At 36.6% G+C, this 72,089-nt stretch overlaps 1 protein-coding gene across 1 annotated transcript; it reads left to right on the forward strand.

The window, feature by feature from the left end:
- The first annotated feature begins 4,036 nt into the window (after positions 1–4,036).
- Positions 4,037–56,223, forward strand: LOC149214133 (uncharacterized). The gene is made up of 3 exons (XM_089392201.1): positions 4,037–6,999; positions 7,209–7,351; positions 55,688–56,223. The coding sequence occupies exons 1-3, from the start codon at positions 4,039–4,041 to the stop codon at positions 55,926–55,928; spliced, it is 3,345 nt and encodes a 1,114-aa protein (XP_089248327.1). The 5' UTR covers positions 4,037–4,038; the 3' UTR covers positions 55,929–56,223.
- Positions 56,224–72,089: the final 15,866 nt, after the last annotated feature.

The raw sequence follows: 72,089 nt of genomic DNA on the forward strand, positions 1-72,089 counted from the left end.
AAAAGTGTTTTCCTTCACCTTCCGCTTATTATATTAACTAATTTATAACATGAGTCCACTCATTCTCTCTCATGGAAACACTCATATATATTCATATGAAGTGTATGACTTCATTAAAGTGCATTCACATAAATTCTGAGACTTTAGCCACCATTCTTCAATATAAGTTACACGCTTGATGGTATTCACTACACACTTGGTCTCATCGAATTTTCAATCAATGTGCACAATTACTTTCCAATAGACACCGAACTTAATTATTATTGTATTTGTTTTATCATACGAGCTTCAACGTTGTCTTCCGCCAATCACAACGCAGGTAACTACTCTTACTACTTCACAACCTCGCTCACCTTTAACACTCCTGGTTCAACATTCCTTGCGCAATCTAGCAATTTGATTTCTCGGAACAACAATTCAAAACTCCACCCAATTTGGCTTTACTTCAGGTTCGCCACTCAACTTCGCTTTAATGCAGATAATCCGTCAAGGGTTAGCTCCACGATGTCTCTTCATGGGTTACACTCCTTGACATATGCTGCACATGCTACAGTTTCATGTTTACACGGTTTCACACTAATCTCTGCAACATGGCCTTGATGATGATCTCTTGATCACGCAGTCTCCACACTCTTTCAATTCGACTCCATCACAATGGCTTCTCCATTTGTACATGTTTCAATACCATTCTTATGCTTCACAGATAACTCGACGCATCCATACAGCTTGGGCATTAATAATTATTCACTCAACACATAGTTCTATGACTTTGATACCAAAATATGACACCGAGTAAGAGGAATAAATTAACAAACAAAAAATTCATTGAATTAATTTCTCTCAAAACTTGGGTTTGCAAATGAATTACATGGCTATTTATTCTGATGGGGGAAACACTCAAATTCCTCAAAGAGATAACTCCTTACTAGATATTTGGAGGAAGTTGAGAGAAATCCTCTCAACTAATAGGAATTTATCCTAACTACTTAATCTCTAGCAAATTCTAGAAATCTTCATTAAATCTAGAATTTATCTAAGATTCTCCAAATTAAATAAATAAGTACAAAATAGGAGATGCTCTTGCATCACACATTCTTTTAGCTGCATCAACCTCCTAGGCAACATCTCCCCCAAACAGGTGGACAAGGGGAAAGGAATATCAGTGCCTTGTGGATCCATAGAGGGAAGATGATGAAATAGGGCTTGAATATGTGGGGGGGAGTGCAAAATGTGAAATGGGAAATTGAGACTACACTACTATGTTAGTTTTGGTAGCATCGGAAGTGATCTAGTCTTGAAATTTGGTGGAGAGGCTAAGGCACATGAGTTTTAAAGAACCCAGAAACTGTTTGGTGAAATTCCACCCAGATTCTATTTTATTAAAACAATTAATATTTTTAATGGGGTTCCTAAGTCTGAACTTAGGAAAATTAAAGTATTAATGGTTTTTAATCAAAATATGGTTAAGAATGATCTAGAAGGCGGATCAAGTCAAATTTTAATCTTTAGCCATTGATTAGATACTTAATCTCGGTTGTTGAAGTCTCAACGAAAAAAGTATAAGGAGGAGGCTTGGGGTTCAGTTAGAGACACATAGAGAGTTGATCACTCAATTTGCTTTACCTAGGGCAGGGTTTGGTAAGGAATTTGAACCAATGATCAAGCAGTGAGGATCAGAGGCAGTACTGAAAGGAAGTGATTTCCAGTTCTAATGAATATACGGTAGAGAGGACAATGAAGAGGAATAGAGCCAGAGCTGAGACAATGAGGGACAGTGCAGTAGCTGGAGGAGATTGACACAGAGGGACAACGCAAAAACTGGAAAAGGTTGATGCAAAAGTGTTGGGGGATAAGCAAAGATCAGTGCCAGTAATTACTATGGGTGATTGGCAGGAGAAATCTCGATTTCAAAGCAACAAAAGTAGCAACAACCTAGGTTGACGTAGTCAGAGGGAGTCTCCACGCAGAAGTCACACAGAGGCTGCGTAGGCTCACGCAAAGACTGCGCAGTGGGTCATCCAGGAGCTGGGGACAGGATAAAATCTCTAGAATCAGTGTGAGAAAATTCTCAGTTATCTTCTTTGAGTGGATTTCCATTTTCTCTGGGGCATCCAGATTGTATTCAGATATTTACTGCCAATAATAGAAACCCTCAGATCTGCTGCACCAGTTTTCCCACATTGGGTTTTTCCGGGGATGATTGTCCAAAAACAAGTGTGTCAATGTGATTGTTCATATGTTGATGTTTCTCTTGCTTTTTAATTTTCAGTTCTTAATTTGTGAAGTCCACGGCTGAATTTATTTTGATATTTACTAAAGCATTGGTGAATAACTTATTGTAAATAAGTAGGAGAAATAAATCAATTACTGAAGCAAATTTTCACATACCAAAATCTAGGTTTCCCAAGTAGTGCTATTCCTGAAGCTATAAGCCAATAGGAAAGATCCCACGAAACTAGGATCGAGAATTAACCCCCCCCATTTAAGGTGAGAGAACAAAGCTACAGTCAAAACCCTTCCTTCTTACAAGTCACCTAATAATCCATGCCCAAAGTTCCCAAGGAAAAACAAGCATAAGCACCCGATTGCACAATGAAAAACATACCTTTAGGATTGGATTTCCCACCTTCAAACATATGCTCTCGACAAATGGGAGAGGCGACATATGATTGGCTCAGGGAGCGGAGATCAAATGACACAATTCAATGGCTACACTGGTGGTTGTCAGGGGCCGATTGCTGCCGGCTCAAGACAAATCTATGAGAAAAATCCTGCTATGGGGTCACCCACTTTTGCTGGGTAATAGGACCCTTGCCAATGTTTTCCTGATCTCAATGTTTGAAACATTGATTCTAACTGTGGCTTTTAGACATGACAAGGGGATAGCAAGTTTAGCCCATGAAAATGAAACTATGCAGTTCGTTGTTTGATTTCCTAGGTTCGGTTGTGGTTGGTGATGCTCCATATCTAGTGTGTAATGTTCTCAATCAATCTTAATACACTAAGATGACTTAAAGGACTAACCTTGGATGGGCTTAGCAAAAGTTTAAGTAATCCCTCATGCAAACATGGCATTCATTCCTGGATGTTGGAAATGTTAAGAGTTGAGCACGAGCATAAACAAGACAAAATATGGAGAAAAAAAGATTAAGTCATCTTCAACACATTGTATTGATCTCAAGATATGAATTTATAGTACATGAATTTAACAATTCTAGATCTGGATCTCACTGACAATCCATCAATGGATTGTGACAACACTTCATCAAAGATAAGGATTAACAATTTGTATCAATGTGCTCATAGGCATTGTGATATTCTAGGGACTCACAGTATAACATTCCCCTCCACAATCAGAAGTCTGAATAAGTGTACAAATAGCTTGTATCATCTTCAATTTTAAACCATTGAACTGAGATTTGATGAAGATATGCTTGAAAAGATGCCAATATGTGGAAGTGAATAGCTGCCATGTTTGAACATTCCTATTCTTCATGACAAGAAGATTTGAGCAAGGAGAGACTTCCACCTACAGTATTAACAAGTCATATCAATGTGGTCATGGACTTTGTGATTGTACAGGGACTTACAGTATAACACAAACCGCCCCGCCCCTCAATCACAAAGTCTGAATAAGTGTACCAGTTGTTTGTATCATCTTCAATCTGAAACTACTTAACTGAGCTTCGATGAAGATATGCCTGAAAAAATGTCAATATCTGGATTCATAGTATAACAGAAAGTATCAAATGGTGAAAAAATCTTGTCCTTAACTTTTTCTTTTTGAGCTCAGCAAATCTTTTACTGTCTCCCGTCCCATTTAGGTAACCCCTTTGTAAACAAATGAATTTAAAGTTTATATATGCATGTGAGCAGGAACATAACAAAAGCTAACATGTATATGGCAGATTCATTCTGCCATCATCCATTATACATTTTTTACAGATCTATCTTTTGACATACCAACTGATTTGACATGCTCATACTCTCATTTCATGCACTGATTGTCTTTGTTGCATCTTCTTTGCACAAACAGGTATGATATATGAAGAGAAATGCAGTGACACAAGACTTGAAACTGCCGGAGATTGCTTTGCAGAAGCAAAATGCTGGCATAGTGCTGCTGGTGCATATGCCAGAGCTAATTGCGTGTCCAAATGCCTAGACGCATGTTTAAAGGGGAAATTATTTGTGATAGGATTGGAATTTATTGAAGTATGGAAGAAACACAGCTGTAGTACTAACTGCGAAAGATGTCATGGGTGTGAAACGGTAGAAATTGAAACTGACTATCTTAAGAAATGTGCAACATATTATCATCAGAAAAAAGACACCAAGTCTATGATGAAATTTGTGAATGCTCTTCCATCACTTGATATAATTAGATCCTTTCTCTTCAGGAGAGATTACTTTGAGGAACTTCTGGGGGTTGAAGAGGCAGCTGGGAACTTTGAAAAAGCTGCGGACATTGCAGAATTGAAAGGTGATTTGTTACTTGAGGCAGACATGCGTGAAAAAGCGGGACAATATGTGCTAGCCATCAAATCTATTTTATTTCACGTGCAATTGAATTCCTTCTGGGGAACAGGAAATAAAGGGTGGCCACTAAAGGAGTTCCCTGAAAAGAATCAACTATTAAAGAAAATAAATGACATAGCAAAAAAAGATCAAACCTATGCATATGAATCCCTTCAGTGTGAGGCGTCAATACTTTCAAATGAGTTATACAGCCTTCCTGATTTAACAGAACATATGCTTCACGCAAAGAAAATAGGAAATACCAGGCTTGAGATTTTCTCTCTCCGTAAAGTTCTGGATGCACACCTTAACTCAGATTTGAAATTATTTCAGCTTGGCCAAGAAATGAGTTTAGTCAGGCTGGATGATTATTACAGAATGCTGCTGGAGAATAAAATTTCTCCCACAACACTGTTCTTTCTTTGGGATGAATGGAAGGATAAATTGTTATCCTCAGTTAATGCTCTTTCAAGATATGAAAAACGACGGGAAACAGAGCAAGATATTTGCTACTTCGAGTATGCTCTTGAATTCTTTGGTGTCAGAAAGGATAAAAATGATCGATTTTGTAATGCATTTAATAGTAAAGCTTTCTGGCTCAAGGGTATTAATGTTGAATTTCTGCAAAGACGAGGAAATACCACGCAAATCAGCATTCAAAATTTTTTTATGTTTGCAAAGCGGTTCTTGACAATGGACCTCCATTCTGTAGGAAAATATGTTATTGAAAAACTGGAAAATCTCTATTCTTTATGCGTGCAACAAAACTGTATTCTTCCTATACAAGGAGCTCTGTTAGTTCAGATGTATATGGTTTCAGAATCCCTGAAAAATATGGAGCACTTGACTGGACAGTCTGGGTTACAGCAGGTTGCAAAGTTTGGAGTGGTGACAATCTGTAAAGAACATTTTTTTGATGTGTTTTTCCCACCAAAACATCAAGATCAAAACATGAAAGAATTTGTCAGTCTGCGTGAAGATGCAGCAAGTATTTTGATTCTTCAAGACATCACAAGTGACATTGTGTGCAATATGAAAGGGTCCATAACTCTTGGCCAGATTGGAAGATTGCAAGTACTACTTCCTTTTTTACCTAAGGATTTGGGTACGGAGTATGGAAAGAAAATTATCTACCAATGCCTCACCTACAAAAAGTATTGGAGTGATCAACTACTCTGGCTAGACATGGACACATTTCCAGAAATCAGTTTGCAGGATAAAAGAATGCATCTGGTAGAAAGCTTTGCAGAAGCATTATCTTCTACATTTGGCAACTGGGAGAAGATTGATTATATTTCTCCACATCTTTTCCTCGTTCTTCTTGACAAGCTCTTCTTCCTTGCATCCTCACGTGAACAGCTCTTCACAGGCCTGTTTCTGCCAAGGTCTTTCTTTATTGAATTCATGACTGGCAGACAGGGGGAATTCTCCTGCACGTGGTTGCTTCAATCACAAAAGCAGTTGAGATGTAAAGGAAGTTGTGAAAAAATTTATGGTCTGTTGTGTCATATAATTCATCACCTGTTATTTCATAAAGATGGAACAGTTGAATGGATTAAAGCTGCAAATATTGACAGCGGAGAGTATCTTCCTGAGCTTATATTGCATTTGATCATTATGCTTTGCTTGATATGCATCAACTCTGCAGGGAATCAACAATATTATATCCAATTACTTTTCCAAACCTTCCAAGATAGTCAGATTACAAAGAATTTGCCACCCAAATTCAGAAAAGAGCTGTTGCAACTTTTGGGAAAGTGCTCTTCCAGCAGAAAAGCATTCTTAATTAACCTTTCTAAAACAATGAGAGGTATTGACAACCCTTTGGTGATGATTAATTTGGACAAATCTCATGAGTATGTTGATAATAATGGAGATATAATAATTCTGACAGAGGATAGCCTTGTATGTAAGGAATCTGTCCTGCGAGCTGTCCTTCAGGAAAAAGATGTGTATGTTGGGAATGAAAGAAATGAGGATACTAAGAACAGTGATCTTTTCAAACATATTGAAAAGGACTCATCCTCATCAACTATTAAAATTCCCATAGGTAATATGGGGCATGTTCATGAATCTGTTGCAGCCAAAGAAGCACATGATTATATAACAGATAATACTGAGCTCCCCATACAAAATAAAGGAAAGGAGGGTGTTTCTCTTGCAGCCTCGTCAAAAACTGGGGAGGCTAAGGAACGAGAAATGGTTGATTATGTCAGAACAGAGATGAATTCTACAAGTGACAATATCTTGGTTCCTTTGTTTGAAGATGATGAACCAACTCGTAAATTGAAAGTAAATGGGCATCATGTACCATGGTTTGTTGTAAGAAGGATGAAAAGGTGGCTGTATTTTGCTCGGGAAAAACTTGAAGAGCAAATACCTCTAAAGGATAAATACAGTGAGGAAGCTCTAAAAGTTTTCAAAGGAAAGGAAAGTCAGTCTTACATGGAGAATTTTATTTCAAAAGCTTGCCCATTGAAGGTATGGAAAGCACATGGCATTGTATTGTGAGTTTGAATCTTTTCTTTGACTAAACTCTGGACATTATCGATGTTTTAGACATGATTCAGCATGACATTTGATACTACAATTTCACAATAGTTGATAATTTCTTTTAATCCATTAAAATCGCGAATGGAACAAACACGATATAACTATTTTAGGTATATTAAAGCTTTTGTCTGCTGCAGGCAGAAGTTGATGAACACATGGACCTAATAATCACCACATTGCCAAAGGTTCAGCAGGAACATATTCGCGTCAGTCTGGACATTGATATCTTGCATGATACACATGAGGAATTACAAAAATTATCTGAACTTCTTGACCCAAGGTCAGTTAATAATACTGTTTATATGCATAAGTTCTATCAGACTGTAATTTGCTTTAAATGCAATAATAAACATGGGAGACAGAAACCACGTGATTAATAGCAAAGTCTCTTATTTTAGATGATTTGAATTTTTAATTTACAGGTCTATGGTCTAGAATACTTTAGATATGTTATCCTTTTTCTATCCCCTATTTGCAAGCAAGATTGACTGAGCTTTCCAGTCAGAAATGACTTTCTCTATCTGTGGAGTGTCAATAAATTGCTATTCTAGCAGGATAGCAAGATCCGTGTATACTACAACCATCAGCTCCCTAGTTGACACTGAGATAGTGTTGGCCTCTGAACATGGTAACTGTTTTGTGGATCAATATTGTCTTTGTTTCTCAGTTCATTTTAGTGGTGTGTGTTGTCACCCAAATTGTACAGGTGAATGCGACAACGACTCAGGGTAGGGGCTATCACTCTGATCTCTGCCCTCTCCATTCTAGCTGTCCCCCTACAACAGGATATGGGGGTTAGTTCCTATGAAGTGTGAGGATGAAAGGGTTATGAGGAACCAAAAAGCTCGGGAGACACAACTGAATGGCCTAGAAACTTGGTTAATGATTATTAGCAAGTTTAATTATTAGCACGATTTAATTTAATTCGATTATTGAGAGACCAGTGCCTTATGGAGTCAAATCACTTGCGAAATGTAAATTAACTACCAAGTTACCAGATGAACAGTGGTTGCTTAGAATGCACACTATCCTATATGCCATGTGACACGTAAACTAAGTGAATTGTAAACTCTTGGTCAATTTTAGATTAGATGCCTATCTAAGTGAATCCCTTCTCTCAGTTGTTTTGAAGTTAGTATCAAGTGTAAGTTGTGGAGAGAAACCCAGGAGAGTATAGCAAAGACCATATTAACGATACCTCCCCTGGATTTCTAACCCCCTGAATGCCTCCGATGCTGCAGAGATCATGGCTCTGATCATTGCAAGGTCACCGTGTTAACCACAAGTGAAGGTTTAGTTTTGACAAGTTAGATGAGAAAAGTGGGTCCTATCATCTTTCAACCAAGCTTATGCTTGGAGGTAAATTAATTAATGCACTACTACTCCTAGAATGCAAGTGTGAAATGAGTGATTAGCTTTAGGTGAGATCGTTGAATACTTTAAGTACTTTAAGACAAATTATCCCAAAAATATTTGATTTAGAGCAATGAAAGGAAAGGTACTTAACAATTACAAGGACAATCTTCACCAAAAGTATTGCTCAATGAACCAATTAGATGGTGCCATAAAATGTTGTATAAGACAATTTCAAGGTTAGAAACCTCACGATGGACAGTTACTCCTCATAAAAATAACAATAAGCACCAAGTCCAATGTCTTTCTTAACAATGTTGATGTGCCAATTAGATAAATGCCAATCTCTTAACAAGATACCAACAATTAGCAATTCTTAAGATCGCTTAGATGACTTCAAGAATAATTATCACAATATAGGATCACTTAAGTTTTTCAAGAGTTATGATATTGCAAGATTATGAATCTTAGATGTGAAGCTCACTTGCAAAACAATATGTTATAGTACTTTTTACAAAAGGTAAACTCACAAGATGTTAAATTGGAAACTAGGGCCAAACTCCATGTGGGTCAACTTATTTATGGCAGCTGATATTTTTATTGGATCCCTCTCGTCGAGAGGTGTAGGATTGATCGAAAGATCATCTGATTCCAATAAGTATTTATGGAGTTATGAATTTATTTGTATTATAAGACTAATTGTCAAGTCGACCTGCATCTTATGTAGGCTCGGAAGCCCAATAGTCATGTCCATTCATCATCCATGTTTTTAGTATAAATCAATGTTACCAGACACGGAATCGGCAATAAATCGGCGAGGCAAAAGAGCGAAGAGTTTTAATCGGATCGGGAAAAAATCGGGAAATTCATTAAATAAAAATAATTCAAACACTCCAACATTTTGATTTTTTAAATTTCCTTTAACCAAATGCCACCCCGAATCCACGTTCTAAACCAAATTAATTTAATTTATTGCATCAATAAACAACGAGATACATTAATGAATAGCTAACACAACCAGTAAACAACGCGATACATTAATGAATCCTATAGTGAGGCGAGCACGTGGAATTTAGTTCGTTGAACGTTCCAAGGAACAACACCTGCCCACTGTAGAGTGGGTAAAGAGCACACAGGAACGCAAAGTAAAAAGGGAAAATGCCGCGGTATTTTTAACTCCAATACAAGCAAAGAAACAGACCGGAGCACACAGAATCTACATTATTTTTATCCCTCGCTTCCCCGCCTTTCGATTTCATGGCTTGCAGTATTTTCCGCTGCTATGGGCGGCCATAGGTTTTTTTTCCCTTTTCAGATATCTTCCATTGAATTATTTCATAGCCTCGGGATTCATCATAATGGCTCGGACTGCGAAAATTAGTTCAGCCCAGCGATAACTATGCTCAACTATTTATCCTGAATGCCGGCTTTATTGATTCTTCAGAATTTCTCCGTTATTTCTTCTTGTGCAGTGCCCTCCGGGACTGATAATGGCAACAAGTTTTCGAGTTTCATTTGTTAGTCTGGTCGATTAATTGCGTAATATGATGGATCAGAAAGACGGATATCTAAATAATTCCACTCCCACAAACCTCCATTCAGATAATCCCCTGAATCTTGAATTGTCCTTCGCGTCATCGGGAAATTCATTAAATAAAATCGACAGGGACTGTGCTCACTGCTTCGTCGTTCGAATGCGGCTTCGTCGTTCGAATGCGGGAATGTTATAAACAATTCATCACCGTTAAACAGTTAAACAATTCACCGATGCGGGAATGTTATAAACGCAAACGCGGCAAACCGGAACCGACGTCGAACGGCGAAAACCCTATTGAATTTGGCGGGACTCGTTAAAAACGGCAAAAATCGCAAAAATCGCGAGTCAAACTCGCGTTGACCACGAGTTAAACTCGGTCAACGCGAGTTGACTCGCCCAGATTCGAAACGGAACTTTTTGCCACTGATCAGACTTGCACTCGCGATTAATCGCCGGAATCGGCGATTCCTGTTTCATTGGTATAAATAGAAGGAGACTTTAAGTCATTCTTCACACTTACTCTCTTGTGATCTCTCTTCATCTTGTTTTGGGTTTGATGGAGAAAAGATCCAAAAGAGGATGCCCTAATTAAGCCACGTGATACGCTATTCTTTGAGGAGGTTATGCGCTGGTCATATAACACATGGAGAGCACTCATACGCTAAAGCTCCACACGCAGTCAAGGGATAAACGTCAGCAGTGGAACGCAGTCACATATAAATGGAACGCAGTCACATGGTTATATACACAGCAACTTCATGAATACATATATGCACAACGCAGGTGGATACGCAACAACTCAATGAAATATACACGCACAGTAAAACACGCAGGTGGACACGCAGCAACTTCATGAATGATTATACTATGGGCATACATGCTGTTATGAATAATGCAGACATGGCATTATGGTGAATGCAGACATTAGTATAATGCAGTCATGCTACTATGAATAGCCATGCATATATACGCTGTTGAATAAACGCAGCTATGGTAATGAATACACGCTGGACAGTCATGGCAATGAATACACACTGGGCAGTGAAGGTTATATACACGCTGGGCATATACGCTGTTCATTATGGAGCATATACGCTGCCCAATGTTATATATATACATGTTCACATGAAGCATAACTCGGGTATTCGCCTTGAGTTGAGTAGCCGCAATACTATGAGGGGTAGCCGCAGCAATATGATGAAACCCTATACACTGGTCTAGGATGCCACAGTCACACAGGAAGTATATACGCACTTCATGATACAGTCACGCAGGTGGATTCTGGATATACAGTCACGCAGGTGGAATCATACGCAGCAAAATTCATGAATATATAAACGCACAGGATTCATGGATATATATACACGCAGGAGGAATCATACGCAACAACTTCATGATAAAGGGTCTATACGCACCTTGAAGAATCACACACGCTGTTCATACGCTGTCATGGTAACTACATGATACACTGGTTCATGGAGAAACCCTATACACTGTAATAGAGACCTGTAAACGCTGTAATGGAAAACTGTTAACACATGGAGACCTGTTAACGCAGAAAGAAGGATAGTTTAAGAAGTCTGCCGAATAGGATCTATAGCCTAGCTGCTTTGCTACGCTGCAAGCCATAGCAAGCAGCTAAGGCCTATATTAACATAAGCAAATTGCTGCAGCATGATGAAGCAATGAGAAGGCAGAGGCAACAACATGATGGGCAACACTGTGAGATCATGTGCATGGGCAGCACAATGATACATGGAGCAGAGGCAGCAGCATGATGATGATGCACATTAGTTTGAGCAGCATAATGATGGATAAGATCATGAACATGGGCAGCATGATGATAATCATGATTAGTGTAGCATGGTGCAGTATGCAGTAGTGTAGCTAGAGGACCAGATGCAACACGATGATCGGTGAAGGAGTCACCTTGGAGAATCAATTGAAGTAGAATGTCTTCAACTGATCTCATTGTTATAGGAGATGATCTGTGCTCAAATCTAGATAAGTCAAAGTGTTGACCTCTGTTGTAAATGTACTATCTCTCTCTCTCTTTCTCTGTTGAACTTTGAAGAACATAAAAGAAGAATTGATCAAGGGTTTCCTCACACATTGTGGGGTTTGTCCCTGGCTAGTGCCACATTGTGTCCTCTTGTATTGGCATGTCTTCTGCGATTTATATTTATGTTCTATCTGCAGTTTATCTTAATGCTAATGTGATTGCTAACTGTGAAAATTTAAATAAATTGCTCTAGCATAGAACATACTTAAAACTAACACAAGAAATGCAAATTGTGACAATAGCAATGTAACCATTTAACCAATAGTTAATGATAGCAATGACCAGCAATAATATTAGTACTCCTTTTGAAACCAATGTTACAAGAAATCTAACAAAATACTAGTGTATTTCAATGTCAATGAAACAAAACTAACTTGATAACCAATGAGATGTAAGGATGCTTGCAAATAGAAACACTTGGCAACTTATACTCAATGATATTATTCTTTACTTGATGCTTATGATATTAAAAGAGCAAGAACAAACTTATGAGTGCAGCAAGCTTATCTTATGTTAAGAATGCCAATTCAATCCAAGTGATTATCTTTTAGAACATTTATCTTCTTGTTGACAGTATTGATTTAATGAGAGCACATATATCTTACCAATTAGATGAGATTACTAACAGTGAGATGCTTATGTATGCAAGAGTGCATTTGATGAATGAAAGAGCTAGTACGAGGTAGCAAGGAAGTCTAGAAGCCAATGATCACAACAGTAAGAGAAACAACCAAATCAACAACAAGACAATTGCCAAAGATGCAAGGGATGCAAACAGTGAATGCCCGAAAACAATGCTCACAACAGTAAGAGAAACAATCGAATCAAGAACAAGATAATTGCTAAAGATGCAAGGGATGCAAACAGTAAATGCCCAATGAGATAAGATGATTGCAAATTGCCCTTTTATACCACTGTTATGTTTATGATCAGACCTTATAGTGCTTATATCAGACCTCTAGTTAGTGTAGCTGTCCTCAAAAAATTAGTGAGATATCAAGCAATGAATAAGCCCAACAATGCAAATGATTTTCTAACGAGATGAGATGATTATTGATTACCCTTTATGCCATTGTTATGAGTTTAATGCTACTGCAAACAGTGTATCACGAGGCTGCAAATGAAACAGTGATGAGAAGAGAGGGTAAGGAGGCAAATCTCTAGGCCTTATGGCCCTTTTTGGTGACTAGTTTGATTGCTAGAGATCCTCCAAAGAGTCTATCTACCTGCAACCACAATGTTAGCTCCAAAAAAATCACTACAAAACAAAATGTTAGTGCAAAATTGTAAATACTAATGCAAACCGAGTGATGGCAACACTATGACTGAATGAGGGCTAGAGGAAGGCTAAGAAGGGCAGCGATGAGGCTAGAAGGCTAAGGAAATTCCTCGGCCTAAGGAAAATGAGGCCACAAATGAGAGGGAGAGGGCCTTAAAGGCCTGCGGTAGGGAAGAGAAGGGCCAAGACTCAAGGGAATGAGGCCTTGAGGGCCTGCGGCTCTCCCAAAGAGAGGAAAGAGGTTGCAGAAAGGGTTAGTGAGGGCTAGGCTAGGCCTTAGAGGCCTAAAAAAAAATCGGACCACTGCAAAAACACAAAAAATGTTAGGAAAATACCAAAATTGATCTTGAAACCTCAAAACTTTACCACTTCAGGCCTGTCGCCCTCCTTCTTGGCTGCACGTTGAGCTTCAAGGGCCTTATGAGTCTAGATATAGGCCTCTAGGGCTTGGATCAACCCTTCCTTTGTGAAAAAAATTGACAAATAGGCTAGACGTCTTGCCTTGGAGGAGAAAAACCCTTGAAACCTTAGCATTAGGCTAATTCCTCCACAAAAATTTTCGATCTCCTTTGAGCCCTTGAGAAAATTTCTTGTCCAAATGAAGATAAAAATTCCCAAAACTCCAATATATACAAAATTAAAAAAAATCTCAAAACCCTAAGTACTATACAAAGTTTAAAGTTAAATACAACCATTAGAAAAATTATTGACAATATTTATAAAATAAAATTTTCCCTCATTACCATGTAAACTTTTTTATAGCATAAGAGCAATAAATTGAATAACAAAATTGAGATTTTGAGTAGATAATGTGGATGAATAATTTTGAAAAAAATTACTGGCCAAAACCCTCTTGCAAATTAATTAGTCAGAATGAAAGCCCAGAGCTCAAACAAGGTTAGTGCTTCCTCACAGTCCTTGAACTTGGAGTCCAAGGGATAGTGTACATGTAGATCTCTATTTAATCTTGAAGAATAATTGTTAGATCATGAGGTGAATCAGATCACCTAAGGTAAAGTTAAATGTACCAATAGAATGTTCTTATCACCGACAACTGAAATAATAATCATGAAATTTTAGCACAATATAGAGCATGAACAAATAAAATACTAGCACATACCACAAATAAGAAAATAGAATAATACCATGAATTGAAACGCCAAAGTCTTTTTATTATGACAAAAATAATTCCAACAGAGAAAGGCCCAACACCAACATTACAAAATTACATCATCTAGAGATTATCCAAAAGTACCTCATAGGAGCTCCATAGCTTCCTTATACAAAGAATGTGGGAGAAATAAACCCCTCCAAGTGGAAATGGCTTTTTGGCTTGATCTTTGTCAAAATAATATTGTCCGTCGAAAATAACTTGATAATCTTTTAATCTCCATCATTGATTTCTTATTTTTGAGGAAAAATTCGAATTTCCCTTCAAAACGATTTTTTATTAATCCAAAAATTAATATTTTGGACTAATTTCCTCAAACATTTGAATTTGACTTAACCACCAAGGTCCAAGGGGTCAAATTTTTTTAAAATATCCATTTTTTCTTTAATGGAAGACTTCCAAACAATAATTTCCTTCTAGCCCACAGTGCTTTTGATTATTTTCCTCTTGGAGAGAATTTAATTCTTCTCTAATTATTTTTTCGCTCAAAAATTAATTAATTTTTTGGCTTAGGATTTTTATTTAATTTTCCCAGAAAAAATAATTAATTGACTCTAGAGAGGATTAATTATTTTTTTAGCCTCAAATATTTTAGCCATGGTGTCTAACTATGAGTAACCATGCACTAAAATATTTTTTACATCAAGATACAATTTCAACTCTTGGAAGGGGAAAACACCTTTAAACATAGACCCTCAAGACATTACCCAATTATGTGACACAATATGATCTAGTATGAAACCAAGTGTGCTTATAATTAAATAATTTAGCCATGGTGTCTAATTAAGAGGAACCATGCACTAGAATTATTCTTAAACACACTTTGACATAGATTCGCTAAACACTGGGACTCACCTAAGATATTGCCAATGAATTCCACCCTAGTTTTCAAGTTACTACTGAAAGAAAAACTTTGGCGATTATCCATGTTTAAAAACACACATAATTCAGGGAGATTAAAAAACATCCTATGATGAAATCCTTTGACAAAAATCATAGGCTTACCTAGGTGTAATTACATGACTTTGAGGTCATACTAGCATCATTTACAATAAAATTTGTAGAAATTCGGTTTACAATCATATAACTGGAAGTTGAATGATGACATTGATTTGAAAAAAAATTGATTCGCTGCTTTGTGCTCTGTTTCTTGGACTGTTGACAAAGTGTGGCCGACAGTGTGTTATGGCATATTGGTACAAGGTAAAGGTTGTATGCTGACTTGTAGTGAACAAAATCATTGAATTCTAATTTTCTATTTTGCCAGGAAACGTGGGTTTGGGGACGGGGACGGGTGCATCAGTTTTTGAAATAGAGTGCGTGAGTTTGTCGAGGTATATTATAATTTATATATATAATATATAAATATTATATTTTATCAATTATAATATATGTGAATTTGTATATTTTTCAACTTTAAACAAGAAAACTAAAATATTTATGATTTAAACTTTAAATATTTAAACATGCACATCATTGAGCATTCAACGTTCATAATGAAATTTCAAAATTTCTAATTTGATATCAAAGTGCAAATTGGAGTTTACATATTAATAAGAATCATGATATATGTCCATTGTCATACTACATTGAAAATTTGCCTTGAGGCATCTCTAGGAAATTTATAATACTAAAATAAAAATAGCTAATAGTGAAAAATGGCTTCATCAACATCCATGTCATCGGCATCACTTAGATCTCCAGTTAGCATGCTCTCCAGATAGGAATCACTCTCATCTTGAGGCTCCTGCTTATTGATAGCAACTGGAGGTAGCTCAATAAGGCCATCTGGTTGTATCTCTTCGTCACACACATAACATCGTCTACGTATTGGTCCCATATCTTGAAAGGACCCTTCTTGTACCCAGGGTCTTTTCGAGATATGAGACGTAGTGTGCTATGAATGTACACTAAGTTCTCTGCCTTCTTTAAGTCCAATCTATTTCTCTTTACTGAATGGATAAAGGCATAAGTATTCCAATTCCTCTCGCAAGATGAAGAACCAACTACCTTGAATATTAGGGGAAGCCCATTAAATTAATTAAAAAATTTAAAATAAAAAACCAAAAGGAACCCCAAAGAACTCGATTTTGGGGTTCCAAGTACCCATCATTAGGGTTTTGTATCGGTCAAGACAAAAGAACCCAAATTTTTTTAATGGAGAACCCGGTTCTTATGGGTTCTTCTCAGAAGAACCCGTATCTGAATCCAGTACTTGGGGACGAGAACCCGGGACGGGTTTGAGAACCCCACCCCCCAGGGTCATGAACCCGTGCAACATAGCTAATTTTAGTTCTTCATGGCCTTAATAAGGTTTTGTTGTTCATCTATTGACAATTGTTTTAGCCATTGCTCAAACTTACATGCGATTCCACTATGTATGCCCTTATCATCCATCCTATCCCTTTTATTGATAAACCTCTGTTAACCATTAAATAAAACTCAGACAACTATTTGTACTTTGTTGGCCAAGCCAGAATTGCCCAATGTATCAACTATGATTCTATTAAAAAAATTAATTTGACTTTTGTTTAACAAGACTCAATCCATGATTACCTCCCTGATTTTCTTCTTCTCTCTTCTCTCTTATCTCAATGGCCATTGGACTTGGAACCTTTCACTTACATGATTTTGAACATCTTTTGTCTAGTGATCTTTAATCTTTAATTGCAAACTTATGCTTCAGTTTGTTGTTTTAATGAAATTGCATATTTTTTGTCCTAAAATGGTGAAAGATCTTATAAAGATCTTTGAAACTAGCTTGCACTAGTGTTGAAGTTAGAGTAGTACTAGTGACTAGGGTATTCCCAAGTGGTTGTTTGACCTCCCTTTGAAAATTTTGTAAGGGACAACTTCAAGTGATGGTAGGTACTTCCTCCAACAATGTCTATGGTGTGTTTTCGAACAACAATAGTTTATCTGCTGACAATACTAGTGAATCTACTATTGGTGATGAATTTCCACAAGCAATGTCAACGCCCATATCTGTTGAGAATGATGGGTTTTTTAGTGGATGTTGATATTCTCCTATTTTTCCTTTTCCAATGGATCATCCATTATTGAGCTTCTCTCAAATTTTCTCTTTTGTTATGAACCAACCATTTTGTGTTTTCTCTTTGATTTAAAGAGTTGGAGTACCTTCCCAAAGAGGTTGAACCACTCAGACTAGAAGTTCTCAACACATTCTGTGAGGTGAACTCTAATATCCGATAAATAATTTTGACTTAAATGTCGGGAAAAATCCTTCAAAAATTATGTCGTAAATTTCTTTAATTGGAAACCATTCAATGTGCAGAATTTATGCTACAAAATTAAAGAAATTTTACAACATAATAAACCTATAAAACACTACAGCTCAAAATAGACAAGAATGCGTGCAGGAAATCTCAACTTTATTTGTATTAATTTTTTTTATTACTATTTTTCTACAGATAACTGGAGGATAGCTGAGATGGGATCCTCCAAACTGAATCTAGCTTTGGGATATATCTGTTTCAACACTAGATGTAGCCTCCCAAAATTGTACTACAACCAATAAGCGCTCTTGTGAATTTTGGATGAATTCACCAAGGGAATAGATGAGTTTTTGTCCACTCTCACCAAATTACCCAAGGATATATGTCCAAAGGCTACTGAAGTTGAGAATTAGGTTCCCAAAATCTCATCAAAGACAAATACACAAATCCAAGAAAGCTCACCCGCTTTTTAAATATTGGATGGAACTATCTTCAGCCTTCTAGAAGCATTTTATTTTATTCTTTCTCTAGAAGCCTCCCCTTTTTACTTTATTTTAGTGACTTATTTCATTTTCTCTGAGTCATTTTTCCACTTTTAGCCTTTTCTTCACTTGAGAATTTCCCCTTTTATTTAATTAAGTGACTAATTAAAGTCACTTTTAATCTAAGAAAATGGTAAATTTACCTTCATAATTTCTCTAGCAACCGAAGATCACTTTCCACCATCCCATCCTATAGATCTTCTCATTTCGGTTCCAACAAGCTATGACACTAAGGTGTTTCTCCAAATAACCTGCTCCCAATAACACCTTTAGTGTATACAACTAAAATGACTGAAAATAACTCGGTTTTATGGGAGTCATCAGAATGCGACAGAACCAAGAACAAATTGTGCAGAACTGTTCCTGATGGTGAAATATAGTAAGTGAAATCCATCACACCCCTTAAAACTCCTCCACAACGCTCAAGGTCCTCTGATGATGTAATCTTGCTCCTATAAACTGGTTGCTACCAACCCTGGAAGTCCATCTTCACTGTATCATAAGGGAAACTGAAAATGGGGACATTATGAATCATCTCACCCCAAGATCGCTTTCCCTTGAGTAATCCACATATGTCCATTGTAGATTCATTTGTACACTGATACCGAGATCCCATACAAACCATTGGGTCACATCATGCTTCCATGCTAACTGTTGTCACTCAAATTGTATAGGCGCTGCAACAACGACTCACTCTGATCGCTGCCCACTCCGTTCTAGTCATCTCCCAACAACAGGCTATGGGGAGTAGTCCCTATGGAGATGTGAAGGTGAAAGACAAGTTGGTAACCAACAAGTCCAAGAGACATAGTTGAGTGGCATAGCTACTTGGTTAATTTTAGCAAGTCTCAAAGATTATATTAGATTTAGATATGAGACCAGTGCCTTGTGGAGTCAAAATTCTTGCTTATTATAATTTAAGACCAAGTTGTTGGGTTGTGTTATATTCTTTCCACGTAGTTAATAGGGGGTTTGAAGGGCACCCGTAACCCCACTTTATGGGGTCCGGGGCAGTGCCCGGGAAAATTTTGGTTTTGGACCATATGTTAGGTTGGGCAGACCCACCTATGGTTTTGTGCATGATTTTCGCACATGTTTTTGGACGCGATGGTTTTCGGTCCATGGTATTGGACGCGATGGTTTTCGGTCCATGGCATTGGATGCTTCGGCATGTATAAATATGTATTGTAACATTGAAAGGAACATAATGAAAAATCAAGCTGGTAGTCCCGGTTTTGGGATCCAGGGAAAAATCTCTGTGCATATGTGTTTTATGGGTTATACTCTCGCATTGTTTATTTTCTTTCTTTAAGAATTCGTATGCAGGTAATTTCTATACAGGGTTAAAACCTACATTTGGTATCAGAGCTGTTTTGGCTTCAAGGGGACGCCTTTGTTGCTGAGGGGTTTCGCTCGGGCCTGTGGTAGACCCTGTTCAGTGGAAGATCTGCGAGATCGATTCTGGTAGTGAAAGAAGATGGCGAGCAGTGGAAAGATAGAGATTGAGAAGTTCAATGGTCAGAATTTTGAGTTGTGGAAACTCAAGATGGAGGATCTGTTGGTGGATAAAGATCAGTGGATCGCGGTAGATCTGGGTACTAAACCATCGGGAGTGACCGATGAAGAATGGAAGAAGTTGGATCGGAAGGCAAAGAGCACAATACGATTGTGTGTCTCGGATTCAGTGTTGCTGAATGTATCAGGGGAAGCTACGGCAAAGGCTTTGTGGGTCAAGTTAGGGACTTTGTACCAATCTAAGTCTCTGGTGAATAAACTGTTCTTGCGGAAAAAGCTGTATAACCTGAGAATGAAAGATGGAGACTCGGTGACAGAGCATCTGAATGCGTTTAATACTGTGGTAAGTCAGTTATTATCTGTTGATATTAAAATTTCAGATGAAGATAAGTGCATCAATCTGTTGTGTTCTCTACCAGATTCGTGGGACAGTCTAGTTATTGCAATAGGTAGCAATGCAACTGCTTTGCAGTTTGATGAAATAGTCTTAGCCTTGCTGACGGAGGAGATGAGACGGAAAAATACGGACAACCAGAATGGTGATGCCTTGTCTGTACGAGGACGGTCCAAGAACAGAAACAAAAATAAGTCATCGAGTGGGAGATCTAAATCTAGAGGGAGATCTAAATCTCCAGGAAAACCTACAAAGGTGGTGTGCTGGAAATGCGGAAAGGAAGGGCACTTCAGAAGGGATTGTAAATCTAAAGCTCCTGATAAAGGAAAGGGATCTGATGATGCTCCTTCTGCAGAGGCGAAAACCACCTCAGATGAAGGTGGGGATGTGTACTTGGCTTCTTCAAGCACACATGTAGATCATGAGGCATGGTTGATTGACTCAGGTGCATCCTTTCACTTCACTCCCCATAGAGAGTGGTTCTGCGAGTATGAGAAATACGATGGTGGTGATGTCTTCTTAGGAGATGATAGGAAGGCTAGAATCATTGGTCGGGGAAAAGTAAAGTTGAAGTTGCAAGGTGGAAGGGTTAGAACACTTCTGGGTGTTCTACATATTCCTGCATTGGCCAGAAATCTGATTTCTGTAAGCAAGTTGGATGATGCAGGTGTAAAGACGGTGTTCGAGAAAGATACCTGCAAGATGGTTCGAGGAGCACTGATATTAATGCGGGGAGTTCGGATTGGAACTCTGTACAAGCTGCAAGGTAGCACTGTTGTTGATGGGTGCAATAGTTCTATGGTTCCTGAAAATGGAGTAGAGAATCTAGTGGTCTCTGGAGAGAAGACATGTTGTGGCATCAAAGGCTTGGACATATTGGAGAGAAGGGCCTTCGAATACTTCATGGTAAAGGTATGGTAGAAGGTATGAATAATAGCTCTCTGGATTTTGATTTCTCTGAAAATTGGTATATGGGAAGCAAAATCGGGTGAGTTTCCCCTCTGGTGGTAAGAGGACGAAACAGATATTAGAGCTTGTGCACAGTGATGTGTTTGGACCTGTGAAGGTTCCATCACTGGGTAAGTCTGTGTACTATGTATCATTCATAGATGACTTCTCAAGGAATACATGGATATATTTTCTTAAGAAGAAATCTGAAGTCTTTGACAGGTTTAAAGAATTTAAGGCTTTGGTGGAAAATCAGAGAGAGAAGAAGATAAAGGTGTTGAGGACAGATAATGGTGGAGAATTTTGCAGCAAGGAATTTGAAGAATTTTGTAAGAAGTGTGGTATAGCACGGCAGAAGACTACTCCATATACACCTCAGCAAAATGGAGTCACAGAAAGAATGAACAAGACGTTGATGAAAGGGCAAGAAGCATGCTCAGTGGTGCCGGGTTAGGACAGGAATTTTGGGCAGAGGCGGTGGATACTACATGTTACCTTATCAACAGATCACCTTCATCAGCGTTGGAGGATAAGACTCCACAAGAAGTATGGACTGGTAAGAAACCCTCTCTTTCACATCTAAGGGTATTTGGATGTGATGCATATGTACATGTTCCAAAGGAGAAACGAACCAAGTTGGATAGTAAATCTGAAAAGTGCATCTTTATTGGGTATAAGGATGGTTTAAAGGGTTATAAGCTTTGGAACCCAGTCACACGGAAGGTTGTGTACAGCCGAGATGTGTTGTTCAGAGAGGTAAAAGATGTTATTCAACATGAAGTCCAACCAAAGGAACCTGAGAAGATAGAGTTTGAGCCAAAGGAGGAAGAATCAGACCCTGCAGCAGAGGAGGAACCATAAGATGAAGAGCCACAAACTTCGGCTGTGAGAAGATCAATTCGAGAAAGAAGGCAGCCAGAAAGGTATATTCCATCTGCTTTCAGTTCAAATTTTGCTTTGTCTGTTACTGATAATGATCCCAGAACTGTGAAGGAAGCAGTGGATTCAGAGGATGGAAAACTCTGGAAAGAGGCCATGGTCGATGAAATGGCATCTTTGCACAAAAATGAGGCTTGGTATCTGGTGGAGTTGCCGGCTGGAAGGAAACCCATTGGCAGCAAATGGGTGTTCAAGAAGAAGACAAATGTAGAAGGAAAGGTGGAGAAATACAAAGCTCGGTTGGTAGCAAAAGGTTATACCCAGGTGCCGGGAATTGATTTTGGTGATATTTTTTCTCCTGTTGCCAAGGTAACTTCTATTAGATTACTTTTATCTGTTGATGCTGCTTTTGATTTTGAGGTAGAATAGATGGATGTGAAGACAACATTTCTTCACGGGGATTTGGAAGAGGAAATCTACATGAAGCAACCTGAAGGCTTTGCGGTGAAGGGTAAGAAAGAACTGGTATGCAAGTTAAAGAAGTCTCTGTATGGGTTAAAACCAATGTTGTTAAAAGCGCGATCGGGATTTAATCGGCGCCGGGAAAAAAGCGGAAAAAATCGACAAAAGCGGGAAAAAAGCGGAAAAAAGCGTTTGGCACAAAAATATTCATTTTTTTTCAATTTTTTTAATATCTAAACCATCTACAACATAAAATAAATACATTGACACATAAATATGATAAAAAAACTAATATATAAGATGTTTAATATCATTTCTAGCGCTAAAATCACACATAACATTGAATCATGTCCTGAATAGTAAGTCCTGAGTCCCAACTCAGCCTCAAAATATCAACAAAAAATATGATAATGTATCTCATCATGTCATAATGTCATATACAATAAAATGAAAGTCTAATCCTATTGATTTCCTCTGCCCCTCTTGCGAGAAAATGGCACAACTTTCTTTTTCCCTCTAGATGTAGAAGCTGGTGCCTATGGTGGTGGAAATGGCAGTGGAGTCTGACGTGCTCTAGAAGCTGAAGAACTAGTAGTAGCAGCTACAGGAGGCTGAGGTAGACGGAGACCACGTCCTCTACTGGTGGTAGTGGTAGCCCGGGTAGGCGGTGTCACCTCCTCCTCCTGCTCCTCCTCCTCCACCTGCTCCTCCTCCTGCTCCTGCTCCTGCTCCTCCTGCTCCTCCTACTCCCCCTCCTCCTCCCCCTCATCCTGCACTAACCAATCATCAGTGGGATCCATGAGAGGCCTCTCGGTCTCAACCCTCCATTCAGCAGTGGTGTCAATCCCATCCAATGAGATGGCTTCCGTATCAGGTGTCTTCTCTAGTTGTCTCACCCACAATCGAAGATTGTAGTAGACATAGACCATGTCATTAAGTCTATGGGACTCCAACCTGTACAAAGTTCATGAAATAATAATTAATAATTAATATTATAAAAAAAATATTGTTTAAAACTTTAATGAATTCAAAAATTTATTTGGAAATTTGCAATATTTTAAATGTTTAAGTGTTAACCCATTGTGCTTCTTGTTGTGTATTTTTTCAAATACACTCCAATTGCGCTCACATCCCGAGGAGCTGCATGTTTGGCTGAGGATGCGTACGGCAAGCTTTTGCAAAAGGGGTACTCTGACACCATACATCTTCCACCATGCGTCTACAACAAAATTACAAATAAAATTTTAATTAAACATAAGAAAAAAATGGAATTTGAAGAGACAATGAAATTTGAAACAAAGTTACAAAGTACAAACTAAAAAATACCTGGCATTTTAATCGTCCTATCAGTGACAGCCATCTCAAAGCCAAATGTGCCACCTGACATCTTATATGTCTCAATTTGTCTAGAGATCTCTATACGTTCTTCTGGAGATCTCACCATCTTCTAGACACAGGTTAATAATCCTTCCACGACCTCAACATCAAAATCAAACCCACATGCATAAGAAAATGCATGGTTCAGGAAAAGCCCAGCAGCATGAATGGGACGATGGAGTGTGTTGTTCCATCGCTCATCAATGACTTCCCATAGAAGGAGTTGTCTCTGAAACCCATCATCTCCCTTATCATCATAGTAGGACCGAATGGCTTCTTTGGCCCTGTCCATGGCTTCATACAAATAGCCCATTGCGGGCTTCTCACCATCAACCAACCGAAGAACCTTTACCAAAGGTTCAGTAACAGCGCACACCTCCTGCACTCCCGCCCAGAAGTCTTCCTGGTATGAAACTAGTCTGCACACGGCCTCTCCTTCTGGTTTGCGGCTCATTGACGAAGCACGCCACTCCTCTGAAAGAAACATTCTCTTCAAATCCCACATAGAATTCAAGAGGGATTGAAGAGATATGAAACTCGTCGCAAACCGTGTAATGGCGGGGCGCACCAACTCTTTGTTGTTGGTGCATTTTCTCATCAAGCTAAGCACAGATGTGTGATTGTAAATAAATTTTGTGATGCTTTTTGACGAGTCAACAGTCTCTTTGACAAAGGGAATTTTCCCTATGTCCTCTAACATCAAATCAATACAATGGGCAGCACAAGGTGTCCAAAATAAAGTAGGATGCCTGTCCATAAGCATTCTACCAGCAGCAACATAATTTGCAGCATTGTCCGTTATGACTTGGACAACATTTTCTGCACCCACCTCCAAAATAAACACATCCAGCAAATCACATAAAGTTCTTGCATCTTTGATTTGATGAGTTGCATCAATAGATTTGATAAACATAGTCCCCTTGGGACAACTAACCAAGAAGTTTATAAGGGTTCTCCCCTTTTGGTCAGTCCAACCATCTGACATAAAAGTGCATCCTGTTTGTGCCCATGATGCCCTAAAATCCTCCAATCTTTGGGTGCAGTCACGCTTTTCATCTTGAAGAAGCCGGCCTCTGAAATCATGAAGAGAAGGGATTTTGTACCCCGGGCCAACACTGGCAATAGCATCAACAGTAGGTTGGAAAAATGGATTATTCCTTATAATGCTGAAAGGAATATCACTCCAGAGGAGAAATTTTGTCATCAACCTGTCAGCTTGTTCTTTTTCAATTCTTTTTAGCATTGAACCGATAGTTGGTTGTGAACCAGGTGTGGTTCGAGGAACAAAATATGATGATGCAGCTACCGGATTGACTGACGCTGCAGTAGAACCAGTGCCACTTGGCCCACTTCCTTCAGCTGACCTTTTTAGTTGCCTTTTGAGTTCTTCTTTGGCCTCTCTAGTGTGCTCTAATTCTCCCAATGCTCTCATGGCTTTTTGGATAATTTCAGCAGTTGTATTTAGACAGGGCCCCACATCATGTCCAGGGATTTGTGCAAGGTGGAACTTCAACCTGTACACCCCCCCGAATATCTCCTTTCCACACAACTTGCAATACAAGTTTTGTCTATCATTCGGAGTTTTAGGTTCACCATATTCCCAGAAAGGATCCAATTTCCTTGGCATGTTTGTTTTTGAATTTTGAATTTGCAAACCTATGGAAAAATAAGGATTAGGAAATAGGAATTTAGGATTACATAATACAAATTACAATTTAGCATTTACAAAATTACAAGTTAATTATTTCCAAAATCCCAATTTCCAAACCCAAGTTACCCAACCAAATGCCAATGGCAAATGCCAAAAAACAATGAAAATTCAAAAAAAAAAAACAATGTTTAAAAAAAATGAGAAAATAAAAATAAAAAATTGGTTCTCATAGTCATAACAAATTACCCATCCCAAATCAATGAAAAATTACAAAAAATTCTTTAGAAACAATGAAAAACAAAGTTTTTATAGAAGCAAAACAAAAAAAAATTAATCTACATACCTTTTTTATGGACAAATTGGTGATCTTGTCTTGGATTTCTCCTAAAACCACTTGGATTCGCTCCCAAATTCGACGGAAACCCTTCAGCTCCTCTCCCTCACCTCTTCTCCTCCTCCTCCACGCGCAGACAGCAAAATGACATAAAAAAAATCGTTTTTTGCCTATTAAAAGCCCGCTGCCCCGACCATCTGCGATTTTTTCCATAAAAATCGCGATTTTTTCGAAAAAATCGGTATAAAAAAAAAACCCGCGATTTTTTGGTATAAAAATCGCGATTTAAGCAGGCAGAGGAAAAAATCGCAATTTTCCGATAAAATCGCGATTTTAACAACACTGGTTAAAACAGTCACCAAGGATGTGGTATCAGAAATTTGATACATTTATACGGGGACTTGGCTTCACCAGAAGCAAAGCAGATCATTGTGTGTATTTTAAATTAATTGGTGACCGTATTATTTATCTGGTCTTGTATGTGGATGATATGTTGCTGGTTGGAAATGACAAAGAAATTATCCAGGATTTGAAGACCCAATTGTCCTCCAAATTCGACATGAAAGATCTTGGTGCTGCAAACTATATTTTGGGCATGGAAATTAAAAGAGATCGGTCAAAGAGGAAGCTCTGGTTAAACCAGAGGAAGTATGTCGAGACAATACTCCAGAGGTTTAATATGCAGGATAGTAAACCAGTGAAGGTTCCTATTCCTGTAGGTGTGAGGTTATCTGTTGAACAGTGTCCCAAGACACAAGAAGAGGAAGAGGACATGTCCTATGTTCCATATGCAAGTGCAGTGGGTAGCCTGATGTATGCAATGTTCTGTACTAGACCAGACATTGCACATGCAGTGTGAGTATTGAGCAGGTTTATGTCAAAACCTGGGAAGGAGCACTGGACAACAGTGGAGCGGGTTTTCAGGTATTTGCGTGGCACTAGTGATTATGGTTTGTGCTACCAAGGAAGACCAGGATTGGACAGAGTGTTGGATATTCATGGTTTTGTTGATGCAGACTGGGCTGGAGATCTGGATCAGAGAAGATCTACAAGTGGGTATGTGTTTAACCTATTTGGAGGTGCAGTCAGTTTGATGAGTAAGAAACAATCTGTAGTGGCACTATCAACTACAGAGGCAGAATACATGGCAGCGACTCATGCAAGCAAGGAAGCAGTTTGGTTGCAGAGATTGTGTTCAAGTATGGGGTTAGTACAGGGAGCTATAAGAATAGACTGTGACAGCCAAAGTGCAATTTTCTTGGCAAAGAACCCTGCTTATCATTCAAAGACAAAGCACATTGATGTTCAGTATCACTTTGTGAGGGATATGATAGAAGACAGAAAGGTGTTGCTGGTAAAGGTGGACACTTTGAAGAATACTGCAGATGCATTGACAAAATCTGTGAGCTCTGAGAAGTTCTCTTGGTGTAGAGAAGCAATGGGAATCTCAGGGCTGAAAAAATGACTAAGCTCTCCTGTGGCCCCCTGTGGAAAGAAAACAACAAGTGGGAGATTGTTGGGTTGTGTTATATTCTTTCCACGTAGTTAATAGGGGGTTTGAAGGGCACCCGTAACCCCACTTTATGGGGTCCGGGGCAGCGCCCCGGAAAATTTTGGTTTTGGACCATATGTTAGGTTGGGCGGACCCACCTATGGTTTTGTGCATGATTTTCACACATGTTTTTTGGATGCGATGGTTTTCGGTCCATGGTATTGGACGCGATGGTTTTTGGTCCATGGTATTGGATGCTTCGGCATGTATAAATATGTATTGTAACATTGAAAGGAACATAATGAAAAATCAAGCTGGTAGTCCCGGTTTTGGGATCCAGAGAAAAATCTTTGTGCATATGTGTTTTATGGGTTATACTCTCGCATTGTTTATTTTCTTTGTTTAAGAATTCGTATGCAGGTAATTTTTGTACAGGGTTAAAACCTACACTAGTAATTGGATAGACAACCATTGCTTAGATGGTTCACTAACCTATATGAGATGCAAGTCCTAAGATCTAAGTGTAATCCAAGGATATTGGTTACTTTTAAGTTATATTCCTCGTCTAAATGGAACCTCCCTCTTAACTGTTTTGAGAACAATCTTTAGAGTACGTTGTGGGATGGAAGCCAACAAGAAGCAAGTAGAGACATGATTAACGATACCTCCCCTTATGTTCCAACTACCCAATGCCTCCAGCGTTGCAAAGACTGTGGTTTTGACAATTGCGATGTCATTGTGTTAACCACTAAAAAGGTGTTGAATCCCTCAAGCTAGGTGAGAAAGGGTGGCCCTAGGGTCTATCAACCAAGCTTATGCTTTGGAGGTAAGTTATTAGTGCAAGCTAAGCCTAGAATTCTCAAGCAAGATAGGTGAGTGAGTCTTGGATTAAGATTGTTTAATTGTTTAAGTACTTAAGTTATGATTATTCTTTATGACAAGAGTACTTAACGATAAATGAAAAGGCAATCTTAATCAATAAGAATGTGCCAAATATTCAAGTGTGAACTAGATACATCATACAAAAGATACTCACAAAATTTCAATAACTACGGGATGTACAAAAATCCCGTAATAACTTAATTCACACTTAATCAAGATATCAATTGCAAGATTATTAAAGACAATGCCACAATTGAAACAATTAGAGATCTTCAAAGATATTTTAACAAAGTAAATGCCAATGATCTTATGCCAATATTAAGAGAATGATTTACCACAATGTCGCAGGAAGCGTCCCCCCCCCTGCGGTTCCAAGGCTCGAAGCACATCCCGTGCGAATGCGTCCAGGAAGCGTCCCCGAAAGCGCAAAAGGGTCCACCTTGGGTTAGGGTGAGGAATGAAGGCAAAAAAAATATAAATATAGCAGATGCTCCCTCATGGTAATGTTAAATTCTTAAAGTAAAAGTGACATTCTCCTTTATTTTTCATTTTCATCCTTTTACTTAAATTTTTAACATTACCATGAAATGACTCAGGATGTTTGAGAGTGGTTCCAACCTCATTGGACTTCATATGGAAAAAATAGAATTTCATATCCTATTCAAAATTCAGCAAACTTAACAGTTTTCAGGAATTCAGGATCAATGGGATTGTGGCATTTCATTAGATTATATCAAGTATGAAGGTATGCAATTAGCATTTAATCAAGAGCAGCAAGCCCTATATGTACCCTAGTGTTGGTGGTGTTAATTTCTGAACTCCTTTGTCACATGGCACGCCCTTAGCAAAAAATTACTTTTCAATCAAGTCAAAATCATCGATCAAGCATGTTAAGCTTTTTCTACCATATTTTAAGTCTTGAACTAAGTAGTTTGATCAAAATTGGGCAATGTTGACTAACATCCCTAGACAATCGAAGTAGAGGCAAAGGCTAGACAAGAGGAGAAGAATCTAGATTCTAGATGGTTGATGCATCTAAATGGTTGATGCTCGAATAATTAATCATTAATGTACAATGGATGTTATATCTGTCTTGATATATGCAAAACTATGCATGTTTTCATGTCTTCTACAACTAATTTGGTATTTGGGATGTTTGTTTTGAGTATAAATGCAAATATATATATATATATATATATATATATATATATAGTAGACGCTTCCGCAGACGCTTCGCTTTCTAGATTTTTGGAAAATGACGCTTCCGCATCCCCGCTTCCAAAAACGTCCCCACTTCGTCCTCGCTTCGTGCAACATTGATTTACCACCATAGATATTTCACAACCAAAATCACTCAAGATGCCAATGCTTAAGATAGACAATAAAATTATAAAATCTTCTTAAGGTATGATGGCAAAGCAAGATTATGTGTTTACTTTAGAGCAATTATCCAATGATTCCTTATGTCCAATTAGATGCTTAACACAATAATGCCAATTAGATGCCAAAAGACCATTCAACAAAGTTAGAAGATTAGAGCTTAGATGTGTGAGTGGTTACTTAGTGCAAAATTGACGATTCCTTAGAGATTATAGATGTGCTTACAAGTAAACAAACAAACGTTAGCCTTCAAATAACCAATGCTAAGACAATCTTCTTCACAATAGCACTTAGCAACATTAAAGAGATGAGCACTAATTGGCCTTTAGGACAGCAGCAAATAAACCAAGAAATTACCAAGCATATGAAACTGAATATGAGCAATAAGCTGCCTAATGACTTGCCAATTGATAAAATAATTTTGCCAATGTAAAGTTATGAGTTTTTAGCCCACTTAAGATGTGTTATTCAGAAAATATCAAATCTGATTATACAGTTATGCAGAGATATTTCAACAAGCTAACAAGTAGATCTAAGCTCAAAATTCAATGCCCAAGTAGCCAAAACACTAATAAATTTTTACCATTAAATTATTGGTGTGTTTAGACTATTTAGAAATGATTTTTACGACATTTAACCATGAATTTTACCACTGTTATGAATGATCAATAGAGATGTAAAAAAGCAGTGACAATGTAAGGGTTTAGAGAGGAAACCCTAGGCCAAAGGCCTTGAATATCACTTGCCCAAGTTACCAAAAAATTTCCAAAGCACTTGGCACTTGAAAACACTAACTTTGAGCAAATTTCTTCTTGCAAAACCCACTAAATTTCAGTCCCAAAATATCAGAGATGGATAGAGGGAAAATTAGGGCTAGGAAGAGGCCAAAAGGAGAGGGAAAAAAGACCTAAATAGGCTTTGCGGCCAAGGCCAAGAGGTCTAGAAAACCCACGACAAGCCTAGAAAGTTGTCATCGAGTTCAAGGAAGGGGCCGAAAAGCCCTAGAGGTTTGCGCCCTAGGGCTTTAGAGCCTTGAAGGCTTGCGGCTGCCCTAGAAAGGGAGGTTGAGGCTTAAATTAGGCCTGTGACTATGCAACTAGGCCACAAAGAGGGAGTGCAAGGGTAAGAGGAGGCAGGGTGAATGGCGGAGCAGAAGAGGGGCAAGGGCAAGGGAAGGGAGCTGATAAGGAGAGGCCCACAAGATAGGCCAAGGAGGCATGTCGAGACCCTCTAAGGGAGCTAGACAACTGCCTTAGAGGAGGTTGTAGCCCTTGAGAGAGCTACTACTAGCCTTGAGAAATCCCTAAGGGTTGACGCTGAGGCTCAGAAGGCTAAAGTTGAGGCTGGAAAGGGCCACGTAAGGCCTAAGAGGCTTGAAGATACCAAAACCCTTGCCAGAAAAAATTATTTGCTTCAGATATTCAAAATTTCTCAATTTCATTGCAAAAATCCTTGGTGTTAGCCTCGCAAAAAAATTTAGAGGCTAGATCTTACCCTCAAGTACCCAAATCTCCAATATATACAAAAGTTCAAAATAATTTCAAAAACTCCATCGATAAAACCAAGAATAGAAAATAAAAAAAATTGACAAGTGCATTATACAACTTATATTTACAAAATATACATGTAAAATGCTTGAAATTTTTTGGAATTTTATAAATCTTTAGTAGTGGCTAAATGTATTTCGAAAGATAAATTATAAATCACAGCGTTAATGAAGTTAGAAGACCATAAAAATAAGTAGAGTCCAAACATAGTTAGCCTCTATCCAAAGTTCGTGAAAATTGAGTCCAAGGGTTGGGGAACCTGCAAACACTATATATTTTTGAAGAACAAATCGTTAGAGCACCCATTGAATCAGATAAGAGACACCACGAACTGCACCCCAAAGTCTTTATTATGATTGTTCCAATGTTCCCAGTAGGACAGTAATTTACATCAGCTTTCTAGAGTTACATAAGCCAAAACTAGATGGCTTGAGACACAAATGACTCTCTATTTATAGATAGGTCCTCTAAGTGGAAAAATAATAGCTAGTTGGCTTAATCCTTGTCCAAATAATCTTGGCCATCGATAATTCCTTTATCAATTTGTAATCTATGCCGTCGAAACAATTAATTTTGAGGAATTTTCGAATTTCTCATTTAACCCATTATTTATTCACTCAAAATTAATTATTTTGAGCTAATTTCCTCAAAAAATTGACTTTGACTTAACCACCAAGGTCCAATGGTCCAATTTTTCTTGAAGTTTTCAATATTCCCTTAGTGGGGGACCTCCAAAAATTAATTTCTTTGATACCTACGAATCTTTCCACTTGGAGAACTTAATTTCTCTGAGACTCTAAATTTGACTCTAATTAGTTACTTTTTTGGCTTGGGATTAATTTACTTTTTGCCAAAAAAAATTAATTAATTGACACCTGAGGGGATTAAATATTGTTTCCACCTTTTAATATTTTAGCCATGGTGTCTGATTGTGAGGGACCATGCTCTAAAATATTTTTTACATAAGACAAGTACATTTTCAACCATCAAAGGGGGAACAACCGTTCGATATAGACCCTCAAATTACACACCCAATTCTGCGACACAACATGATCTAGTAGACCAAGTGATTTGTAATAAAATAATTTCAAGAATTATCTTAAATTATTTGCAAAACACTTTTACATGAGACTCGACTAAAACATTAGCACTCACCTAAGACTTTGACTACAAATTCCACCCTAGCTTTGGGGTGAGGTTGGTGGGAAAAAATTCATCGACCATCTGTGTTTAGAAACATAGATGAGTCAGTGAGACAAAAAACCTCCTGGGATGAAACGTTTGCCAAAATAATAGACTTACCTAGGTTGTTACATACATAGATGGTCTTACTAGCATCATTTATATTAAAAATTTGCAGAATGGGTTGATAATGACACAAAATGTTGATGGTTGATGATCTCGATCCTTTGAAAAAAAGGCACATTTGCTTCCTTGAATCTTTTACAAACCGTGTGCAACACTAACAAAACCTAAATGGATCCCTCAATACCTAAACCTCAAACCCATCAATAGATCCACCTGGATCCCAATGTCGCCTAGGCCTTGGGACCTATGAGTTATGATACCACCTTGGCCCTCCATCATTACCCATGCCTAAGGGTTCTTGTTGTGCTATACCCTCAACCAGAAATATCCTTCCAAGAGTTGCTCCATCAATAGGATACCAACACATGGTCTCTCACCAATCCATTTTATGGGAAGGATTGAATGCATGATCACTTGCACAAGGTATCTTCCCATTATGCCCAAGTTGCTTCATGCTCAACGCATACCCCTCCATCTGATCAATGGACAAAATCCATCTGGAAAACCTTGCCCATCACTCTCGAAGGGGAAAAAGTGGGAAAACAATGTTGCAAGCCCTGTTTGTGTACTCCTGGACAGGGATGCTTCCTATCTCCAAATTATACCCCTTTTGCTACCTCACTACAAACCTTAGCCATCCCTCAACGCTAGAGAGCTTGGCTGTTGACTTGGTACACACCACTCTAAGCTCCTCAATTTTACTATTATCTTGCAAAATGGTGCCTCGTGATGTCTATATCCTTTGCTTCAATGTCATAAGATTGGTATTGAAATGCTCAATCTTCTCCTGATAGTTACTGTCAGAAAGTATTGTAGCCTTGTTCGTTGCCTTTGCATCCTATTTTCTTCTCATCAATATGTGAACCTAAAGATGGATGCTCAACCACCTCCACCACTTCTTGAATGTCTACTCCTTGGTTTTCTTCACATATGGGATCAATTTGTTGCTCGTCATTTTCAGTGCTGAAACATGGATGTAGAGGTGAATTTCTATCAACGTCATCACATGATTGTTCATGCTCTTCAAGGGTAGCCTCGTGAGAATCAATGGACTCATCTGTAGTTGAAGAATCCCCATCAGAAGGGCCAGAAGGAATCTCCTCCTACTCTACCTTTGTCATCTCCTTTGTATCACTCAAGCATGAGTGGTTAGGCCCCCAATGTCCCTTGCAGATCAATCAAATACATTTCCTCCTTAGCTCATTCTTGTTGTCAATTTGAATCATCTCATCCTTGTCTTAACTACAAACTTGCATCCTCCTCAACTCCTCCTTGGTCAACTACCTTGTGAATATTTGCGTGATGTGCTCAACTAATCCGTCGACTAGTTCATAGGCAACAAGTGAGACAACCTGCTCCTTCCTCCAAATGGCCAATAACTTGGATTGCGTCTTCTTGCAAATGGCATCATGGTCTCATATAACTGAAGACAAAATAGACTACATGTTTATTTTGATCATGTTTGGATGATGTTCCCTAACGCTAAGAAACATTGGAACATTTGAAGAATCAAATCATGACATTCAAGATCAAGCATGACATCATATGATCTTACTCCAATCATGATTTGTAAGATCTTGAGCTTATTTTCCATGGTAGGACCCCAGGTGTTATCCAAGTCTTGGAAGCTTCCCACTATCAACTAGCAAACTTTCCTCATAATATCATCATCGTAGGAAGGTATAGGTGAAGTTATCCTCATGACCTCACTGAGACAGAAGGCAACTATAAGTCTCACCCCCTCACAAGGGTACTCCAAGAATCTTTTTTGCATCAAGAAAAGCATTGTTGGCTTTAGAGCCCAATTTAGAATCCTCAAATCTGATCAGCTCACCTTAGAAAGATGCAAATCCAATTTCTCCAGATGAATTGGAGTTTTAGCGGTTATCTTCATGTTCTTCAGATTTGATTCAAGTTCATAAAACCAATTTCCTACCTCTAGTTCTTTTTGCAAATCCCTTATTTGCTCCAGTTGTAGGATAGCATGTACCCCCTTTTAAAAGGGTCTACTCTTTGGTTTTGTTCTTTGGCCCATTGAACCAACTGCTACTAAGTTATTAAGGGCATTTATGAAGGGCTTGTCCCAATCATCCATAGTGACAAATCTCTACTTATGACAAATAGATGAAGTTGGGAAATGGCTAATGTTGATAACTCTTCATGACTATGACAAATGCATGCTCAGCCATGACCCCTAACCTCACAAATTTACAAGGCCCATATGTGATACAAGACAATGTATTTATCACGGACACTTCCCTCTCATCTTTTACAAATTACACTCAACAATTATATAGAGGTTTAAACACCTCATGCAAACTCACTATATCCTCTCATGTTGCTCATTATACATGGATAATGACACCAATACTGTAACCACACAATACTCGGATTTTGTAATGCTTCAACAATGTTATAGCATACAAATACAAGGGTTATGACAATGTTCTGCTATAAATTTGAGGACAAGCCTTTCTTTGAGCAGTTTAAGGACAGGATTAGAAGTATTGATAAAGATTGTTCATGGATATAATTAAAACTTGTTGATTTTTAATGCAATTACCCTAAGTCTGAGGTTGCTCGACTGGAAATCTTAAGATCCTCTACTACAATACTTGACTCTTTTTCCCTAATGATAGACTTAGCTTCGGAAAACAATGAATGTGGCCTGGTTCATGCTCTAGCAATGCAATCTAAAGGGTAAATGGCTCTAGTAATATAAACTATAGAGATAAAAATTTCCAGGATGACAATGATTCTTTAATAGATTTAGCAATTCCACTGGTTACATTTGACATAATAGATCAAATCCAATGATAAGAAGGAAAATTCTAGTCTACTCTAGCAGACATAAGGCACTTGGCTTCCCAATACAAAGATCTCAACCTCTAAATAAAATATCAGATCGGATCAGGCTCCTGGAAATAGAACTTGATTCCACTGAGATGATAATAATATTCAGCGCCAAAATGTTCATGCCTTTTTGAGAAAATGATCCCAGAATGCTCTCGTCCAGCTACAAAAAATATGCCTTAGCCTACAAATGATCAGAGTCTAGCCCAGGGACATAAAGCTCTCACCCTCCCCCAAAATAACTGATGATCCCACTCAGGAAATGAGGCAATTTCAATCATCAATCTTGACCTATCAGATAGAAGAAATCCCTCCTAGGTATAAGGAGTACTTAGCCTAAACTTGGAGGAAGAACTTGTCCTCCCTAATTAGTAAGATCGAACCCTTGAGAATACTGCAGACTTGGCCAATTATGTGATGGATTCGACCCCTCAGCAAAATGCCCTGATATATTTGACCTTCAATATAAGCACAATGAATAACCTCTAATGATATAATGCAATGAATCGATGCAATTAGTCTCTAACCATGGCTCCCCTCTCTGTCAATGATCAGCTACTGGTTCAATTTGGCTATGTCACAATGATTACATCGGTGATTAATCAATAATGCATTACTATCGTCTCTGCTCATAGAGCCACATGTATTCTAATCGCGACCACTATAGGAAGGTGCACACTCCAGGCGTCAAATTGCTTTGCAATATCATCCCATGTGTGCAAAACTATCCAACAAGTCGCTTTTTGCCTTTCATACACACTCTTCAATCCTTTAAACTCACGTTCTAGCATAGGGATTATATGCTTCCTATGCCATAGTTTCTATGTGCATTATGTCCAATCGCTGATCCTTGAAAACTAACTTCGATCTAGGAATTTCAAGCTCTGTCTTTTTCAATGCACAACCCTCTAATCAACTACAGATCACACCAACTACCAAGCAATGCACTATATCTGACCTCTATGCAGTATCTCTGCATAGCAACCACCAACCCACACATTTAACAAATGTCGTCGTGCATTAAATCAACATACATTCACCACGCGCTACACAGTCACCATCTATGTGTTTACGTGGTCATTGATCAATATCAATTAAAATTAACACCATGATTAACCAAATTAATTCATGCCCAACTTTTGATCACACAATCTAAGAGAATTAACAATGAGGCCCGTCAAATATGATGGCAACCTCACACACTCATTGTAACTTATGTTTGCGGATCCACGATATGCATATTCAACAGTTCAAAGTTCCTCCTGCATCGATCCCAGCTCACCACAATCTGGCAGCAATCGATCTTGACAGGTTAGAATTTAGTTTCTCTTCAATACTTGAGTACTTCTGCTATAGTGTTCTTGGCCCCTTAACAAATTATAGGTGGAATTCGACCTTCAATAATTAGATATTCGATCTACAAATAATCAGATCTAGACTGTAATGCAACTTGATCTTAAGAGGGGAACTCGATCTAAAAAAGGGAAGGTTCGATCCTTCGATGAAACATACAACATCAACTCGGCCCAGGGAAGAATATCCTGCAATACAAATATGAACCTAGCCTGCTTGATACAATGGAGATTTGGACTTACTACCAATTTTTTATCACAAATAAACACAATATTACGACAAATATGTTTGTCTTTGGTTCTTCCAAAATAAACCCACGAACTTGTCTCTGCAATAAACCCTTAGGTTGGCAGGGTGCATAACTCTAATACTACTGTAATATCCTGGAAATAATTTTGACTTAAATGTCGGGAAAATTTCTTCAAAAATTATGCCCTAAATTTATTCAATTTGCATAATTTATGCCATTATGACATAATAAACCTAGAAAACGCTGCAACTCAAAAATAGACAAGAAGCATGTGCAAAAAATATTAACTTTATTTATATTGATAAAAATTTATTTTACAGATAATTGGAGGATAGTGGAGATGGGATCCTCCAAACTGAATCAGGCCTCAAGATATATCTACTGTAACACTGGATCTAGCCTCCCAAAATTGTACTGCAACCAATACGAACACCTATGAATTTTGGATGAATTCACCAAAGGATGAGATGGGTTTTCATCCACTCTCACCAAATTACCCAAGGGTTTCCCGCTTGGGTCTATTGAAGTAGAGAACTAGGTTCTCCAAACCTCACCAAAGACAAATACACAAATCCAAGATGTCCCAAATGGATAGTGTTGTCACCTAAGATGCACACCTAAATGTGGGAAAAGTCTTCAACCCCACAAGGTGTAGTCTTCAAGACACAATGCTTAGAAAAGCGGTTGTCAGTTATTCCCAACTCTTTCTATTTATACTCTCTCCTAGCTAAGTCAGGGGGGATGGTCCTTGTGGCACAGGATTTGTCAAAGTTCCAAGGACGCATAAGTGCCAAGTTTTTTCAAACAAGATCGGAGCATATGTCTGTAGTCCATGTGTCATTGTAAACCCATTTTGCAAGTTAGGTAATGTAAATGATGCTATTATGACCAAATGTATTTAACAACCTAGGTAAGCCTATTATTTGGGAGGAAAGTTTCATCCTAGGAGGTGTTTCGTCTCATTGATTCGTGTGTCTCTAAACACAGATGGTCAACAAAGTTTTTCCCTCCAACCTCACCCCAAAACTAGGGTGGAATTCTTCGTCAAAGTCTTACATGAGTCCTAGTTTTTTAGTCAAGTCTTATGTAAAAGTGATTTGGTAATAATTTAAGCTATTTGGCTTAATTATTTTATTACAAATCACTTGGTTTACTGGATCATATTGTGTGGCAGATGGGTTATGTGTCCTAAAGGTCTAAGCCAAATGTGTATCCCCCCTTTAAAGGGTGTAATTGTAAAAAATCTTATGTATTAGAGGGTGGAAAAATAATTAAATCCCCTCGTGTGTAAATTAATTAATTTTTCTGGCAAAATAAAATTAAATCCTAAACCAAAAATTAATTAATTAGAGTCAAAATAAGTTATTTTAGGAAAATTAATTCTCCCACTCAAAACATTCGTGGGTCTTAAAGGAATCAATTTTTAAAGGTCCTTCACCAAGGGAATATGGTATATTTCAAGAAAATTTAGACCCTTGGAGTCTGGACCTTGGTGGTTAAGTCGAAGTCAAATATTTGAGGAAATTAGCTCAAAATAATTAATTTTAAGCTAATAAAAATGGAATTAAATGATAAGTTCGAAAATTCCTCGAAAATAAAAATCAGGGCCAAGATTAAAAAATCCTGAAGTGTATCAATGGCCAAGATTATTTTGTCAAGGATCAGAGAAACTAGCCGTTATTTTTCCACTTGGAGGATAAATCTATAAATTAGAGAGTCATTTGAGTTTCTAGCATCTTGACCTCTCGCTAGAAAATTGTTGTTGAAGCATCTTTGTAACTATTTTCTCGTTGGGAACTATTTTCCTATCATATTTAAGACTTTGGAGTGCAATTCAAGGTGTTATTGCTTATTGATTTGTGGTATGTGTTGATTACAGGCATCTCTATGTTGTGTTGAATATTGGTAAGATCTACTTTTTCATTAGATGGAGATAAAATCATACTATTGATAGTTTTGGGCTAATATTAGGTGGTTTGGTTCCCCATGTGATCTAACAGATTATATTTTGAGATAAATACATAGTGTTTACAAGTACTTCAGTCCTTGGCCTCCAAGTTCACAAACTTAGGCAAGAATCATTGTTGCTTGGATTCCAAATATTTGTATGGTGGATTATATTTTTGCTAAGGCTATAGTATACGTTGGGGTGATATGAGCACAATAGAAGGTATTGTTAATCAGGCCCTAGCCTGCTTCCTATTGGCCTCCTTCCCACAACCTACCTTGGAGCTTAGCTTCAAAATAGTTAAGGGAAGGTTATACTTGATTAGACATATAATTAAAATTAACCAAGATCGTTGCACTTCATATAGGTCCTAGGACTTGCACATCATATAGGTTAGTTAATCATTCAAGCAATGGGTGTTCATCTAGTCACTTGGTTTTAATTTATCATAAGCAAGAATTGTGAGTCCATTAAGGCAATAGTCTCAAACTCAAAATCTAATCTAATCATTAATCTTGCTAAATTCAACCATGTAACTAGGTCACTCATCCGCGTATTCCAAGTAAGTTGGTTCCCAACTTGTTTCCCATTATCTCATTTCATATGGACTACCCCCATAACATTTTGTTGGGGGACAACCAGAACAGAGTTGGTGGGGTTCAGAGTGACAACCCCTGCCCTGAGCAGTTGTTGTTGTCCCTGTACAATCTAGGCGATATCAGTGCCTAATAATAAAACTAAAGGAAAACTTGTTAAGGATAACAAGGCCTAGGAGATTTAGGCAAGAAAATTATCATTTGATATAGCTTGAATTTAAAGATTAATTAGCAAGTACAAATATTAATGAGCATGTAGAGATGTAAATAAGATAAATATAATGAAATTAGCAAGACTTCCATCAAAATAAAATATGAGAAACCAGTGCCTTTAGATACTGCTCAAAGATAAGTTGTAATACTTGCAAAATAAATGATCTTTCAAGTTACACGAATAATAATGTTGCAAAACAAGCGCTAGTGAAAAGATATCATAAGAAATCAAGTACAATATTGAGATATAAAGACATGCAAGATAAATAGAACTTATATTTGTAGTTTTAAGATAGATGCTCCAATAAGATAGAACAATATCAAAGGAAAATGAGCATATAATTCAAATAACAAGTACGGGGGCAATATGAGGGTGATGCTTGCAAGTAAAATGAAATGCTTATAACTAAATTTTCACAATAATCAATTGCAAAGTGTTGTGTGATAGAAGGTGGTCTTGGTGGATTTTAATTAAAGCCTATTTTATGCTTGACTTCCTCTGAATTTGTGAAAACTTGGTAAAGAGTGAGGTGAATTGCAAGAAGGCTAGGACGAGGAGGCACTTATTTTGTCATTAACGATACCCACCTAGACTTCAAGGCAACTCACGTGCCTTCGTTCCTACAAGGGCTTGCCTACATGAAAACTATGAGGTCACCTGTTCTAACCTTTTTTCAAGACTAAAACTTATCAAATTGAATGAAAGTTAGGGAAGTATCATAAAAATTTCTATCAACTAAGCTTATGCTTGGAGTTAAATTTTAGAGATGCAAAGTGCAAATGAGAATCAATCTTAAACAAGTGCTCCAAATGAGATTAACCACAATGCTTCAAAAGTGAAATGCTTTAGAATGTACCAGTAACAAAATACAATCCCACTTTCAATTTAACCTAGATGTGCTTAATATAACCTATAAATCCCAAATGAAATTGTGGATTTCTCAATAAAAGACAAGTAAATGAAATCTAATGCAAATTAACTCAAGTGTCAATTAGATCTAAATGTTAGAGAAATAAGGCAAGTGCCTCAACTAATATGCAAGTAGAAATGAAAACGCTCAAATGTGAAATGAGTTAATTATATATCAATTAAGAGTACCACTTCACTTATAATGTGCTTTTAAGAGTGTTCAATGACTAATAGAGCAATTGTGAATTATAAAATGAAGCACAGGTAAATAAGATCAAGAGAAAATTGAAATGATGGAAAATGAGATTGCTAATTAGATCTAATTGTTAGAGAAAAACTACTTCAACTAGAATGCAAATGAGATCAAGACAAGAGCTACTCAAATTTGCAAATTAGAACAAGTAGTGAAATTTAACCAAGATAATTAGATAATGAGAAACTAGAAGATTATATTAGAGAACTAGATCTAAATGCAAGAAAGCTAAACTAATCTGGGAAGTTAGAAATCAATCAATCAAGAAGATCTCCTACCCAATGAGATGGGATACCATGAGGAAATCCCCAAGCTCCATCAAGAAAAATATTCTTTTATTAATATTAGAAAGAGATCCTCTTAAACAAGAATGAGAGCTCTAGATTCTCAAAGAGGGTTACAAAAGATATAGATTTTTGAAAGAGAAACCCTTACTCAAATTACAATAATTAAAGAGGAGTTTTACAAGGCTTTTGCAATGAATTTTTCCTCAAACAATTTACCATTCACCTTAAACTTTGCTTCAACTGCAAATGTTTGAGGGATTTTCGCAATAGAAAAGAGGAGAGGCCTCTCTATGCTTGCGGCCAAGAGAAAAATGCTTCCACAATAATTCGACTTCCACAAAATGACTTATATTTGAACTCCAAGCCAAATTGATCTTGAAAATCTCTAAAAATTATTAATAAAATTGATTTTGATTAAACCCTTAGAGGATTTTTCTTAGGAGAAAATATAACCTCCTATGCTTGCAGCCTACGAGAAATAGGCTCAAAAATGTAGATGACCTCCCAAACGAAGATCAATCCTCCAAAAATGATGATGATGACCTTAAAAATTTCGCTCTCCTTGAAACCCTAATTGTCTAGGAGAGGGGGTTTGATGGATCAAGCAAATGTAGCTCCAAAAGAATTTGATTTCTCTTGGATCCTCAAGCTTCACCTGCAAGAAAAAATTTGCAAAATTTCTCCAAGACAAAACCCTTATTCTCCTTTCAATTTTGAAAAGAACAATAGATGGAACAATATATATATATATACATATATATATATACAAGAGAAATATATGTACAAGAGGGTTAGAAAAATATTTACAAAATTTACAAGAGCTAATCTAAAGGGTATGAGGAAACCTCTGCTTTTTAGTAAGCAAAAATAATTTCTTAAACTAGCAGATCTATTTAGTTAAAGCACATTTAAATAAGATAAATAGAGATTTAGATAAATAAATTTTACAAACTATGGCCAATAAACCCTTGCAAAAATTTCGTTAGATAAGACTTTAGAAGTAATCAAAGTAGGCTCATGGACTTCTATTCCTTGGGAGTTGGTTGGTTCAACCAAAAATGTCCTCAGACACCCAAGATTTGATTCATAAAATGATCTCTAGACACTGGAGATGAAAATTGTTAGATCACAAGGAGATAGATAATTGTAATAGTTAATTTAAGATCCTAGGAATGAAACCCTAGTCATATATACTTATGTATAATTCAAACCCTAACTTGGTCTAGTTATTGCATTAAAGTTTTGATAACTGTATCTAGGGTTTATGGCAAAACCCTAGATGTAAAATGATTTCACTATGATTGAAACCTAACTTGATTTAGTTGTTGATATCTAAGGTTTAGTTTTGAGGATGGTGTCTAGGGTTTGTGACAAACACCATCACAAAAATTGTTGTGAAAGTCTTGGGCATGAAACCCTTGTTGATCGTAAACCTAACTAGGTCTATGTTTTGAATATCTAAGTTTTGATTACCCTAGATGTTCTCATTGTAATGAAATGATATCCCTTGATGAGTTTGTGCTCCTGTACATATATAGTTGTGTTTGGTTGTACTTGTTGTCGAAGATATGTAGGTACATAATCATGAAGATGTTGAGCTACCTTATAATTGATGATAACTTAATGATGATGATGAGCATGATGGAAAGAGGGAGTTGTAAGAATCTTAAAATTTTTGATTAATAGATGACTTTGTTTCCATGTAAAGATAGAAGGAATGTTGTTCTATGAGGTTGAAATTTTGCCAATGATATGTTGATGCAAGAGAAAAAGCTAGTGTGGCTAAGTTGTTGATGGATTTATTCCCTAGAAGAAAATAAGCTTGGATAAAGAAAGTGTATATCTCCCCAGTTCATAGGGAGGGCATATTGTGACAGTTATAGTGAAGACCATGAAGACAAAATGAAGATTGGAGAATGGATAAAGCACTATAGATGGTTATTCAGGATTGATGAAGTTGTAAACAAGAATTGGATGTTTTGGAAAGCACTGAGGTTGAGCTTGATGTTGTTGGAGAAGTTGAAGAAGGAAGCTTTTGTCAAAATATGTTTGGATATTGTGATGACCTAAGAAACATCAGAATAGGGTAAGACACCGGGGTTTTATGCTAGCATATAAGAACATATATATTGGAAGTTTGATACTGGTTGGGGTTGTGAAGCCACTGTACGTGCGAACAAGATGAACAAGTAGCTGATGTGTTGATCTCTTCCTGAAAATTTTGTGAAGCATGTTTGGATTAGTAGATATTTCTGATTTGGTTGAAAGAGAGAGATGAGGTACCATAAAAATCCCTATATGATGGTATTTGGGAAGACATCTTGGACTGGTTAATATTGAGATCTCAGTTGACGTCTAGATCTCAATGAGGGAGGGTATTGAATGGAGCTCCAGTTTAGTGTTGATACCTAGATCCCTGTAAGGGTTGGTGTCAGGGCATGGAGGCCTAAATGGTATCTATATCCTGTTGGATTGATACTAGGGCTATAGCCTAATTGTACCTCTAGTGGCAGATACCTAGATGACACCTTAGCACCTGTTGGGAGGATACCTTGGAAGTGAGGGCATCCATAACATTGCATGTGTTGTTGTACTCTTCTTAAGAACACTTCAAATTGTGGTCAACCTTGTACCAGTTGAACAATTATGAATACCTCCCTTGTTAAGAGGGAGTGTTGAGAAATGTAACAAGCATCGGTCTTGATAATTGTATTTGAGTCATGATGTAATGTATTTATCAAAATGAAAGAAAAAGAAAATTATTTGTGAAAGAAAAATTATTTATTAGCATGGTTTTCATTCTAATTTATTTTATTTCTAGGTCTAAGCAGCCATTGCCTGCTTCTAGGGTTGAGTCATGAGTCATTGACCATTATTGGGCTTTTAGTATATCAAAGAAGAAAAAATATTTTTAAGTAAAAAGGTCGTGTATTACTCCTCCACCAGTTAGCCTCAATTCCTTCATGTTGGCCTTGTTAAAGATGATTCGACCTCCAAAAGACTATATCTAAATAGTGCATTTGACCTTGTGGAAGGTCCAATCAAGAAGAGCCTATGATCTGTTATTGGAAGGAAATATAGGAGTATGGAAGGTATATAGAATGGTCAAGGCTTATTGAAAAGGAAGATAAGTATATATGAAGAAGAAGGACTCTTTAAGGACCGAAAATCTCCTTATTTGTCACACATGAAAAGATATCTGAAGTAGAACAACAAAAGTTACAGGGTCGAGGGTACAATCAATAAAAGGAAGGTCAATGATCCGAATTTAAACAGGAACACAGCAAATTACAGATATAACCAAAATACAGAGATGCAACAGAAATAACACTTCCTTTCATTAATATCAGATAATGAAATCTGCTTACAAACAGAGTGGAAATGAGACTAGCTCGGGCGATGGTAGCTTATCTTTGAGAAGAGATGTGGCGGCTACATGCCTCTGAACTGAGTTACAATGAGGCTCAAGGGCCTTTTTATTATTGAAAAATAAGAGAAAACCCTAAACAACCAAAACCCTAACCCGAGGAGATGTAACATTAAGAGTTTATGGGCCCGTTTGGGGTTAGCTGGACAACCAACTTCTTGAGGTCGTAACTTGGTCATATTATCTCCTCTGTTTGACTTGCGTGATACCTCATTGGAAAGATCTCTCCGAGGACTAAAACTGAAAACATGATTTCAATGAAATCGCCCAGTGGAATATTGCCAAAAAAAACATTGTTTAGGGCCTCAAAACAGCTCTGGAAGTTCAGGACCCAAAAAACTGCCAAAAATAATAGATTGTGCTACAATTAAGGAAACTGAAAAAATGAAAGAAACAATGGTGGGGGTCCAAGTGGAATAGGTGGGTGGCCACCAATATCTACCTGGATCAGTCGAGATGATAATTGGAGCAAGTTTGCATTTATTTGGTTTAACTTTGATGATATTATAGTTTAGATAGCTGGGAGGCTAACTTGGTGGATGAAGGAGGACCTATTGTTGAGTCAAAGACCTTGGTTGTCTCATTTGATTTGATTCTTGAAGAAGAGAAGAAAATTTGTTAGGTTTTCCCTTAGGAAAGGGGTTTTGCCCAGACTTGGAGCCTATCTCTAGTGTTTTTTATTGTCTTTGTGATATTCTTTGTATTGACATTTATTTGATGATGAACATATAAGAATAGTAAAGTAAATAATGTCACAAATACTTGTCGAAGATAAGCGAAATATGATTGAAATAAACCCTTAGTAAGTTTCCCTAGATTTCCCAACACTTTGGACTATTATCTTGGATACCTTATCTTCAAAGTGTACTAGTACTCGAGACTACTCCTATCTTGGATACCATTCCTCAAGGAGTATCAGTCCCAGATGCTTATCCAATCCTCCATTATCCCTACCAGCGCGTTCACTAGCTTTACAGTTGTTAGGCTTGGCCATAATGCATGACACATGGAGAGTATGGTGTCCATCCTTAACCCCTCTTAACCAAGGACGAAATGTCCACAACTTCAAGCTTATCTCTCAAATACTCAAGCTTCTTGTTAGGAAGAGACCTTTTCAATATGTCAATTATGTGTTCATCAGTGGAGATGTGTTGTAGCTTCACGACCCCATCCTGCACCAAACTTCGAATGTAGTGGTACTTATTATTGATGTGCTTCATCCTAGCATAGAAAATTGAGTCCTTTGTCAACCTTATGCAACTCTGGTTATCATAGCTTATAATGGTAGGGTCCAAAGGTCCTTCAAACAAATCCACAGGCAACTTCTAGAGGCAAACAACTTCTCAACCAACTTCATTGGTTGTTATATATCCGTCTTCAGCACTGCTCAATGCAACTGAATCTTGTTTCTTGCTCATCCATGATATCATAGAGGATCGCAAACTAATACATTCACCTGTAGTACTCTTTCTATTTGCATCATTGCATGCCGAATCTAAATCTGCGTAGCCCAATAACCGTATCTCGTTACTTGCAATATATCTCAGACAATGTTGTATAGTCCCACGAAGATATCTCAAAATATGTTTAGTTATCATCCAATGATCATGCCTTGTATCCATTTGAAATTGGCTAAGAGTGTTCACTACAAAACATATGCTCAGTCAGCTGTTTACAAGGTACATTAAGGGAGCCAATCAATTGTCGGTCGGATGTAGGGTCAACAATGCTTGAATCTAAATTCCGTAACTTCTTCAAATTTGTGATCATGGGAGTTGTCATAGGTTTTCTATCCATCATAACATATTTCCGCAAAGTCTTGATCACATATTTTCCTTGACTGAGATAGATCTCAACAAGTTTCTGCCATCCTTCTAATCCCAAGTAGTAATACATTAGTCCAAGGTCCTCCATACCAAATTTAGCTATTAGTTGCCTATTGCATTCTCGAATATGACGCTCCACACCTATTATTAGTAAATCATCCACATAGATAGTATGATCACGGGTTCATTCTTTACCACCTTGATGTAGAGATTAGGATCTGTGGAAAATTTGACGAAACTAAGTTCTCGTTAATAAACATCCATCCCGAAAAACCATGCTCTGGGGGCTTGCTTCAAGCCATATAGAGCCTTCTTCAACCTGCAAACATGTGTTTCCTTACCATGAACTTTGAATCCATGGGGCTTCTCAATGTATACTTCTTCATAAATCGTTCCATTCAGAAAGGTTGTTTTTATGTCCATTTGATGAATGTTCCATCCTATAGTAGCTGCAATAGAAATGAGTGATCTAATGGTTTTATATCTGGCTATTGGAGCAAAAGTTTCATTGTAGTTTATTCCTTCTTTTTGAAAGAATCATCTTGCCACAAATCTTGCTTTATACTTATCAATACTTCCATCAATTGCATGCTTAATTTTGTACACCCATTTGGAAGTCACAACTGATTTGTCTTTGGGTCTAGGAACAATTTCCCAAACATCATTCTTAATTATTGATTGGTATTCTCCTTACATAGCATTTTTCCATTCTTGATGTTCGACTACGTTTTCATTAGTGGTAGGTTCAACTTCAATAAGTTTAGTCTTGTAAGCTACATAACCTAAATATCTCTTAGGCTTCTTTCTTTCTTTGAATGTTCCTTTTGTTGTTGCATGTCCTTTGGCTTCTTGTAGAGTTGACCTTAACCAAGATGGTATTTTTCGAGTTTCTAGAATGATGATTTGCTACACGAGTTCACTTGTTCCTTCAATTTCTTCATGATTAGTTGTAGGTTTTGGAAGATTGTCTTGCCTTGAAACTTTTGCATCTGTAAAATTAGATTCTTCTTTTTCGTCAGAATCAATGGGAATATCCTTCGACTTCTTGTATGCAATACTTTCATAAGGGGGAGAGAGAAGAGGGCGGAGGAAAGAGGGAGGGAGAGAGAGAGGGAGGAAAGAAGAAAGACATAGAGAGATAGAGGTAGAGAGAGAGGGTGAGACAAGGGAGAGATGGAGAGAGGAGAGGAGAGGAAGATAGAGAGAAAGAGAGGAGAGAGAGAGGGGGAAGAGAAAAAAGGTGGGAGGGAGATACTGACAGAGATGGAGGGTAGAGAGAGAGAGAGATGGGGGCGAAGATACAAAGGGAGGTGGGAGAGAAAGGGAGAGATAGGAAGGAAGAGAGATGAGATATGGAGTTGGAGGGAGAGAGAGAGGGGAAATAACAAAGACATAGAGAGATAGAGGTGGAGAGAGCAATGTTGCACAACTCGACAAAATATAGAAAAACTTAAAATATGGTAAATTTTAAGCACAAAGAAAAACTAATGACAATTCCAATCCTTATAAGTTATAAAAACCACAATATATGCAATAATTCATAACACCATCTCATATCTATAAAATTGCAACATAACATATTCGAGTTTTGAAAGAAAAACATTTAAATGTTGAATAAGAAAAGGAATCATGATTCCATAATTAATATAAAAAATGATAGCAAGTTCAAAATTCAAATATGTATGTCATAAAAGATAAATGATTGACTCACAACAATCTTGAGTCTCATCACTCATGGACGACTATGCCTACAATAAGCCCTCATGGAGCTAGTGCCAACATCGAAAGGCTGAAGCAATTGTGAGGCAGGTGTATTTGGAGTCTCCACTTGAAATGGAAAACTAGAGAGATCCTTAGTCTCTTCATCAAGCCAACTCAAATCAAGGGACTCCTCCACATCCCAATCAGAAACTAAATCAATAGGATCTGTATCCTTTGGTTGCACTAGTTTTGTGAGCATTCGAAGGTTGTAGTAGATGAAAACCAACTTCTCCAACCTCTCATGCTCCAACTTGTTTCTCTTTTAGTTGTGGATGTGCTCAAACTCTGACCAATTACGCTCGCATGAAGCATTGCAAGGTTGACTCGAAACTCTGATGGCGAATTCTTGTAATTGTGGTGCCCCAATGCCACAATCTATCTACCAATGCGCCGTAAAAAAATAACAACAAAGATTATCAGTTTGCAATGCCAAACATATAAAAGAGAACTAGCAAAATTACAAGCTAAGTTCTAACAATTTGCACTTACAAGAGATTTTCTTGTCCTTGAGACATTTTCTTGAGCTAAATCCAAACATGTCAGATGCTTCTTTGTACATATCTCGTTGTATGTTGATTTTGTCTTGAATATATTGATCTAGGAACATATTCTCAATGCATATCATGACACCTCTCATCACTTCATGATCTCTTTGAATGTTAGACCCCTCATTATAGAAAAAGATTGGATTGAGATATGCTCTTGCTGAATGCAATGGTAAATGTAGCTTCCTGTCCCACTTGGAATCAATAATTTTCCATAAAGGGAGATATTTAGATTCATTTCCCTTGTAGAAATCCTTGATGGCTTCTTTGGCCCTGTCTATGCCCTCATAAACATATCCCATTGCAGGTTTCTCTCCATCCATCAATCTCAAGACTTTCACAAGGGGCTCAGTGAAGTTGAGAATCTTAGTGACTTTGCCCCACAAACTAACACCAACGACATATGCTTTCACAGACAGTGCTTCTGGTTTTGTGCTATCTTTCCAAAATATCCATTGTTGGCTACAAAAAATTCTTCTCAAAGCTTGATACTCATACAAAAGTCTTTGGAGGGAAAGAAAGTGTGTAGCAAACCATCTGACAGTTGGGGGACTAAGCTCACCCTGTGTGAATTCCCTCATAAGGTTCAACACCTGAGCATGGTTATAAATATACTTGGTAATTTGCTTGCACTCTTCACAACATCTTGCACCCACTCCAACTCCCCAATGTCCTCTAGTATCAAGTCTATGCAATGGGTAGCGCGTGAATTCCAAAAAATGGTGGGATATTTGGCACAAAGAAACCTTCCAGTGGCCACATAATTTGTTGCATTGTCTGTGGTTATTTGGACAACAGTTGCAACCCCAACTTCCTCCACCACATAAGCCAACAATGTAAAAATCAAATGTGCATATTTTACATATGCAGATGCATCAATGGATTTTAGGAACATGGTTCCTTTAGGGCAAGCTACAACAAAATTTATTATTGTTCTACCCATCTGATCTGTTCACCCATCAGACATAATTGTACAATCTGTAAATTTCCATGAGCTTTTAATGCTCTCCAATTGTTCCTTGACACAGTCAAGCTCCTCATTTAGCTTTTTCCCCCTCAGTGCATTATAAGAAGGGGCTTTGTTTCTAGGGTCAACACTTGCAATGGAATCCACCATGGGCTGATAAAAATAAGTCTTTTGCATAGTTGAATGAAAAACTGTTACGGTACCAAAACTTCCTCACTACCATATCTGCATCCTTCCTCTTCTTTTCATTAAAAATCTGGAAGGTTCGCTGAGATCCTAGAGTTGTACGAGAACTAAAGAAGGAAGAGGTTATACTCTTGTTTGCCACAACACTTAAAGAGGAGTTACCAATACTTGCACTTTAAATCTGTGATTCACTTTGAGATGAAGATCTATTTATCCCGACAATCTCAACCTTCATTTTTGCCCTCTTAGAACTTTCTTCTTTAATGGCTTCCACAACAGCGACCATTTCAGCAGTGACTTCATTAGGGCAATTTTCACAACATCCCACAACATTGCCAGGAATTCTAGCTAGGTGGTATTTTAGCCTGTTTATGCCTACATGCATTGTGGCATTGCAATAATTGCACTTGACATGGTGGTCATTACCGAAAATGAGTTGTTGACCATGTGCCCATACTGGATCATGAGACTTTCTAGTACCCTTTGGTGGCATGTTGACCTAATCTGCAAAAAAAATATAGATATACATTCTGGGATCTACAGTTCTAAATTCAATAATTTAATTTTTTTTTCAATTTTATTTTTAGCCCTATTCCTGTACGTGGCTAAGAAACTCAGCCACAAGGCCTGTAGGCGAGTTTTCCTCATCCTGCAGGCCCTATGGCTGAGTTTTTAGCCACGCATGGGCCCTGTGTGTAGCTGAGAAACTTAGCGACGGGCCCAAAAAAATTCATAAATTGAAAAATAAAAATTAAAAATTAAAAACAAAAAAAAATCATGTTTAAAAAAAAAATTAAAATTGAAACCAATTTTTTTTACATAGAGAGAGTAGAGATGGAGTTGGAGGGGGAGAGAGAGGGACAAAAGAAGAAACACATAAAGAGAGAAAGGTTGAGAGAGAGAGAGAGAGAGGGTCACAAGGGAGAGACGGAGAGAAAACGAGAGAGAGTAGAGCGAGAGGGAAGAGAGAGGGAGAGATAAATCCATCCTAGGTATGGTATGTGTGTATATAAAAACCAGCCTAGATCCATCTTAACCCCGGATCTATCAAGCATCGAGAGGGATCAAATCTCTTGAGATACAAACCTATTTAAAAATGAAAAGAGATTTGGAGATCAAATCTCTTGAAATACAAATTGTTGAAGAATGTAACTAGTGTCGGTCTTCATAATTGTTTTTGAATCATGATGTAATGTATTTATCAAAAGAAAGAAAAATGAATAACTATTTTAAAAGAAATTGACTTATCAAAGCATGGGTTTCATGTTTGGGTCAATCGTTTATAGGTCAAAGCCTCCATTGTAGGCTTCTAGGTTTATGTCTTAAGTCACTATCATTATTATTATATTCTAGACCCTTCTTGGGCTCCTTAAAGTCAAGAAAGAAAATTATTGTGTCTTATCTATCCTCCACCAAGTCGGCTTCCTCACTTAACAAGTCGACCTTATAATGAAGACACAACCACTATATATATAGCCATGCTACTCAACCTGTTTTGGAGAAGATTCGATTCATGAAGTCTATCTACAATAGCAAGTGCAAAGGTGTCCAAGAAGAAGTTGTTTATCATCACAAGGAAATCTTTCGAAGCCGAGACTTTTCCACACATGTGAAATAAGTTTAGACTTAGTACAAGGCTGAAGGTACAAACTTAGAAGTGCAAAGCAAGCCGAAATTCTTGAAGGAGCACACTCACGTTGACCTGAAGAAAAGAAGCTAGTACATGGAAGTTGACTTGGTGGATGGAAGTAATTTATGTTTTGGTCAGAAGGGTCTTGGTTGTCTCAATCTGATTTGAATCTACTAGTGGAATGTCTTTCCCTAGATGAGTGCCTACATCTTGTGTTCTTTTTCTTATGTTTGTGATCTTCATTTGTTTTGGCATTTGTCTTGATGATGAAAAGAACACTAATATAATGAAGAAGAATTAAAAATACATCACAAGAACTTGTCAAGTTAAGAGAAATCATTTGAAGAACCCTAATCTAAAACCTGCGCTAGATTTCTCAACACAAACCTATTTTAAAGTGAAAAGAGATTTTATCCCTTTTGGCGCTTGATATATCTGCGGTTAAGATGGATCTAGGCTGGCTCATTAGCAACAAAAGTCATCTTAATCTTAGTCTCCTGTCACTAAGCTTCAATAATTGGTAATTGAGTTTATGTACTTGATTCTCACGTCACATGGTAGTAGCAACAAAAGTCATCTTAATCTTAGTCTCCCATCACTAAGCTTCAATAATTGGTAATTTAGTTTATGTACTTGATTCTCATGTCACATGGTAGTAGTACTTGATTTTTTTTTTTGGTTGGCTACTAGGCAATTCGACCACTCTTCCCGAATGGTTGATTGCAAATAATATTCAATAAATAGTATTCAATTAGTCCATTAGGTGTGGCAATTCGACCACTCTTCCTGAATGGTTGATAGCAAATAATATTACTTGGAATAATGCTTACAATAGCATATAGGTGGGGTTGGGTCGTTGGTTGTTGGAGTTTTGTTGAGAGATTTTCTTAACAATAGTCCCCCTTGTTTGGACTCTGTTGGATCTCATAAAGCACTATTTATGAGGCATCTATTTGGGTTTTGTGATTGAATAAAGTTATAAACAAATTGTTTTGAGTGAATCTGTCTACAATGTTTTCTCTTGCAATTTCTTTGTTGGTATTAGAGCCTATATGGGCTTGACTCCCTCAATGAAAGGCCCAGAGAGATGTACGATATTTGAGATTTTGTTTTCTGTACATAGATTAATAGGTGTGTGAGTTTATATCTAGTATGAATTTTTTTGCCTGCATATATTTAATACCTGATGTTTCTGTTCAAGAGGAGATTGTGAAATTGTACCTGTCATTTTTGTCTGAGACAACTTGACGGAAAAGGGTTCTCGCTTTGCATGGATCACCATCAGTGGCCAAGAGTGAGACAGGGAACCGAGAGCAATCATGTGGATCCATTGTAGAAATAGCTCATGGGAGGGATTTTGGTTAATTGGAGGGTCTCACGGATCTATGCTTTATATGTTTCATACTCTAGTAATGAGATAGATACGAAAGTGTTGGAGGATGTTTGTGTGGCAGACAAAAAGTCTCTATGCTTCGACTTGGTCAATCTTTTGTCCTTCCACATATTTTGACGATGATTCCTATGATCATATTAGTCTCTGCATTCAAATTTTTACATGTCTTGCTGATTTCTTTAAGGAAGTATGGTTGCAGTCTTGTTGGGAGAGCTTTCTGAAGATGTTTGCCGACAAGCAGTTCTGAGGGACAGAAGAAAGCAAAGCCACCATTGGTTATGTTCAAGGCTTATTTTTAGGGCCATGTTCTTGTCATCGTTCGGTAGAAATGATGGAGCTCGGATAGCGCAATTGCAGCAAAATTCTATCATCTGATTTATTTAACCAAACCCAAGGATATGCAACATTCTTCCCGCGGGCGAGTAAATGGGTATTGCCTAGCATACACAACAACCATTCTTCTTGTGAGTTTTTCAATTCTTCAAAGTAGACTCCTTTGAGATGAATGGTAAGAGAGGTGAAGGCAGGGTAATTATAAAAGTTTATGCCTCTCGAACACATGTAGGAGATGTCTTGTCTAGTGGCAGATGGCCATCATGATGTAACACGAGCACAACAATGGTTGTGTCCTCCAAATTCCAATCACAATACGTCGGTTTTCTGGATGATTTTTTGTTTTTTTTTTTCATTGTTGCTACAGAGCTTCCTGCGCCAAGGAGGGACATCGTGGTGACTTGTTTATGCTTCAATGATAGCGGATAGTTTCGTAGTTTCATGTAAAATGATGGTTAGATTTGTGAAGTTTTCATTCTTTTTCTAAAAGTGCAAAATTGATTGATGAATAGAAGAATATAATAAAATGAGTGGTTTTCGGAATTCTTAGGTGCCGAGAGAACGTATCACTAATTTGATTGTATGAGTCTGTAATATGTTGACGGATCTTGTTGTGCTTCAGGCTTCAAGAGCATCAGTGACAGGTTATGTTATGAGATCCATGTGTGTAAAAATGTCAGTGGCATAATTGATTGTTGGATACAATCCAGTATCGAGATTGTACTTTGAGAGATGGAGAAGCATCAATTATATAAAGTTCATCGAAGATGGTCAGAGTTAGTTATGTCTTAAATGAGTTGAATGGGAAGCTCGAAGATTGTAGAGGTGAAAAGAGCGTTGCCCGGGAGACTCCAGAGTGGGGATAAGTGCCGAGGAAGACCAAACAGACAAATGTGACATGTGCATTGCAATTTGTCATTTTTGTAATAATCTGTCTTGATAATATATAAGCATTAAAGGGGGAACCTGGAATAATGCTTACAATAACATATTGATAGGATTGGGTAGTTGGTTGTTGGAGTTTTGTTGAGAGATTTTCTCAACAATATTCTCCTTGCTTGGAATGTTTTGGATCTCATAAACATTAGAGGAAATTTCAGTGTAAAAGTGGCCTCGTAAGGAAAAATAATCAAATAAGAGTTATGAACTTTGGAAGGAAAAGAAAAAAACTATTTTTTTAATTGTATTTTTGGCTTATCTCGTTACATGTTTACTCAAATTTCAAGTGTAGACACTCTTTGGATGCGGAATTTAACTCTGCATCCAACGAGTGTCTACACTTGAAATTTGAATAACCCTGTAAAGAGACGAGCCAAAAAAAAAAAAAAAAAAAATTTCCCTCCAAAATATTTAAATGTACCTCTTTTTAAATTTAAAGGTTTTTTATTGGTTTAGATATTATGACATGGAGATTATGTGAAAATTTCATCGGCACTTTTAGGCTAAAATTTCCTCTAATGGCACTATTTATGTGGCATGTATCTAGGGTTTGTGATTGAATAGACGAATTGTTTTGAGTGAATCTGCCTACAATGTTTGTTCTTCCAATTTGTTTATATAATGAAAAAGAATTAAAAATACATCACAAGAATTTGTCTTAAGAGAAATCATTTGAAAAACTCTAATATAAAACCTGCCCTAGATTTCTCAACACAAACTTCTTTTAAAGTGAAAAGAGATTTGATCCCTATCAGCGCTTGATATATCTGGACTAAAATGGATCTAGGATAATTCATTAACAACAAAAATCATCTTAATCCTAGTATCCCATCACTCAGCGTCAATAACTGGGAATTCAGTTTATGTACTTGATTCTCACGTCACATGGTAGTGGTACTTGAATGCTTTTCTTGGTTGGCTTGGTTTGCTGCCAAGCAATTCGACCACTCTTCCCGAATGGTTGATTGCAAATAATATTCAATTAGTCCATTGGGTGTAGAAAAGTTAAACATAAAGTATATTATTAAGACATTCATGGTCCCAAAGTCGATGTTTTTCTTGGTTGGCTGCCAAGCAATTTGACCACTCGTCCCGAATGGTTGATTGCAAATAGTATTCAATTAGTCCATTGGGTGTGGCAATTCGACCCCCCTTCCCGAATGTTTGATTGCAAATAATATTCAATAAATAGCATTCAATTAGTCCACTGGGTGTAGAAAAGTTAATCATAAAGTATATTATTAAGACATTCCTGGTCCCAAAGTTATCCACCCGTTTAAACGATTGTCAATTCAAACCCCCCTGGGACCCAGTGAATCTAGCTGACAAAAGACCAATCTGACTAATCCCTTATGTTGTTTAATTACTTTTATAATGTCACTACTGCCCTTGGCTTTAAAAGATGTTATAATATTTTAGTTTAAGACCTCCATGAATGCCGTTGTTAATTTTATATTTATTCTCCAATCTTTAAACGCTATTGCAGAAATGCTGTATTATATTTTTCACTCTTCAAGAACATGCAGGATGCCTAGATAAATAGTGAAGGTATGATATTACTATGAAGTTGTGTAATTCACTGTTCCCATATTTGCAGGCATCCGAAGCACGGAGATTATGACATTGAATGGCTTATAAATGATGTCATCGATCCCACCTCCCTGAAGTTGCAGGAAAGCAAGGAGACACTGAAGCCCGTGTTTGATTTGATAATAGATGACAGCCAGAAACAGAAAGCTGTTATCGACAGCACTGCCCAAGTTATTGAATCAAAAAGCAAGCAAAAGAACAAGAAAAGGCCGAAGGGACACAAGAAGAAGAGTAAACGAGTTGGATGACAGGATTTTACGTTGTCGTTATAAAGTTGATTGATATTGGAGGTTTTGTGACTACAGAATTAAAGATAAATCTTAATTCTTATAGACACCTCTAGTACCTGATTAAATTGTTTCTGATTGCAATGTTTCATCAGTTTCATTTAATCTTTTGTTTTTCTCTGTGCAAATGCAAATTCAATTACATTAAGATGGCAGAATAGTCTTGTAGAAGCAGAGTAGCACTTTCTTCGGAGGATATTTGCCACGGAGCAAAATGATAAATGAGTAAATTCTTTCCAAATGCTCGGCTATATATTGAAATTATTTCTCTTTTACAAATGAGTAGAAAGTTTTCATAATTGCACATATTTGGTACAAGAATTTAATACCCAAGGAGCATAGGAAAAACGCAGAGGATTTTAGATTTTGAAATTATTTCACACCCTTGTACAAATGAGTGGAAAGTTTTCATAATTGCACATGTTTGGTACAAAAATTTAATACCCAAGGAGCATAGGAAAAACGCATGATTTTAGTTCAAAGTTTATCCTGTACTCTATTTAAACACTAATGAAGTAACTCCACAAGAGGTTGATCTTGTCAACGGGGACCAATATTTTGTAAGGAATTGACAGATATAACGATAATAGTCTCTCTTTTGGTGATTTAATACACAGGCACCATTGGAAAAACGCACAATTTTAGTCCAAAGCTTATCTTGTAGTCCGTTTAAACACTCAAGAAGTAACTGGACTGGAGGTTGAGCTTGTCAATGGGGGTCAGTTCTTTGTAGAGAATCAACAGATAGAACAACAATACACTTGAGAAGTAACTGGACTGGAGGTTGAGCTTGTCAATGGGGATCAGTTCTTTGTAGAGAATCGACAGATAGAACAACAATACACTGTCTTTCTTTTCCCGAGATTTAATACACAAGCACCATTGACAAATGTTAATCCAAAGCTTATATTGTATTACATTTAAACACTAAAGACGTAAACTAGAGGTTGATCTTATCCATTGGGGCCTGCACTCTGAAGGGACGTAACAAATAGACAACAATATTATCTGTTTCGGCATGTTGTGTCTCAAATTGGTTAGAGCTCTTTTACAACAACTCAAGAAGCATAATATGGAGAATCTGTATTACGAAGATTCAAATAATAGTGAAAGTAGGGCTAGAAAACACCTTTACGAGCACCAAAAAAGCATATATATCTATAATTTAGATTAAGAAGGTTCAAACAAGTGTAGAAACGGAGTTTTCTTTCATTGCAATGTTGCGTTGAGAATAAATTTCAATAGGCATAGCAATGTCTGAAGACAGGTGATTTGGAAGGGATTATCAGTATCAAAAGTTTTCCCAATTGAGAAGTTGGTTTTGGAATGCAAGTTATCAGATTGATAATATGTGGAAGATATAGATTGATGAGATGTAGCATAGTAATTGTGAGATATAGGTAGTTTATGATGGATTTTGTGAAACCAAGAACTGGTGTGAAGTACAAATCTTTATATTTGGATGGTCTTGACTTTTGGTTGTCCAGTTGAAAATCACAATTGTGCGAGTTTCAACAAAATTTTCAATATATATTCAAAATTAATACATTATTATAACTATAAACACTCACTATATCAAATCAAACTGTAAATTATTCAAATATTTACAATTTACATATATACACAACAATGATGTTAGGATATATAATTTAAATCATTAATTGTACATAAATTTTTCAAAATAAATCATTATAATAATGAATGCAAAATCATTTAAATAATAGATATAAAATATATTTAAATAACTGTGTTAAGGGAGGACTTTAACTTGTGGTTGTCTAGATTCAAACAGAAAATTTGCAAGTTTTTACAAAAATTTCCTTACATATCCAAAATTAATAGAACATTATAACTATAAACACTCACTACATTGAATCAAACTGCACATCATTAGAATATTTAGAATATCTACAATTTACATATATACAAGACAATGATGTTAAGATATCTAATTATTAATATAAATAATAATTTAAATCATTAATTATGCATAGATTTTTCAAAATAAATCATTATAATAATGGATGCAAAATCATTTAAATAATAAATATAAAAAATATTTAGCAATAACAATTTATTTCCAACTATTACAAATCATTCTAGTTTCTATAATATATATATATATATATATAGATACATCATTTAATAATTAATTATAGATTATTGATACTTAATTGATATTTAATTGCCCATACATATTCTAAATTCAATTATTATTAATAATTTAAATTAACTAATTTAAAGATTCTAGGATATCGCTGACTTATGAGTTATTATAGATTCTGAAAACAAAAAGACACTGGTTTGAAATACAAATCTTTAAATTTGGCCAATCTTAATTTATAGTTATCTATATTAAAACTAAAATTTTGGAAGTTTTAATAAAGTTTGCAATATATATCTAAAATACTCATCATATCAAATCTAATTGCAAATCATTTAAATTTTTTCAATTAACAGATAATCACTAATACTTAATACTTGATTTTATATAAGTTTTCCAAAATAAATTATTATAGTGATTTAAGCTGAATCAATTAAGTAATAGATATGAAAAAATAATTTTAAATTTTAAAAATAATGATTTACTATACTAAACTATTACAATTCCATCCGGTTTTTAAATGGAGTTTTTATAAATAGACTATTTAATTAGTAATTGTAAATCAATAATATTTAATTGTTCATCAATTTTCAAAATTTAATTATTAATAATGATAAAATCAAAAAATTAAATATAAATTTTAAATTAATTTAAAAATCATTACATATCTTGTAATAATTATACTTATAATATTTATACTTATTTCACAATAATTAATATAAATTAATCTAATAAAAGCAATAAAGTCCATACTATATTAATTGTATAAAAGATAAATTAATCTAATAAAAGCAATAAAGTCCACACTATATTAATTGTATAAAAGATAAAATAATTCATTAGGTATGTGATTTGATTTATCTTACAAAAATTTATAATAAAAAAAACAAACTTTATATGACTAGTTAAGGGTAAAAACATATTTGGTAAAATTATGTATATGTACTTTGTAAGCTTTATTTGTATTTTTACTTTTATCATTATTATATTATATTATATATATATATATATTAATCAAATAAAGAAATTATGTTTTTTAAATAAAATATTATATTTGTAATATCATTCATGATATTAATATATTGATATAAATAATTATTAAATCATGTGTATATATAATAATAAAGTGAGAAGAAGATAATTCATATTATTTAATGTGAATATAATATAATATGATTTGTCATGGAAACCATTATAATTTTTTAGTCTCATCATGTTACCATCATGCACTATAGCACATAAACATATTTATACAATGCATGAAATCATGTAATTATATGTAGATGGAATGAGATTGATAGCTCATCTATTATTAATGAATAAACAATAACATTAGTCCTACTCCTACATCTTTATGGAGTATAACATTCATAACGATAACAAACTCATCATATACATGTTTTAATTCCCTAGTTGAAAAATACACATTCGAATTTTGTTCTATTATTATGTGTATACATCTTGAGAAATGTATAGTTTGATCTAGTTATACATTGGAATTTAGATAACATAGCATATATTTATGGGTGGTTGAGCCGGAAAATCCAAGTAAATCAACTCAAAGGGATCTACTTCTCGGCCAAACTAGCAAGGCCTAACCCCAAGGGCGTCGAGGAGATTTGACCCCGTGACCTCTTGATAGGTGAGGTACTTAGCGATAGAAACTCGACCAACTAAGTTATCCATTGGGGCTAACAACATAGCATATATGTACAAATGCACATTTGGATTTAATTTTACTATTTTTGTATGTTCATTCCTATTTGATGGAGGAAAGGTTTATATTTGCAATCAACTATAAAAATTCCCAATACCATGACACAGATGAGATTTTAACTTGTCTTCAAACAATTTTTTAGCTAATGTTGATATAAAAGTGTCTATTTTTTAACTGCGCATTAGACCCCTATTCTATATTCTTTCCTTTTCTAAGGGAATACAAAGGTGGAAGAGATTAGATTTTGTTATTATTGTGTTATATTATTTACATAATTTTGTGGTGAATGATGGTTCAACCCAAGGCTCTATAATTATTACATAATTTTGTGGTGAATGATGGTTCAACCCATGACTTTATAATTACGGTTAAGGAATTAAGGTTGTAATCCAATACAATTTAATGGATTGGGGGATATTTAGACTAGTTCTAGAAGAGTGAAATTGAATATGTTGGGTTGAAGTGCCACTGATTCAAAAGGTCATAAAATGTGATCAACTATCCTTTAGTTCATTTACTTATGCTTGTAAATCGATAACTATTTCAAGGGCTTGTAAGCATGACTCTGGGATACAAAAGTTGGTTATAGTATAGATAAGGTAAACTTAAACAAACAAAATCTTCCTCAGAGAAAGAAACAATGAACATAGAAGATAACATGCACGAGCATATAACATTTCATTTGAGTTTGAAATGTGAAAACAGTTGAAAAAGAGCATATACACTGAATTCTAAATCAACTTGCAACAAATACTCGTAACACAGAGAAGAAATTAAACAATTGACAATAAACAAAACAAATACCATGCACCATACCGTAAGAATCCCTGGACTGTAACACTGATCACCCTCAATACATAAGCAACATACGTCACTCATTGATCACACAAGCATGAAAACTTGACCATCAAAAACCATTTATGTCTTCATTCATCAAAATACATAATAGATACATATATCAAAACATGTGCAAGTTCATTGTACCTTCGATCCTTAAATGGATCGATTCAAAACTAGGAAAAACAGTGAACTGTTGTTTTTTCCATGATTTTTATCCAAAAATAAAGTATAAAGACTACTTTTGTCTTCTTGAAAGCAAAAACAACTTAATTAAATACAAATCATCTTTAAAAAGTCTTCAAATTGGAAAAACTAACTAAAATAGAAAAAGTTAAAAAGTTTCTTGTGTTTGTTGAAACATCTAAGAAACAGGTGTGCAACGCCAAAATCTTCTTGCTTCTGGAACTCACATGTGGCAATCAGCTAGAGGGGTGAGCTAGACACCATATGGACTCCATGCTAGTGCTTTCAAAACCTAACAGCTAGCCCTCATACTGTGTATGAGAAATGGTCAGAACATCGGCTCCGTAGCGAGTGCGCAACGCCTAATTATGTCAGCAAAAACTGCGAAAATAGGCCACCATTGGACGCGTGTAACTCCAAAAATATAGCACCTGTGTAAAATATGAGATAGGTTTTTGTAGATGAGATTGTGTTTAAGAAAAACCTCTCTCAGTTTCTTCAAATGCTTCCCTAGAGCTTCATAAACTTCTCTGTAAAACCATGGCTAAAACAGAGAGTATCTGTGCAGTCTGAAAAATAGGTTTTGAAGATGAAATTGAATCTCCCTATCTGTAACACCTGTGTAAAATATGGAAGAGGTTATTGTGCTTTGGTTTGTGGTTAAAAAAAACCTCTTTTCATTTTCCAAAATTCGCCTCCATATGGTCATAAACCATTCTGTAAAATGGTGACTAAAACAATCAATTTTAGAGGAAATTGTATTGCAGAGTGTAGAAGCCCTCCATGCTTGGCATGAGTGTAGGGAGTATGATGTCTCTTAGGTGATGTGGGGCGACGAGGGAGGGGTTGTTTACATGTTATACATGATGGTTGTACATGTTATGAGTAAAGGGGAGTGGTAGTGGTGTCATGGGAATAAGTTTAAGACAAAGGGAGGGAAAGGAAATGAAATGTAAATAAGATGTAAATGATATGAGAACAGTGGATAGGATGTAGATGATATATCAAGGTATGTATAAATGGAAATAGGGAAATATGGTAGGAAATAAAAGGAAGCATGACTTGACTATACAAACATACACGACCATGACTCCCATTGACTCAGACCCTTTTAGAATTTGAATGAACCCTTCATGCAAGAAACTCAAAGGTGTAAGACAATGATCTGGAGGCTATGACAGCAAGAGTAGTCATAGGCTCAAATACTCCAAACTGGAAATTAAAGGATATGAAAAAACATTTGACGATAAAACTTATGACCTTAACATGTTGCACTATAGATCATGATTTCTGTGAACATAGCAGTTTTTGTAAAGAGAATCGAGTAAGATTCTTAATGGGTGTGTTGACGGTGTTGGAACCCATCCACTAAGGGGTTCTTCCCAATGTGAAGTCCTAATTAAACCTCACATCGTTTGGATTAGGAGCCCCATCCGGAGTATCAACCTGGCTACCATAAATGTAAGGTTTGCCTCAGGTGCAATTAATAACATAAGAGAGTATACACATAGTGTTTGAAATTAGCAAGTTGACATCGTGAAACACCAATTGCAGTGTTAAGGGAGAATTTCACAAGAGGGGAGTAAGGGTGAGTCTCTAGAAGGAAATTAATAGTATTATCATAAGATAGGCACATGAGAGTAAGGAAATATTTGTTAGTTATCTAGCGAAATAGTTCACATAGACACAATGAACATTAATGCAAATACAACACACATTCAACAAAAGAAGTACCAAAGGCAATGAAGTAGTTCAATTTCCTTAGTACAAATGAAAAAAACATATACCAGAAACAACTAAATAATAATCTTACAATATTCACAATACATGCATGAAAATGTGTTGGCACAATGAGCTTCTGATTATAAGGTGAAATATCCAAGTACACAATTACAATGGCGAGCCACTAACTCTAATAGTGGAACATTAAATTACTCCTTGCTTCTCCAAAGAATGATCTTCTCTCCTATGCTAAGCTAGAGAAGTCAAGGCTAAGCCTCCAAAAGTCATTTGCTTAAGTTATGAGGGTGTATTTATAACAAGAGGGATGACATTTCATATCACCTATGACCCTTGAGTTACCCTCATGACTCTTGAACTTCTAATGTGACCTTTGGACTTTTCCTAAAGACTTTTTTATCCATATATGACTATGCGACTTTTCATATTCCACATATGACTCTTGGACTTCCACACATTACATTTTATCACTTCCTTTGATAATTACATTATTACATCGACAAATGATGTGGCAAGACACATGACATTGTGATGACACTGGTACAAGTCACAACTTGACAATGATGACAAGGACTTCATGGTGAGATGGAAATGCCAAGTTCTTCTTCTTGTTGCTTTGTCTTTAATCTTCATGAGAGGTCTATGCAGTACTTCATCTTCATGAAATATCTGCTTTGTTCTTCTTCTTCACCCTCCAAGGGGCTGAAAATAGGGAGTCTTCACTATGATCTTTGATCTTCCAACTTTCGTCGCAATATAGTGTCCCTTAATCTTCTTGTTCAATGATCAACCAGTTTTTACCGCGTCACAAGTGTCTTCTAACATTGTCTCCCTCTCATTCTCTTCGATAATCAGCCTATCATGTCAAGATATATATTTGCAACTGAAAATCACTCATGGAAAGACAACATCATTATGGAAAACTACTAGTCTATATTGCATCATAAAATTTAATGATTGAGCTTGAACTAGGTATTAGACAGGGAGGAAGACTCAGGGAGTGTGCAATGTGCAGTTCCAAAGGCCATGAGTAAGGGACTGAGACTTGCAACTGCGCATTGCACAGTTCTGGAGACCTGTGAAGCAGGATTGCGTAGTTGAGAGTCACAATAAGGTCGGCTTTCCCATTATAACTGCATAATGCATAATTCTAGAGGGATACTGGGTAGTTGGATTGTGTAGATCAAGGAGCCAAGGAGACAGATTGTAGACTAGGATTGCGCAATGCACAAGAAGAGACTGGTCATGAGGTAAGATTATGCAATTCTAGAGGTCAGGAGGCTAGGATTAAACATTTTGATTGCACAATGTGCAATACTTGGAGACAATAACTATGCATTTTTCAGTTTTAGGAGGCAAGGATGCATGATTTAGGCTTGCAACTGCACAATGAACAATTCAGAGGGGTAGATTGAATCCAAGTTGGTCGAGCATAAGACTTTATGGAATTTGACTAAGTGTGGGATCAATGAGGCAAAAATGAAACCAAGGTTGGGCTTGAACATGATCACACATTCAAAAAATTGAAAACACAACATTGAACACTTAGTACTCATAATCAATATTATCCCCTTAATGCGATGGAAAAACAACATTCTTGTCTAAGTGCGACACTTAAGGTATACTTTGCGACGACAGTGACGACACTAGTCCGATAGTGCACAAAACTTTTGGATTGAGTCTAATACATGTCTACATGATAGATAGGACCCCTTGGTACCAGATTTTCCTCTTGGAATGAACCATAACTCTGCTTTTACAACGTGTGACACTTCCCATGCCAAAAGATGACACTAGCGAAAGTAAGAGAAGAGTGTAAACGACACTTGCAAAAGGCTTAAAGAAAGTGAAAGTGACACATATCAGATCAAATATAACATGGAAGTGAAACTTATTAAAGTGAAATCAAGCCAAAATGATAGTGCAAATGTGAAAGTAACACTTGCGAAAATAAAGGTGCACCAGAGCGACAGTTGAGAAAACTCACTGAAATAATAATATAATTGCAATCAAAGTGAGGTGGACTATCAATGGAGATTGCACACTAATTATCGACGTAGGCTGTGAAGTACACTGTTCTTATGGATTACACAGTCACTTTCACTAGTGATTGTGCAAGCCTTACCTTTAAGAGTTGTGTGGTTCCTATGTAAACTTGCATCGAAAAAAGTCAGCATGCAAAAGCAAGTGACTTTGACACTTAGAATATGAGGGAACATCAACCGACCATGTAGCAAATATGAACGATCACAGAACGACAAATCTTAGGATCACAAGTAGGCTCCAAAATTCAAGTGTAAGAAAAATTTTGGAGCGTGTTTGTCTTAGCGATAACACTTGGCAACATACTGCTAGAATTCTAGCATCTTTGCTCAAATTTTATCCTTAAGTGTAAGGTCTCTGTCTTTTAGGAAGTATTTATTTTCCATGAAGATTACCTTAGATTTTCTACTTATCCTGGATAAAGATACAATCTCTTTTATTCCTTGTTCAACTTCAAAAACATCAACATAGGATTAGTTACACCTCAATTTCTTTGATAAGGGAGGAGGATAATAAGTATACCAAGCATTTGATATTCAAAGTTAAGAAAATTTATCGATGTTTCTCCGCTGCCAGCAAGCCTATTCAGTGCCCTAGCAGAGTCACCTCAAGGAAATACAAGCATCACTTCACTACGAACAGGCTTGTTCCGTACCTCGACAAAGTTGTTTGCTTCACCTCTTTGCGTAGGAAGCCTTTCTCTTCTTCACCTTTTTATTTAGTTATAAATAGAACGTAAAAGACACTTATTTATTTTGAAGGTGGAAGAGGGATCCCATCTTATTTATTTGTAAGAGAGGTTTTTCCTTGTTTAAAGGAGTTGAAAGATAAGTGAAGTTAATATGCATGTTTTAAATTTTTCTCCTTTCCCTTCTCTGCTTGGTTGAGTCGACATGTCGAAATACCATTTAATACAAGGCTGAGTCAGAATGGAAGATCCTAATAATGATATAGGCTTTACAGTTTGACCAAAGGCTTTTTGTCTGGAATGAATCATATTTTTCATTCAGACTTCATTGACTTCAAAAATATGTAAACCCAAGATATATAAGAGGATGACCAATAAGGAAAGCATTATTCATTGTCGCAGTTGTCCTTTTCAATTTTCTCCACATTGACTTTTGAGCCAAATTAGGAATATTTCATGAAGTCTTATTAAACAAAACACAAAAGACAAAACAAAGAAACAAGAACAAAAGGAAAGAAAATGGAGGTTGAACATAAATCAACATGCAAATAGAAGTAAGAAAACAAAAGAAATGCAGAGACCAGATGGATAACAAACACAAGATGAGTGCGAAAAGGGAAACTAGAATATAGCTAAACCTAATCCCAACCTAACCAATTAGAAGGTCAAGGTCAAGTGTAATGAAATTTCCAATGTAGCCACTATAACTACTCCTGACCTGCATACACAAAGATACAAGAGATTACAAATGATATAAAACATTGTGTGAAAAAGAAGATAAGAACTTGAATAAGTTGCATAAGATATCGATGGTACTACCAAAAGGTAGAAAGATGTGTCATAACAACTAACCTTTACCATCCTGCAACCTCACATTTTCGATGAGAACAAAAGTCATACAAACCTCGAAGACTTCTTGTGGATGAATCTTCATTGTTGTTATCCTTCTCAGCAAGCATCAAGAAATACCAAAGCTTATTATTAGCAAAAGGGCTTGCTAAGTAAGATGCTTCCAGACAATCATAAATTTGGTCATGAAATCCAAAACCATCCTTTTGAAAACCCTAAGACTCTCGAGAGAATGAACTTTCAATTATAACATTTGAATCATGGGAAGAATATTGCAAGGGAAAGATAGGTTGATCTGGTTCAGAGGCTTTGTCGAAATAGTGATAACCTAACATAACCATCAGAAAATACTGAAGTTCCTCAATTGTTTGATAAATATCTGAACAATGAAATGATAAATCATAAAGACCACTAGATTCAACTATATCAAATGATGTAAAATAACCATATCAAATATAATAGTGGAAAAATGGTTAATGAAATGGTAGTGTTTATATCCAGCGTTATGATTGTATCATTAGCTTAACATACATGACTCTTGATTGTTGATTGGTTCCCTTTGTGTCCAATTCCATACTAGACCAGTAATATGACAACTTGTGGAATCAAAAGAAATTGTTGACCTTGAAAATTTGGTAAACCAATAACATGCTGACAAAATATTAGAAGGATATATCAAATCAGATCTAGAATCCATATCAGCATGGGGCTTTGATCCATTGTATGATTCAAGACTTAAATTCTGCTCAAAATGATTGGTTTGGCTAGAACAAAAATTATTTTCTCAATGACATTCACAATAAATATTATGAGGTGATTGTTCACCATAGCACTCAAGAGATGTGAATTATTCGGCCAAAGATAATCTTTAAATTGATTGGATTCACAATTTTGTGCATCCATGAAAGGCATATATTCCAATATTGAGTTAGATACAAGAGGTCTAAATGAAGCAGTATCCTCTATCTGATTAGAAACCCAATCTCGAGAAATAGAAAAATTATAACAAGAAATCCAAAAATCCATCAAGGACGAGTTTTCATCCAGTGGAACAATATGAAGTAAATAATTTTGCAAGGAAATCCAAATCTAACACAGTTCGGGGATCTTACCAGGGTTGCAAGAACCTGACATAACCATCAACGAGAGTTGAAGTGCCTTGACTTCCTAAAAAGTTTCAAAACTTTGAAAAGATAGATAATGACATTTTGATAACTGAGCTAGATCACAAATTGTATGTGGAAAACTATTATCAGTTAAATTAACAAGATCACCATTATCTGGATGGGAGCCATCTACATCACTGGTTTGATCATATTTTACAACTTCAACAAACAGATTACTCAAGTCATAGTTTTCTTCCAATCACAAATCTAGAGATGTATGAATCAGAGAAATCTCATCAGGGAATTGATTTGAAGAGATGTGTTCATACAAGAAGGGAGATGGTAAGGATGAAATGGATGCTCTATGATTTGATTGCTTCCTTATTCATCATGGATAACCTTACTAACTTCTGTCAATTGAGAAATAAGCTCATTTAATGACTAACTTGAAGAGCATGGAGTATCTTCATTGCAAGTTGATGCATTATAAATAGTAGAGCATAATGGATAGGGAGGTGAAGAGGAAGAAGTGTTCATAAGAAAATATTCTTTGAATGAATCATATATAAGGTATAAATATTTCAAAAAAATATATTCTTGAGAGACCGAAAGATCAGTTGGTGCACTTGGGCTTCCATCATCATATATATCAACGAAGACATCCTCATCAAAATAATGGTTGCCCAAGACTTCAGATTGATTAAGAAAATTTATTTTCACTAAATTGACTACCAAATTCAATATCAACCAAGAATGAGGAAACATCATCTTCACACAGAGGACTTTGAAAAAGAAGAAATATTGAAATAATGTTCACCTTCCTGTTCCTCTACCTATGAAATGTGACTATCTTGCACGTGTTCACTGCTTGGATTTGGAAGAGATTGATCAGGGAAATCAAGGGACAGGGGATAAAGAGAAAGAGGTGATAGTGGATGACAGGTATCCAAACTAGATTGAAGAATGAAATGAGTGTTAATATGATCTTTCAGAATGGAGGGGTTAGTTTTCACTGTAGGGGTATAAACCATTCCAAGGTTTCCTTCGTCAGATATAATTCATTGAAAGTGGATGCAGATTGAAGAGATGGATCAACAATTTGATTTTCAGATTTCCCAACCTTGACATCTTCACAAGGAGGCCCCAAATTAGTATTGGAAAAGGAGGAGGACAAGGAACAAAAGGAATAGTAGGTTCCTCCTCTAGTAGGTTTCATCCTGCAATCTTACATTTTCGATGGGAACAGAAGTCATACAAACCTCGAAGACTTCTTGTGGATGAATCTTCATCGTTGTTATCGTTCTCAGAAAACATTAATAAAGACCGAAGCTTATTATTAGAAAAATGGCTTGATAAGTAAGATGCTTCTAGCCAATCATAAATTTGGTCATGAAATCCAAAACCATCCTTTTGAAAACCCTAAGACTCTTGGGAGAATGAACTTTCAATTAGAACATCTAAATCATGGGAAGAATATTGCAAGGGAAAGATAGCCTGATCTTCTTCAGAGGCTTTGTCGAAATAGTGAGAACCTAACATAACCATCAGTAAAGACTGAACTTCCTCAATTGTTTGAAAAATATTTGAACAATGAAATGATAAATCATAAAGACCACTAGATTCAACTAGATCAAGTGATGTAAAATATCCATCATCAGATATACTAGTGGGAAAATGGTTATTGAAATGACATTTGTTAGATCCAGCATTATGATCAGATCGGTAGCTTAACATATAAGACTCTTGATTGTTGATCGGTTCCCTTTGTGTCCAATTCCATACTAGACCAGTAATATGAAAACTTGTGGAATCAAAAGCAATTGTTGGCCTTGTAAATCTGGGAAACCAATAACATGTTGACAAAATATTAGAAGGATATATCAAATCATATCTAGAATCCATATCAACATGGGGGTTTTGATCCACTGTTATGATTCAAGACTTGAATTCTGCTCAAAAGGATTGATTGGGCCAGAACAAAAATGATTTTCTCAATGACATTCACAATGAATATTAGGAGCTGATTGTTCACCATAGCACTCAACATATATGAATTATTTGGCCAAATATAATCTTTAAATTGATTAGCTTCACAATTTTATGCATCCATGAAAGGCATACATTCCAATCTTGAGTTAGATACAAGAGGTCTACATGAAGCAATATCCTTTATCTGATCGGAAACCCAATCTCGAGAGACAGAAAAATTATAATGAGAAATTCCAAAATCCATAAAGGATGAGTTTGCATCCAGTGAAACAATACGAAGTAATTAATTTTGCAAGGAAATCCAAATCTAACATAGTTCAGGGATCTTACCAGGATTGCGAGAACCTAACATAACCATCAATGAGAGTTGAAGTGCCTTGAATTCCTGACAAGTTTCGGAACTTTGAAAATATAGATAATGACATTTTGATAACTGAGATAGATCGCAAATTTTATGTGGATAGCTACTATCAGTTAAATTAACAAGATCACCATTATATGGATGGAAGCCATCTACATCACTGGTTTGATCATATTTTACAACTTCAACAAATAGATTACTCAAGTCATAATATTCTTCCAATCACAAATCTAGAAATGTATGAATTGGAGAAATATGATTAACAAATTGATTTGAAGAGTTGAGTTCATGCAAAACGAGGGATGATAAGGGATGAAATGGATGCTCTATGATTTGATTGCTTTATCCTTCATCATGGATAACCTTACTACCTTGTGTCAATTGAGAAATAAGCTCATCAGACGAAGAAGTTGGAGAGCATGGAGTATCTTCATCATAATTTGATGCATTATAAATAGTAGAACACAAGGGATAGGGAGGTGAAGAGGAAGAAATGTTCATAAGAGAATATTCTTTGACTGAACCATATTTAAGGTATATATATTTCAAAACAAAATATTCTTGAGAGACCGAAAGATTAGTTGGTGCACTTGGGCTTCCATCATCATATATATCAACGATGTCATCCTCATCAAAAAAATGGTTTCCCAAGACTTTATATTGATTAGAAAAATTGATTTTCATTAGATTGACTACCAAATTCAATCTCATCTGAGAATAAGGAAACATCATCTTCACACAAAACTCTTTGAAAAAGAGAAGAAATATTGAAAGAATATTCACCTTCCTATTCCTCTACCTACGAAATGTGACTACCATGCACCTATTCATTGCTTGGATTTGGAAGAGATTGATCAGGAAAATCAAGGGACAAGGGATCATGAGAAAGAGGTGATAGTGGATAACAGGTATCCAAACTAGATTCAAGAATGAAATGAGTGTTAATATCATCTTGCATAATGGAGGGGTTAGTTTTCAACGTAGTCTTATAAGCCATTCCAAGGCTTCCTCCATCAGATCTAATTCATTGAAAGTGGATGAAGATTGAAGAGATGGATCAACAATTTGAATTTCAGATTTCCCAAACTTGATATCATCACAAGAAGTCACCCAAATTAGTATTGTAAAAGGAGGAGGACAAGGAGCAAAGGGAATAGTAGGTTCATCCTCTCAAATTAGATGTGTCTCATGATTTAAAAAAGTTTAGGAAGAAAAAACATCAAGGGTTTAGGCCCACCATGTAAATGGATATGAACCAAATGCTCAAAAAAATTTTAATGAAAAAAACATCTATATCTTATTCAGGAAAATCATAACATAGGTGAAGGAATTTATTAGCAAAATCCTCAACTGATTCACCAGGGTTCATTCTTAGTTGATTAATCCTTTTAAGGACACCCTGGTAGTCATACTTGTCACAGGCTAAATGAAGCTCCTTGATGAAGTTTTCAAAGGAATGGATGGAAGCGGGTGGTAGGGTATGAAACCCATCGGTTAACTTGATTGTCAAGTGTGAGGAAGAAAAGAACACAAGCCACATCTTCATAATCGATTTCATAATATTCACAGATCTTAAGAAAAATAGATACATGCTTGGTTACGGATGTATCACCCTTACCATCAAACTTGAATTGAGACAAGTCATAAAGAGTTCCATTAAGGATAAAAAATTTACCATCGTATCTATTGGAAAAACACCTTGGGAGTATGATTTGGGGAAGACCCATTTAAGATAAGAGGTTCAAAATAGACTCAACAGACATAACTTGTCATTTGGCCTTCCTTCTAGCACAAACTATTGACGGTGCTAAAAACTTGTCACCCAAGGGTGTCTCCCAGATATGAATTGCCAATTAGACCTCACACTATTTGGAGTAAGAGTCCCATCCGGAGTATCATCCTGACTACTTGTTGGGCGAGGGATCCCCCAAGGGAAGTTTTGGGGCTTAAAGCCCAGATTTTGTTCAAAAAGTGTAACTCCGATGTAAAGACTCTGCACTTTGTGGGCGCGGAGCGCGTAGTTTGTAAAAGAGTCATAGGGTTGTCTGCCCTCAATTTTGTAATATAATGTCAGCTTTAGAGATCTACCCATGGTCCGCGGACCATGGGATTGTATAAATAGAGCAAGGCTCTAATTTGTAAAACAATGAATGAATGATCATGGAATAGAAGCATAGCGGAGTATCTGTAGTATAAAGTCTAGTTTTGGGGTCATAGAGTAGGAGAAGGCTCTGCAGCTGAGTGCGCAAATGCCTAGTAGTCCGCAGCTGGCTGTGCAGACCCCTACATCTAAGTGCGCAGAGGCCTAGTAGTTCGCAGCTCGCTATGCAGACCCCTGCAGCTGAGTGCACAGGGTGAGTCGAGTCTGTAACCGTTGGAGCATTAATAAAGAGAAGTTTTCATATCAATTCTGTGTATTATTTCCTCTTTGTTGTATTGAATATATTGGGTATAAATTGCATTTCTACTGTTATGTGATGCACGAATATATATGACTATGTG

Source organism: Pinus tabuliformis, chromosome 1_1 (assembly GCF_031772625.1).
Source record: "Pinus tabuliformis cultivar Carrire ecotype Pingquan chromosome 1_1, CPIR1, whole genome shotgun sequence".
Lineage (NCBI taxonomy): Eukaryota > Viridiplantae > Streptophyta > Pinopsida > Pinales > Pinaceae > Pinus > Pinus tabuliformis.

Excerpts from the sequence above, each read along its gene's own strand:
- LOC149214133 (XM_089392201.1), top strand. The coding sequence starts at position 4,039 with ATGATATATGAAGAGAAATGCAGTGACACAAGACTTGAAACTGCCGGA. Across the intron at positions 7,000-7,208 it reads CAAAAGCTTGCCCATTGAAG|GCAGAAGTTGATGAACACAT; the intron begins GTATGGAAAGCA and ends TGTCTGCTGCAG. Across the intron at positions 7,352-55,687 it reads TCTGAACTTCTTGACCCAAG|GCATCCGAAGCACGGAGATT; the intron begins GTCAGTTAATAA and ends CCATATTTGCAG.